This window comes from Thrips palmi, unplaced genomic scaffold, assembly GCF_012932325.1.
Source record: "Thrips palmi isolate BJ-2018 unplaced genomic scaffold, TpBJ-2018v1 HiC_scaffold_4, whole genome shotgun sequence".
Taxonomy (NCBI): Eukaryota; Metazoa; Arthropoda; class Insecta; order Thysanoptera; family Thripidae; genus Thrips; species Thrips palmi.
Window position 1 is genome coordinate 2,668,170 of NW_023144631.1, and position 68,710 is coordinate 2,736,879.

The 68,710-nt window shown below is 60.6% G+C and overlaps 3 protein-coding genes across 3 annotated transcripts; 1 reads left to right on the forward strand and 2 right to left on the reverse strand.

The window, feature by feature from the left end:
- Positions 1 to 16,512: 16,512 nt before the first annotated feature.
- On the reverse strand, positions 16,513 to 18,266 carry LOC117649148 (prefoldin subunit 5). The gene is made up of 5 exons (XM_034391619.1): positions 18,049 to 18,266; positions 17,634 to 17,768; positions 17,465 to 17,539; positions 17,275 to 17,380; positions 16,513 to 17,192 (listed from the first exon to the last, which is right to left on the reverse strand). The coding sequence occupies exons 1-5, from the start codon at positions 18,142 to 18,144 to the stop codon at positions 17,095 to 17,097; spliced, it is 510 nt and encodes a 169-aa protein (XP_034247510.1). The 5' UTR covers positions 18,145 to 18,266; the 3' UTR covers positions 16,513 to 17,094.
- A 31-nt stretch (positions 18,267 to 18,297) lies between these two features.
- Positions 18,298 to 21,518, forward strand: LOC117649147 (ubiquitin-conjugating enzyme E2 Z-like). Its single transcript, XM_034391617.1, has 5 exons — positions 18,298 to 18,558; positions 18,794 to 19,054; positions 19,149 to 19,260; positions 19,355 to 19,564; positions 19,634 to 21,518. The coding sequence occupies exons 1-5, from the start codon at positions 18,422 to 18,424 to the stop codon at positions 20,018 to 20,020; spliced, it is 1,107 nt and encodes a 368-aa protein (XP_034247508.1). The 5' UTR covers positions 18,298 to 18,421; the 3' UTR covers positions 20,021 to 21,518.
- An 845-nt stretch (positions 21,519 to 22,363) lies between these two features.
- Positions 22,364 to 37,149, reverse strand: LOC117649149 (tolloid-like protein 1; the record flags this gene model as incomplete). The annotated part of the gene is made up of 15 exons (XM_034391620.1): positions 22,364 to 24,054; positions 24,141 to 24,397; positions 24,477 to 24,690; positions 24,764 to 25,017; positions 25,216 to 25,402; positions 25,486 to 25,646; positions 25,723 to 26,310; positions 26,627 to 26,836; positions 27,023 to 27,256; positions 27,566 to 27,744; positions 27,824 to 28,144; positions 28,222 to 28,962; positions 29,023 to 29,075; positions 29,172 to 29,299; positions 36,855 to 37,149. Coding segments are annotated over 15 exons (3,978 nt in total), but the record flags the coding sequence as incomplete, so codon positions are not given.
- Between the last annotated feature and the right edge of the window lie 31,561 nt (positions 37,150 to 68,710).

Consider the following 68,710-nt stretch of genomic DNA (forward strand, 5'->3'; position numbering starts at 1 on the left):
GCGAGGCGAGCTTGCCGATAAGCAGACGGCCAGATGCCGTGCCGTGCCGCCGGGCTGCCTGCCTGCCTGCCTGCCTGCCTGCCTGCCTGCCTGCCTGCCTGGCGGCGGGCCCAGCCAGCGCGCTGCGGCTGCATCTGGCGCTATGCGGCCCAGGCAGGCAGGCAGGCAGCGCATCTGGCGCGTTGACTTAGCAACCCAAAAAAAAGTAGAAACAACACAAGGAAACGGGCGGCTGGGATGGTAACGGTGTTCACGGCCTGCTGCACGCTGCTGCACCGTGGCGACGCATGGCGGCCGATGGCGGCACATCGCTACGAGCTCTGCGCGGCTCGGTTTGCATTGCTTTGCATGTCGGCGGCAGGTTCCGCTGCTTCTTTTGGCCCGCGGTGCGCTGACCGTGATGACAGAACCGCCGCGCCGTCAAAGCCGCACCGCGCACCGCGGCAGCGCGACGCACTCGCCGCCAAACGAATCGCTCAGCGCTGTTTGTTTTGCCCAAATCCCACCCGTTTTTTTGTTTGCAGTGCAGCGCCGTGTCGCCCGCAAGGACTACTGCACTGCCATCTGGCCGTCGCTGCGTTAATGGCCCCCCTCCATGAATCCTTGAGTGGACAGCCAGTCATCAATTGGTCGGGGCCTAAGCCCGGGCATTGTGATGCGACAAGGGCTTAACCTCCCCACTCCCTCTCTCCCTCGCTCCCGCTGCGGGGTTGACCCCAGGGGCCAGGAGTGACAAGGATAGAGAGAGGGGGAAGAGGGAGGATAGAAAGGCGGCGACGCCGCCCGCATAGATAGAGCGATAGAGGTGCGCGCGGCTGCAGTAGAGCGCCGGAACAAACTCCAATCAATTTTCAGTAAACCTTTTCGCCCCGCCATGTCTCTCTCGGGATCTCTGGCCGGGTCCTTCGCATCCCGCTCTTCGAGCGCGGCGCGCGGTTCTCTCTCTCGCTCTCACACACTCTCTCCGTGGGGGAGAGAGAGAGAGAGAGAGAGAGAGAGAGAGAGAGAGAGAGAGAGAGAGAGAGAGAGAGAGAGAGAGAGAGAGACAGAGCGACGAGGCGGGGCCAGCCCTGCAGGCAGGCCAGGCAGGCAGCGGTGCCGAGAGCAGGGTCTTATGTTCGGACTGGTGTTCCGAAAGACGCTCGCGACTTTCGCCGCGGGTCGTGTTTCGGGACAGCGAGGCAGGCGATGCTTCCGCCGTGCAGATGGGGCGGCGGGGCGGCGGGGCCGGCAGCTGCTGCATTAGTTTGGAATGAGACACCCGCCCCGCCTCCCTTCCGCTGCATTGGAGGGCTCAACAAATTGGACACTTGTTGTGCAGGGCGGCACGGCACGGCGTCCGAGCGAGGGTCGCGAGGCGTGGCGGCGGCGGCGCGCTGTTGTAACGACGGCTCGGCGGCTCGGCGGCTCCGAGTCTCAAAGACGGTCGGACTGTTCCCCCTGCCCTGCGCCTTGCCTAATCATGCCCTAATGACTTATTCGCTTGCGCTCCTGCTCTCGGGATCGACTGGGGATTCCCCTCCCCGCCTGCCTGCAGTCTGCCCATCTCTCTCGCACGCCGAGGGGGCCGCTCTGTGAGTGCGAGAGAGACAGGCGCTCGCCCTGCTGCTCCGGCATCCTCCTCGTCGTCCCTTGAGAGCCGGCCCCGCGCCGCTTGACCGCGCACCGCGCCCCCGATGTAGGGTAGGCTAGGGTAGGCCGGTGAGAGCCGGGCGTAGTTAGCCCGGTGAGGGGCGGTCTCGGTTCCAGGAACTGGACTTCTTGACCCTCTCCAGCGCCGCGCCGAGCCAACCGTGCCCCGTCTCCGTCCCGCTCGGTCCGCCAGCGCTCGGCGTGTGTGTGCTCGCCTTGGCCGCCTTATCCGATTCGAGCGCCGCCTTGCCCTAGTCGCCCTCCTCCAGAGCAGCCCTGTTCGCCCTATTCTCGGCGTGGCAGTGACCCCTCCCTGCAGACCGATTCCGAACTGAGTCTCTCTCTCTCTCTCTCGCACTCCCACGTGGCTCCCCTGGCTGCCCCGCCTCCAACCCGATGGATGCGTGGCGTGCTGCCCTACGGACCGGCCCCATGACCCCCCCCCCCCCTCTCTCTCTCTCTCTCTTGTTCGCTCTCCAGCCACCCAGCAACCATTCCAGTAGTCCGCGCTGCAGCCGTGACCTCGGCGGCGTCGCCTTCGCCTCGAGATAAGATCATCGGCCAAGTGACGCCAATACCCCGCGCGCTGGAGTCGGTCCATGAGGCCGGCGTGGAGCGTCTCCGATGCGCGGGGTAGTGACGTGGCGACGTAGTGGTTCCCAACGGCATTACATAAAAGCAGCGTGAAGAGGGCCAGGAAGGGGGACCCAATTTAGTTGTGACTTTCTTCCACAGAAACCCTAGACCCTGCAGCCAAGTTTGGCCGGTGCAGCGGGGCTCGGCTTGCAGTGCGCGCGCAAAAGTCGGGGGGTGAACCGGGGGGAGGGGGGGAATGTACTTTGCATCACAAAAGGGTGTGTAAGACGTTGCCAAGTTTCAACCGGGCCAAGGATGACTCTGTTGCTTTTCGCGGCATGTGCGACTCCTTGGTGGCCGAAGAAGAGAGGGAGATGGAGGAGAAGGGGAGGGAGGATCCGTCGCGCCAGACAGGTAAGCTACGAACAACTGAACCAACAACGAACCTAACCTAACCTTTAGTCAAACTGCTACCGTCGGTACCTGCGGGACCTGCGTGAGACGAGCCTCCTCTCCTCAGCCAGCCTCCATTCAATGCTGGCTTACCGGGCGCATCGCTCGGGTACACTGTGCGGAAAACGGCCGAGAAAAAGAAGAGAAAAGAAAAAGGAAATCCCCGCGTGAGCGAGGAACAGCGAAGCAGGAGGACGCCTCGCTCCCCGACAAGGCCACGAGCAAAGCGCGCAAAGCGAGCGAAATGGTTCAAATTTTGTAAACACAATCTGCCATAATTGAATGCTAATACACTGCAACTTGGTCGTCGCGCAAGTCAGCCTGCATATTCATGAGTGGCGGAAGTGGAGCCGTCCGCAGACCCGCAGACCGGAGGAGAGGAGCGGCGGAGCAGCGCGCCTTCTCTCTCGCACTCGAGGGGCGCCCCGCAGGCCCGCCGCAGGCCCGCCGCAGGCCCGCCGCAGCCCGCACGGGTGCGAGGGAGACGGCAAAACGGTAGCCAAGCGAAGGTGTGGCATCGACACCGCGAGCGCCGGAGAGGCGGCCACCACACTGTTGGCGGTGTCTGCGTGGCCGGGTGCGCGTTGCCTACACTGCCACCTCGCGTACGTTTGCCTCCCGCCGATTAATGAAAGACGTGAGTGTGGCAAAAGAGAGCAGCGAAGAGCCTCGCCCCCCCCCCCCCCCCTCCCCCCCCCCCTCATGCTTGCCCCGCCTGTCCGCGGCAGAAAAAGCGCGAAAAAGAGGATAAAAGGATCCGGTGTGGTGACGCGGACGACAGTGATAGAAAGTGGAAAATGAAGCGAGGGGAGGGGAGGGGTGCCCCGAGGGACGCCGCGGGGTGTAGGATGCGATAGGTACGAGGGGGAGGGGAAGGGGGAAGCCGGCAGGCGGCACGGCCATTTGTATCCGCAGATCGGTATCCTGAGACCGGGGCGGCTGGGCCGGCTAGGCCCGGTCAAGCTTAGCGCGCTGGTCCGGGCTGGAGTCCAGGCTGGAGTCCAGGCTGGACGGGCCCGGTGGATGGGTCGGGCCATGGGGCCAAGGGGCCATGGGGCCGGGCCAGGAAATGGAGACCAGGGGCTTGTACAAGTTTGCCTCGGACAGTGCGCGCGCCACGCGGCAACTTCGCCCCCGTTTTAGCGGTCGCCACGGCGTGGAGGGGGCGGCTTCGCTGGCTCCCCTCGCCGAGCGTGGTGGGCTCGTTGGAGGGTCAGGTGGACGGGCAGGCGGACGGACGGACGGACAGGCAGGGAGCACGCCGGACGCGCCAATTTCAGATTCATGAATAATCATCACCGTTATCATCGGCATCATCACCATGGCCATCATCACCACGGCCACCATCACCACGGCCACCAGAATTTGGACGCCGCCGTGCTCCGGCGCGCTGCTGCATCTGTTGGGGGAGGGCGAGGGGAGGCGGCTCGTTCGGTGTTTGACGGCGTGGCCGCAGTGAACACCGCCCTACAAACGAGAGGCCCAGCCTCCGTGTCCCAGTCGGAGGACGACGACGACGTCCTTTGCGTTCAGCGCGATCGGACGGGCCGCGGACGGTGGCAACGCGGGGCGACGCTCAGGGCGCGGGAACCACTAAACTTGACGACGGCGGCGGGAGCGCGGGGGCCCGGGCGGGGCGTGTCGCGGCTAGCAGCGCGGAGCCATCGGCTTGATAAGGCACGGCCAGCCAGCTCAGGCGCGGCGCGGCGCGGCGCGGCGCAGAGGCTGCTCAGGTACGGAACGGAGAGCGGCCCGCAAAACACTCCCGCAAAATCCGGATAGCATTCCCGATAACCCTATCCCCATTACGGCACGGCCCAGCCGGCTCGCCCGGGCACGCCCAGGCACGGCCCTTTTGCCGCTCTTTTTCGGCGCCAATGAAGCGAGCAAACAGGGGCGGGGCGGGGCGGGGCGGGGCGGGTCCCCGCGGCTGTTTCTTGGCGCGTAAGGGCCTGGCCGCCCGGCCGCCAGCAGAACCGAACAGGCCGGCCAACGAGACGAAGAGACGAGACCAACGAGGCCGTAAAGGAGGAGGGCGGGCGCGGCAATAGGGGCTGCCGGCCGGCCGGCGAGGCGAGGCGAGGCGAGGCTTGTCGCGGTCGTAACGGCCCTAATCACCACGCACGTCCCCGCGCGTGTCTTCCGACGCGCTGCCCACGGCCTACCTGGCGGACCTGGCGGACACCAGCACGTGGCCGTCGTGGCGGTTGAAGGCCGGACGGAAGGGGGAGGGGGAGGTCGGCATCAGCATGCATCACCGGGGAACGCCCTACGTCTCGAGCCTCTGCTATTCTTGCGCCGCGCGCAGCTGCTGTTGCCGTCGCCGTGTTCTCGGGGGTCATGGCGAGGCGGGGCGGGACCCCTCAGGGCTGGAGACGTAGTTAGACGTGCCTGGAGCGCCAACAACGGCCGGGCTGTAAACCCCACGTCCCCATGGCGTCGCAGTGTGTCGCCAAGGTGCCGCCACCGCGCGGTAGTGCGGTAGTGCCAAGGCGTGTAGGGATGCCAAACATCGGCGTGGTGGATCGGGGTCTGTGGGCTGGGGGCTAGCAGGGCCAGGTCAGCCACCTGCAGGTTCATTCGCTGTCTCTCTCGTCAGCCCAGCGAACGCCGCAGGAGTGCGAGGGCGACAGAAGCACCTTCCCGGAACGAGCCTGCTGCTGCCGTCATCAAAGCCGTGATGGGTTTGCGCGACGCGAGTGCGGCGCCAGCCAGCGCCAGCCAGCCGCGCCTGCACTGCAGACTGCCACCGTTTTCAAATTCCATCCTCTGATTCCACTAAGAAGCGCCGCGCGGCGCCCTGCCGAGCGCCAAGCGCTCAAAATGGTCAATTTGCTTCTAGTTTCCAGCGCGCTGTGTGCTCCGCCGCCCCGCCGTGCCGGAATGGAGACACTGACGGGCGAGGGGCGGGGCAAGGGGCAAGGGGCAAGGGGCGGGGCGAGAGGCCGCGGCGGGCCGGCCGGGCTGCTCTCTGTACTCCTAATTGCTGACTGTTTGCGCCATTAATATTTACACAAAGTCCAAAGGGAAGGGCCGAAGGAAGCAGCGGCTCAGCCAGGGCGGCGCAAGCAGCGCAAGCCGGGCTATCGACTCGGATCATCTCCTGGGGACGCGGCCAAGCACCTCCTCGACCAGGCCCGGCCGGCCAGGCCGTCGCGGAGGCAGCCCCAGGCACCCTGTCGGCCACGCCGCCTCGGCGCCCAGCCCTGAGCATTGATAGCATTTATGCCCTTTGTGTATCAATAAGGATCGAGGCGGCCGGGCAGCCGTTTACCACCATCGCGGACCGGGTAATCACCTTGCAGCCTTTCAAGCCTTTCTGCACCGCGGCTTTCAACTCTGGAGCAGTCCAGTCAGCAAACCTCCCGAGCAGCACCGAGTACTTACTCTTTTAATTGGTTTCGTGTTTCCCTCTCGGCTTAGGCCTCTGCAATGCGAATTATTGCCAGAGGACTAACCTTATCCCTTTCCAGCAGGTTGTGTTTGGATGGAACACGAAAACATTTGATTTCGATTTTCCTCGGCCTCGGTATCTGCCTGACAAGTGAAGTGCGACAGTGGGGAATTATAAGTCAGCACAAAACTGACTCTTTTTTTTTCTTTTTTGACAGTGTGAGGTGGCACACGTGTCCCATGTGTGGGTCGACTTGACTCATTCATGTGCACCGCGTGATTACAAGGCTCATTAATAGTGAGTCGCAGCGCCCCTGCCGGCCCTGCCCTGCCGCCTGCACACCCTGCCAGAGTGCCAGGCGGTGATGAGCGTCATACACGCCCCTGTCCGTAGACTTCCCAGTGGTGACCTTGAGGACCGACTCACAGTGGGCCAGAAGACCGGTGGAGGCGGCCAAAACTCGAGACGCGTTTTGAGCTCCAGAGTCGCTAAACAGGACTCGAACCGAACGTTGTGACCCCACTAGTGGATTCCCCGTTCGGAGAGCAATTGGTGAAGTCACACGTCCGTTTCGAGTCTTGTTTAGTGACTGTGGAGCTCAAAACCCGTCCGGAATTTTGACCACCGCCACGCCCTCTGACTGTCCGCCAAGCGTCTGTGTTTGCGCACCTCAGTGATTTGCTGTTTTTCTGTCCCAATGAGAGCAAGAAGGTCCGGCCGTTCCGTTTGCGGACCGCACCGCCGCTACTTGTACCGCAATGCGTGCCCTGCTGTCCGAGCAGGCTGCTCCGACCCGACCGACCCGTTTTGCCATTAGCACCGCGGTAATCAGCGTAATGGAACGCCTCGGTGTCACGGTGGCACCCTCGGTGCACCCTCGGAACACCCCCAGTACGCTCTCGGTGTGCCCGTGGTACGCCTTTTGTACGTTTTTTACGCCTTTGGTACGCCTTTGGTACGCCTTTGGTACGCCTTTGGTTCGCCTTTGGTACGCCTTTGGTGCGCCTTTGGTACGCCTTTGGTACGCCTTTGGTACGCCTTTGGTACGCCTTTGGTACGCCTTTGGTTCGCCTTTGGTACGCCTTTGGTGCGCCTTTGGTACGCCTTTGGTACGCCTTTGGTACGCCTTTGGTACGCCTTTGGTACGCCTTTGGTACGCCTTTGGTTCGCCCTCGGTTAGCAGCATGGCGGCCAACAAAGCAGGCCGAGCTGCGCGCTGCCCCGGCGCTGCCTCAGGCAGGCAGCCTGCCTGCCCGGCGCCCAGCCGCTCGGGCCGTCTTCAGCGTGTTTAGCTCCAGGAAATGAATCATGACCAGCGTGGCAGCGCGGCGCTGCTGCAGGCTCTGCCTGCCCTGCCGGGCACGGTGGCGTCGCGCTCACATTTCACTCGGGGCTGTCACCGGACGGACGGACGGACGGACGGACAGCGGGAGGGACAGTGGGTCTGTCCTCTGTGTCGGGGCCGTCCGGGCCGTCCGGGCCGTCCGGGCCGTCCGGGCGGGCCACGGGGGATGCCGACCGGGTGACCCATCGGGCGGTACGTTTGTACCTGCTCCGAGAGGGGGGGACAGGAAGGGGTGGGCCAGGGGCGGCACAGTACGGGCCAGCAGACCGGTGGCGGCGGCCAAAATTCTAGACGCGTTTTGAGCTCCAGGGTCGGTAAATGGGACTCGTGTGACCCCACCAATGGATTGCTCTCGGAACGATCCGTTGGTGGAGTCGCATTTAGCAACTGTGGAGTTAAAAACGCGTCTAGAATTTTCGGCCACCTCCACCGGCCTTCTGGCCCACTGCGAGCGGTCCAGGAAGGCCGCGCCGACGGGGGCAAGAGGTACAGTAAACGTCGTCCGCTACTGGCTCGGCGCCGTTCGTGGGAGGGGAGGTGAGGGGCGGGCTTGGCGCGCGTGTCCGACCTGTCCTCGGGGTGGCCGTGGTGCCGGGGTGCCAGCATGGATGCTGGGTGTGGACGGTGTGGATGGAGCTGCGGGCAGGGGATGTGGCCGGGAGAGGGTTGGTTCAGTCTGCCGTGGCCGGCGGCCCACCTCCCCCGGCCACGCCCCGCCACGCCCCGCCACGCCCCGCCACGCCCCGCCACGCCCCGCCGCGCCACGCACCGCCACGCCACGCCTGCAACGCTCTAGCGCCCACGCTGATATCCACTCAACCCCGCTCAGGTCCAGTGCGGACGGGCTGGGCCGGCCCGGGGCTGGCCTGCCTGCCTGCCGGGGGATTTGAGGCAAAATATTCGACTGGCTGGCTGCGACGCTGCCCACCCGGCGTTGTTCTTTTCCGGCGAGACGCCGTGTCGCAGTCAATTGACGGTGTAGGGTGACGGAGGGGATGGCGGCGCGCTACCTGGCCCGGCCGGCCTGGCTGGCCGTCAGAATGATGGGCTGCTCCGCCTCGCCCAGGGCGGCGCTCCTCGGCCTAATCAGATCTTTGCCTGCACCCCGCGCTGGCCGTGCTGGCCGTGCTGGCCGTGCGCGCCACCGCGCTCCGCCTCTACCTCTGCGTTGCTAGGCCGGCTCGGCCCTGCTCGCCACGGCTGGCTGCCTGCCTCGGCTGCTAGACGGCTCGCCGGCCCGCCCCTCTGCAGAGCGAGCCGTGAGGAGGCGGCCACGGGCACTCGGGGCCACGGGGCGGCAGGGTGGAGCGGGGCATCCCGACGAGAGGAGATTTCAATCCCAGAACGTCGTCGGCGCGGCAGAACTGTCCAATCAAGGTACACGCCCCAGTTGAGACGCCCGCCTCATCATCGCGACTGAAACGGGTGAAAATGGGATTTCCCAGAAGCATATTTATAGTTAGAATTCTGGCAATTATTCATCAAACGGGCATTCGGTTGAGTCAACCGAGAGGTACGCCGACTGAAACACCCTTGGCACGGCTGTACGGGAACCGTTTCCCACCAGACGTATCAGAGACGTCACTTTGCCATTCAAATTGGCGGGCATCACTGCGCTGCCCGGCGCTGCCCCGCTCGCACATTGCCCATGCGACTCATGACGAGGCAGCCCGCCGCCCGACCCGTCCCGACCCGTCCCAACCCGACCCGACCCAACCCGACCCTCCAGGATATTTTCGTCCGCCCGGCCGAGTATGCGTCTCTGTTTGCCTCAAGTTTGGGAAAGAGCCGCGACCGGTGAGGCGCGGGTCGGCGGGTCGGCGGGCCGGGGTTGGGTAGGGAGCGGGTCGGGGGGCAGGCCGGGCCACAAACTTGCATATACAAGGCAGAAGGCCTGCTTTGTGCGCCAGAAGAGCCAAAGGAGCCAAAGGAGCCAGAGCGACATACCGGGTGTAAAATGTAACACGCAACGGGCGAGCGGGTTGCCTAGTTGACTCGGCGGGCGCGCCGGAAGGGAGCGGTGCTGTTAGGGGCGGGTCAGTGCGCCCCTGCGCCGCGGCGCGTCCGCGGCATAGCGCCTTCGGTCACCGTGGCGGTCACTCAGTGCCGAGGCCGCGAGCCGCGAAACCGCGAACCGCGGCGCCAGGACTTCGGCCGCGACCCGTCACCCGGACGCTCAGGACTCCGACTTCGCGTCCGGCCCATGATTCTTAAAGTCCTGGAGTCCGGCCGCGTGAGCGAAGTCGCGTTTGTCCTGAAGTCCTGGCGCCGGGGTTTCGCGGTTTCGCGGCCTCGCGGCCTCGCGCACCGTGAGTCAAGACCGCCACGGTGACGCGAAGGGCTAGCCGCGAAACGCGGTACGGGGGCGCGGGCGCACGACCGCCCTAACAGCACCACTCCATTCGGCGCGCCCGCCGAGTCGAGCAAGGCACCAGCTCGCCCGTGCGACATACAAAGCAGTCTCCGGGGCCATTAATAAGGCGGGACTTGCGGGAGTAGTCATTCGCGAGGAGCCCCCTCCCCTCCCCTCTCGGTCCCCGTGGCGGTGTGGCGGTCCAGGGGGCCTCCAGGTCGGCTCCAGGCCGCCTCGCGCCGCCAAGCGTCGAACGACCCCGAGCCGCGCGCATCAAAATTCCAGGTGGGCCCAACTTTCCACATTAGGTCGTCCATAAACAATGACCCGTTCAGAGCGTCCGGGAGGACGACAAGAAGGTCGTGTCGGAGGACGGCAGCCGACGGCAGCGCGCGCGTCCCTCCCCTACGGTGTGCCGCCAGCCGCCACTGGGGAGAAATAGGGAGCCGACACTAAAATCGGGCGACAGACGCGCTCCGCTCGCCTCCCTGCCCCCCGAGCGGCTGGCCAGGTCGCCAGGTGAAGGCATGGCCGGGGCCAGGCCGGGGCCAGGCCGGGGCCCTATGAGGGCCAAAGCGGGGCACTGTCGTCTGCGTCTAACGAGCTCACAAGCAGCGGCGGCAGCGGGAGCCGAGCTGCTCCGTTCCAATAAATATTACGCGCAGGGATACTACCTGGACGGGGGCGTGCTGGAGCTCGGCCTGGAGCACGGTCTGAGGGCGTTCTGGAGGGCGTTCTGGGCGACGAGGGTGGGAAGAGTGGCCGACGACGTCCCTGCCTGCCGCCTTGCCGATGCCGCTCGCAGCACCCTGACGGGGTGTTCCATAACGAAGCCCGCCCCGTCAACGCCGTCAACCGAACGAAATAATGTTTCGTTGGCGTCGTGTGATGACGGCTGTTCGCGGCTGTTGCTGCTAACTCGATCTGCAGATAGCCGTCATTTCCCGCCAACTTTCAGACGTCCAGGAATCCAGGAACCCTAAGTGACGTTTAAAACTGCGTACATACCGAGAGGTAGGGGGACGCGGTGGGTGTGCGGTGTGTCGACGAGTGTTTACACGGGTTCACAGTGTCTCGATGGGTTACCCTCACGCGCGAGCTCCTGTCACCGAGTTGGGAAGAAGAAATTTGCCTCGCCAATCGACTAGGACGACTCGACGGTGTGTGTGGGGACCGTAGGGAGGCACGCCGTGCTCTGTGACATGAATTCCAGCGACCGTGGCCCCGTGGCCCGCAACGCCGCCAATTGGGGGACGACTCTCGTGGTGCCGCGTAGCCGTGGCCGCGTGTCGGTCGTACGGCGGTCGTACGCCCCCCAAAGTTGGCTCGCATTTCGCGTGTTCCCGCGCGGACCCGCCCCGCCCCGCCCCGCCCCGCACACGGCACGTTCATCGGGCCAGACCGCGCGCCGGTCCGCCGCAAACCTTTCTATCCCGTCAATTTGAGGCATCGCCGGCCTTTTTAGTGCCAAAAGTTGGCCGCCGCACCCCGCCGCGCCGCGCCCCGCCCCGCCCCGCCCCGCCACTCGCTGGCCGAAGTTTGGACAGGCCCGGGATGGGTTCTCGACATGTTGCTATACGTGCCGCACGACGTGCACGACGTGCCGGTCGCCCTCATCGAGCCCGTCGCGGCCACCGCCACGGATGCCGCCATGGATGCCGCCACGGATGCCGCCACCCAGTCCCCCCGCGCCACCGCCAGGTCCGCGTGGTCCGCGCCAGGCCCGCCAGTCCGCCTGGCAGCGGCGGGCACCTGACACCGCACGCCGGCGGGGCGGCGGGGGGCGGGGGGCGGGCATTGGGTGGGCAGGGTGAGGGACTCGGGCGGGTAGGGTTCACGGCGGGAAGGCAAGCCATATCAGATCCGTGGTTAGTTAGGCTCCAAGGTTGGTTGCGCGCCAGGGTTGGTTAAGCTCCGGGTCAGTAGAGCATCCACGCTGCCCCTCCCCCGCCCGGGAAGGACCATACCGCTATCAGCGCGGCCCACCACACCGCCACAATGCTCTGCGCCAGCGCGTCACGACGTTTTAAACTTTTTTCGCTGTAAAAGAGCGTATCTTGCCGCTCCAGCTGATATTGAACTGGAATCGCTGAGGCGTGCGGAAGGGAGAAAAGGGGGAGTGTGTGGAACGCGGCATCCGCCGCCCCCACCCACCCTCAGCGGGAAAGCGCGAAAGCCCCGAGATAGCTCGTGGTGAAAAGCGAAAGCCAGCGCGAAAGCTTCGAAAGCCCCCGAAAGCCGCGCAGTGAAAGCACGGGCTGCTTGTTGCTACCAGTGGGACGGAATGCGGGAATGGCCGCCACTGCTGGCCAGTCTGCCGGACTGGGACTGCGCGCCACGCCACGCCACGCCACGCGCCCAGCAACACTCATGCAACACTGATGTGGTTGGCGATTGGCAAGCGCACTGCATCGGGGCTGGGCTGTGCTGGCCCGGCTGGCCGACGATCTCAGATCGAAGGCTCCACGCCATTCGCTTCCATTCGCAAGCCGTGTTCCATGTTCCGTGATCCGAGTTTCGTATTGATGGATGTGGGCCGCCCCTGGCCGAGGCCCTGGCTGAGGCCCTGGCCCGCAAGGTGGCGCCGCGGCCCAGAGGGCGCGAGCACGCGCCAAAACGGAGTGCCGGGGGTGAAATTCGAACCACCGCGCTTGGCGCTTTACGCCGCGTCGCGTTCAGACCGCAATCGCCGTATTCGTATTCCCCGAAGGCACCGACGGCTTTGCGCGGCTGTGGCCGGGGCTGCCTCGCCGCCTCGCCTCGCGTCGCCTCCACCGGAATACGATTCATTGAAGCCTGCCAAGGCGGATGCACACGCTCTCCGGGGAGTTTCCCCCCGCCCGGTCGCCCTCGTCGGCGTCGTCGGCCCGTCTGGGAAAACTACTCGCACGCCGCGGAGGCGCGCGGGCCGTGCCCGTCGAGGCCGTGCCCGTCGAGGCCGTGCCCGTCGAGGCCGTGCCCGTCGAGGCCGTGCCCGTCGAGGCCGTGCCCGTCGAGGCCGTTGTGCACTTGCAGCTATCCGCTGTCAGGGTGGAGAGCGGCGTGCCTGCTGCGAACAGCTTCGCAGTATTATCGGCATCCCCTCCCCTACCGTGCGCGCTGCACGCACGCAGCACGCAGCACGCGAGTGCGGCGAGGAGCTGGCCACAGAAATAGGCGGCGTGGCCGACCGCCGTGGAGCTAGGCAACGCGCACGCACCGCGGCCCTCGTGTTGCCTATCCTCGAGACGGCGGGCGCTCTCCGTCGCACACACTGCACACACACACTCCATCATTCCCGTCTGTCCAGCCAGAAGTTCCAGATGCAACGCAAGTCCGCGCCAAGTAGTTCTGCTTTCTATTTTTAATGCCGACGCCACTGTCATGCCCGGAAACTTTCAACTTCCAACGCGTGAGAGGCACAGGACCGCCAGGACACTGCGAGCGGCGGCCGTCGCGGGTGAGACACTCGCGACTCTCGTCCGGAGCACGACGTCCATGACGGTTATGGCCTCAACGACGTGGCCCGGCGCCTCCTGGACGTAACAATCCATGGACCGGATGCTGTTGGGGTGCTGGCCGAACACAGGGGCTGGACCTAGGACCACTACGGCTCCACCCCATCGTCGCCATCGGGTGTATCGGCGCACGGAACGTACACGGCATCCTCGTGGAGGCAAGGCGTTGGACTCACCTGGGCGTGGGGGCCGGCCCTCGCGGCGGCGGAGGCGGCGCAGGTGGTCGTCCGGGTGCTGTGGGTTGTGGCCGATGCTGTGGCCGATGCTGAGGCCGAGACTGTGGCGATGCTGTCCGGATGCCTTCCCGCTTGCCGCGGGGTGCACTGCTGCACTGCTGTGTGCTGGGACGCCTAGCCGCGCCTGGCCGTGGACGTCATCGCGGACCTCGCGTCCTCGCGTCCCTGGCGGCCGCGCCAGACGACGGCGGCCCGCCGGCGCCCACGTGTCTGACACGTGCCTACGACTCGCTGTCTCTTTCTCTCGCGCACGTGCTCGCGGGGTAGTGGGTCTCGAGTCCGCGACCGGGGTGGACCGGGGTCACTTGGAGCGGCGCGGCGGCCGGCGTGCGGCAGTTGTCATGCCGTGGTGGTGGTGTGGGCTGTGGCCGCGAGGCCGTGCGTGGCTGGCTGCAGTGTGGTGGAGTGCCCGGAGAGGGTTAGGCCCTGCTTGCCCTGCTTGCCCTGCTTGCCCTGCTTGTCGGCTCGCTGGTTGGTCGCGGACTGACGGCCTGACGGCGCGCGCCGCACGGCTTGGCTTGGGGCTCCCCTCGGCCCTCGGCTCCACTCGGGCCTCCCGCTGGCTGTGCTGTGAGCGCTGTGAGCGGCGCGCCGACTGGGCCCCCACCCCCAGCCCCCTCCGAACCTACCCTCCAGCGCGCCCGCGCCCCGCGGCCCCGCGGCTCCGCGTCCCCGCATGCACTCCACGCGCCTTGCAGCCCGGCAGCCTTGCAAGCGCGGTCCATCTCCCAGGATGACGCTGTGCTCGTCGTCCAGAAGGCTGGCCTGCAGGCTGCCGTGCTGCGGGCGACTGCACCCCGCCCGCCCCGCCCCGCCACAAACCGCCACACCCCGCCCCGCCTCGAGGCGCTCCAAATCACTACAGCGCTGCCACGCTGCCGCGGGCGTGGCGGGGCGGGGCGGGGCGGGGCGGGGCGGGGTGTGGTGGTGGTGTGATTGCGTGGTGCTGAAAGTCGCTGGCGGCCCCGTCCCACCCCGTCCGGCCTTTACAGCTCGCTTTACACAAAACTTGCCGCCCCTCCAGGCGCCTCCACTGCCAGGCCTCCGGGCATCCAGCGACACGGCGTTTCTATTACTCGCAGTCTGGTGTACAGTGTGCAGCCGGCTGACATGCTGCCGCATGCTGCCATGTTGCTGGTGCCGCAGTTGAATTCTTCCTTTTCTTCTGGAGCGCAAGACCGTACCCCACGCCTCGTCTCCACCCGCGGCTGCCGCCATACTGCCGCAGCTGCAGGCCGTTATGGGCCCTTGTGTCGAGTCGAGCCCCGAAGGGCGAAGGGAAGGGCTGTCCTGACAGCTTGCACGGCCAGACGGCCTGGCACACTGGGCACCACGACGACAGGGACGCCGACGACGAGACGGCCCAGAGAATAAGCGTGGAACGGCGCGGCGCTAAATATAGGCGAGCCTCTGCTCAAAAGGTTGGCGAGGGCACACCGGGGCAGCCGGGGCACACCGGGGCAGCCGCGGCACGCGGCGCGGTGAGGGTGGCCGGCCTCCCCGCGCGGGGGCGGGGCGGGGCGGGGCGGGGTGTGGTGGGGTCCCCGCCGACGGCAGCAGACTGCTTCGCCCTTCACCACCGAGCAGTGCTTTCGTCGCTCTGTCTCTCTCGCACTCGTGGGGCGCCCCGTGGGAGAGCGAGAGAGACAGAGCGGGGTGGAGGCCGTCGAGGCCGTCGAGTCCCAGGAGGACCGCGATTGTGAGCAGGGGCGGGAGGCGGCCATGATCCCATCCACGACGACCATCGCTCGGGATCACTGACCCGCTGTGATTTTCAGAATCTTTTCTCTCCCTGCTGCTTCCTCCCTCCTCCCACCGATGCTGAGGTTTAATTTTTGGCTCCTTGGGGAAAGGGGTTGCGGGAAATGGCGTATCGACTTCCGGAGTGGGGGTAAAGTACTGGAAGCAAGCGAAGCAAGCGGGTCTCCGTATCGGCCACCACGGCTTCTTTATTTTCTGTTTGATGGATGGGCCTGAGTAGAAGCCGTAAACTTGCAACCCTTCTAAAAGCACCCGATCGGAAAGTCAAACCCGAGGCCGAACCACTTTGACCCGATCGGCACACTTGCATCCCTGCATCCCGTGTCATGGCAGCGTTCGTTATTTTTATTTATCTTTTCTAAGTCGTTGAGAGCAGGGTGCGCGGCATCCCGGCGCTGACGTCATGCAGGTCCGAGATGGGCCGGCGGGGCCCACTTTGACACATAATGGTGAGGACTTGGATAAACAAAGTCGCCTCCTAAGGCCCGACCTGGAAAGCAGTGGAGCGACGACGAGGACGCGGCCACCGGAGGGAGAGCGCGGCAATGTTAGCATGACCCGCACCCTCCCTCTTTCCCCCTCACTTTTCCATCACTTTTTTAAGGTTTTTGTTTTGTTTTGTGCCCCATTTTGTGCATAAGCAGTCTCTCGGTCAGGCAGCCCCTCGGGCTGCCCGCGCGGCGAGCCGTGAGGGTTTCAGGGAAAGTAAGTGATAATGATCGAGCATGGCGCGTTATTCGGCCCACGTGCACACGCGCGGGAGTGTCTATCCAATGGCGACGCCCCGTCCTGGAGGGAAGTTCGAAGCTCGGCGTGCGATTGGCCGACGGCACCCCGCGGCAGCCAATGGCGGCCCTGGGATCGGCCTTATCAGTGTGCCCGCTGCCCGTCCGCCTCGTGAGCGTGGAGCACGGAGCAGCGAGCTCCTTTGGCGACGCGCGACGCGGCGACGCCCTTGATAAGGCGGCCAGAGGGACGCAAAAGAAAACTGCTCTTCTGCGCCTTCCTTTGGTTCCTTGTTCCTTTGGTGCCGCGGCCAGGAATGAAAGCATCTGGGCTTGATTGCCCCCTCCCCTCCCCTCCCACCCCTCCTTTTTCCAAATTGAGATCGACAAAGGCGCGGGCGGCACTGCCGTTCTTGGCGTGCGTTCCCCGGCGTCGGCCTCCATCATGCGTCCGAGACGAACTCCAAACTGTTCGCCTCTTCCGTTGGTCTCGTATTTCATTTTTTATGCGTTTTGAATAGGTAAAGTAAGTGGATTTGATTCGATTTTTTTGGGGGGTTTATTTAAGTCTTTATAAAAAGCAGGATGTTACAATCAATACTTCAGCTATTTTTAAAAATAACACAACTACACACATCAAATTTTGAAATGAAAGTGCAGCATAAGAGGTTCCAGAATGCAAGAAGGCATAATGGAAACAAAATTGACAGAGAAATACACAATGTTGATGAAGCTCAGAGCTCAGCATTTGTCACAATGCACATAGCTAAGAAAACTGAACGGCTTCAGAAAGAAAAGGAATGTACCCCAAGAATAGTTGTGCAACTCAGTAAACCTAGCTACATTTTGATCTTGCCCAGGAAAGAAATGTATGACAGAAAGCAACATTCAGAATTTAGTATTAATAAATAATATTTATACAAAGCAACAAAAACCATTAGTCGTGTACCAAGGAGCCAGAAATATTAATGTAAAAACAACAGTATAAATCATATAAGGTGCATTGAACAACCATCAACAAGCTGATACAAAAACTCATATACAATGTAAGCGTACTTGATCCGTTGATGATGATTAAAATGTGAAAAGAAATTTAAACATAAACCTTCCTAAATTCACCAATTATGATTTGCCGGCGGTGGCACCAGCTGCTCTTGCAAGTGCAGCCTTTTGAAGACCTATTTCTTGCTGGATTTTGCCCTCCATCACTTCCATGACAGCTGAAAGTAGAAAATTGACACAATGTAAAGTCAGTGCAGCACAGACAGTTAAAAGTATTATGGAAAAGATAAGAAGACTTACCATCTCTAATACAACCCTTTTCCTGGCCCATGGCCTGAATTTTCTCCATCTGCTCCGTGACAAATGCGACTCTTCTTTTCATATAATCCTTTGCCGAATCCAAATCCTGCAATGTCACCCCCAAATAATAATTATACCAAAGTTGGGCAAGAAACAAAAATAAATTTCAAATCTGATGCTCTAAACATACCTTTTGAACATAATAGCCAGTGCCAATATCTATAATGACTGAATCGGCATCTGCAACTTTGCCAGGCACATAGATCTGATACATAAAATCAGGATAATACAAAATGCAGCACAATAAACAATGCGGTAAGATTTTATTTCGGTCAGGACGATAGAAACTGAAAGGATACAGATCCAGTGAGAGGAACTAATATTTCCTTCCCCTTGCAATCTGGTGAAATCTTCTCGATGCTTTCCTTTGAGTTGAGATAACGTGTTTGAGCTACCTTCAAGGACTGAAGTGAACTCTGATACATCTGCAACTCCTGTAAAACAATCACTTAGTAAAATATAATATTGAATACGCTTTGCTGCTGTTATTTTGCAAATTTTGCAAACTGAAAAGTGAATGAAAAAGTAATGACGCTCCGATTCATGAGTAATGAAATAGAACTTTGACAGAGCAATGAGAAAGTAGTTATAGAGTGAGATTGAACTTAATATTTGAACAGATTTCAGTGACAAATTAAAGTAAAGGTTGAAAATATTCACGAAATGATAGTAAAAGTTACTGGACTGTAGTGCACACATTGAGTCATAGTTTACCTGCTCCAAACGCTGTTTTAATTGAGACAGTTGTTGCAGAGTTAGTTTGGTAATGTCAATTTCTTGCATGCCCTCATGGCTGTCTTTGGCTGACATGGTAATTTGTGTCTATTTCTTTAGGCAGACAGGATAATAAACACAGACGGTTTCGTTTGGAGCCGACAGCAAGGGAAACAGGGAGATGCAGATAGGTTAGGAACAGTTTTGCGGAGGCGGCGGTGGCGGAGGCAGGCAGAGGCAGAGAATGGACCGGAAAGCCGTAGCAGAAGGGAAGGGACGTGTGTGAAGCGAAAGGTGGTGCGTTTATATTTTTTGTGTTTTGTTTTGGACAATGGTGTCACATTGATCTACTGCCAAAGCCTTGTTAGACCCTATGACAAACTTTCCTGGTGCCTTTGAAAACGTTTCCATGACAAACATGTCCATCACATACGAAGACTGGGATCCCATCCTTCAAAAAGACTTCAAAGAGGAGACTCCAACTCAGCAATGTTCCTATCGGATCAAGAGGTTAGAGAAGTAGCTGTCAGGACATGTATTTTACGGTATTCCCCTCGTTTCGGTTTGCCTTGGCCGTGGTGCTTCGCAGTTTCTGCAATCACGCCAATATCGTAGGAATCTCTGTTACACTTGTCTAGTTATGATAACACTGCCTTAATTTGCTATGCTCCATCTTGATGGAGCCTCTGTTATTGTTTGTGTTGTACTTTTTGTGTTCTAATTTTAAATTAATTTCTGTTTGTAGGGATTTAATGTCTTTGTGCAACGATCCACCGTATGGCCTGTTTGTGGTGCCCGACGAATCCGACATAACCATTGTGCATGCTCTCATCACTGGTGCTTTTGACACTCCTTACGAGGGAGGATTCTTCTATTTTATTCTACGGTGCCCTCCTGATTACCCATTGCGTCCACCCAAAGTGAAGCTCATGACAACTGGTGGCGGAGATGTGCGCTTCAACCCAAACCTGTACAAGAGCGGAAAAGTCTGTTTGAGTATCTTGGGGTAAGTGCAGCTGGAAAGGACTGGAACCAGAAAATTGAAGAAGTGTTACCCGCTCCTCTCTGGATGTTTCTAATTCATTTATTTCATTCTACAGAACATGGTCTGGACCCTGCTGGAGCCCTGCTCAAAGTATTTGCAGTGTCCTGATCTCAATCCAAAGTATCCTCAATGAAAAGCCGTATCATAATGAACCTGGATTTGAACAGGTATGGTCTTCTGCCCTGTGCTTGCCTGTTGATCTTCATTTTTGGCCCTCATGTAGTCTTGTTTTACATTGTCCATTTTCTCTTTCACTTACAGGAGAAGCTACCTGGTGATGTAGAAAAATATAATGATATAATTCAACATGAAACAATCAGAGTTGCTGTATGTGGTATGATTGAAAATGACAGCAGCCTTACCATTCCACCAATGCTAGTCACAATCATGCAGAAGACTTTTCTTGAGTATTATGATTTATATGAAAGTGTTGCTCAGAAAAACCTTGGGCTAACAGGGCATCCAATGCAGGTAAGTGTAATATTCATCCAAAATATTTGCAGTTTTAAAAAAAATTACTAATCAGTATATTTTTTCTAGGATCCCTTCTCTGAGAAAAGGGGCAGATTCCAGTATGAAAGTATTTTGGCACGACTTCAGGCCATTCGTGCAAAACTGCTGGCTTCTCTTAACGCCCCACCCAGTACTGAAACAAGTGATGCTCCAACTAGTGAAATTTCAAGCCCATCAGATACAGATTTGGATGAGGACTCCAGCCATTCAGGCCTCAATACTAATGAATCTACAATTGAACCTGCTGTTTCTGACGCTCATGGAACAAGCAAGCAGATGGTCGATGCTGCTGTTGACAAATCCTCTGAAGAATGTGGAGGTACTTCTGCTACCTTGAACCATAGTAGAGACAACTTCGAAAAGCCAAGTAACATTGAAACTGAAACTGAAAAAACAGATGAAGCTGATGGTTAAATTTTTGAAAATAATCCAGAGGGAGGATTTGTTTTTGTGATAGAACCTTGCATTGTTATTTGCAAGCAGGACATTTGTCTCAGTTACCTGTTAGGAGAAACAATTTTAAGTTAACTTCTGTTCTGTAGTTTTAACTGGCTTCTACTATTCTGTTGACTAATTTTTCTCTTGTGTTCTCCCTAAGGTTTGTCCTTTTTTTTTCTTTGGGGAGAGTAATTGAATTCTTTAGCAAATAATATACCATTACAATGATGGTGCAAAATTGAGTGTACCTGATTGTTGGTAAAATACGTTGTTGGTTTTGAATGTTACTCTGGCTTGTTAAAGGAGAATAGTCTTAACCTACCAGTAGATTAATATTCTAATAAATGTAAATATGGTCTGTGATAGAAAGAGAGGGCCTTCCAAGGATAGGGTATGATTGATAATCATTCTGATAATTTATGTTATAAGAAGCATTCCTTTAAAGTATTTTACAGTTACCACCTATTGACCTGTTCCTACAATCCGAAACATCATTTACCCTTTCATATCTCATTCCATCCTGTCTGCTTTCATTGGACAAAATTGTTCAAAAACCATCATTAAATCCTCAAAATTGTTAAATTATCCATTTTGGCTATGATACTTTAGTGTTAATTGATGGTGCTGGTGGTACCCATAGTTCCTAAAGCAGTCACTCATTTTGAGGAACATACATAAGTCAACCAAACACTATGTTGAAGCTTTCTTATTTGTACCTTGTAATTATTACAAGTTTTTCTCCACTCTATGTGACCTTGAGCCAAAACATTCCTTTGCCTCAATTTGCAAGGTATTGCCCTTTTCATCCAAAATTTTGAGGTGGGATTGTGTTGTTTAACATAATAATTATTAGTATTTCTTCAAAGTTCAACATTCAGCATGTTCCCCATTGTTCACAATTTGTTGCCTTCTATGTGCCTTTGTGTTTTTATTGGCTTGTTAATGTTGTTAATATTACTTATGCCTCTCATAACTATTGTACTCTCTTTCCTTGAGAGATTTTTCTGATATTGTATTATTATTATTATTTTTTATAGTTTGTGTACCAAATGTAATATTTTGTGTTATGAATTCATGACTCATACAACGAGCCCAATATCTAATTGCTACTGACCTCCTGCACCTTTACATTTGGTTCTAAAGTGTGTTTAGCTAGGTTCTTACCAGTTCTTACTGAGTCCCTTGTCTTGTGTACACTGTCATTCTTTAACTCCAATAAGTCTGAAGCTCTTATCATTATCAGGTATGGTTTTGCACCAAGCTTTGCATTGTTCTTTCCAGGTTTGCCACCACTCATTCTGCTATTCTCAGGGTGGACTCCTGGATAGTCTGACTAAAATTAAATGCTTAAATGAAAGCAATTTCAACAAACACCCTATTTTCTCCTTTGATCTCAGAGCACTTGTGCCAATAATCTTGTTTGGAAGACTGGCCATATCATTCAATTAAAATGTGATGCGTTCCCTCAGCTCAACTTTGTTTTCTCATTCATTTTGATTTCCGTTTCAATTGGTTTGAGATTTGAGTTTGATGGAAGTTGGTGGTTTCTGCAAGTGCAATATTTGAGAGGACAAACTAATTCACATGCAACTAAAACTCTTGCATTGTTAATTGTTTCATATCACAGCGGTCTTGGTTTATTTGACCTAGTTTTAATATCTTGCAATGTTGTAGGTAAGCGTAATTTGATTGCAATGTCAATTCACTTTTGGTAAAGATTGTCTTTAAAATTAGTTAAGTAGAGTGAATAATTTTTTGTTGACTGATTCTGTCATTGAACCTAGTGCACAACTTGCACAAATTGTGATTACTGTGTAAGAGTTCCTGAATACATTTTGGGTGTGTGATGGCATACATTTAGTTTCATTTGGGTGTGTGATGGCATACATTTAGTTTCATTTTTGCAAGCCATGTAGAAAAGAATGAGATGTTGGAGCAAGGGATTTTGTTCTTAGTTGCTGCTACATAAAAATCAGTCCTGTCTCCACATTTAAAACCTCCCTCCCCCTGCTTGGTTTTCTTAGATGCAGTTTTAATTATAATCTAGTGATTATTTTTGTAGTGGAAAACTTTGAATGGGTTTAGTGCTACTGTACCATATTTCTTGATCATTGTTTTCGTTTAATGTTATATTTGCAGTATTTGTTGGATGTAGATTTTATTGTTTTGACTTTGGAACAGGCCATAGCTCCTTTTCCGTCTGAAATCTTTAAGTTTTCTTAGAATAAATAAATAAATAAAAGTTCCATAGAAAAAATTTGCAGCAGCTGGATTTGCCTTGCAGTTGGAAGTTGTGATGTCTATCATTAACATCCCAAAGAGTTTTAAATGAAAACTATTTTATTTATGACATAAAGGAAGCTCTTGAATTGGGAGGTATACAAAAGTTACAATAAAGGTCTTAATCATATTAATACTTTATTTTTACTTGATTACACACCTATCTAAATAATGGGTATGAAGTTCTCTTTAAAATTCATATCCGTCTTCTTTCAAAACTATCTTGCTAAGCCAGTGTTATTTCATCTTACTGATGACTATGATCTGTCTTTTAAAATCAAGAATGGCAGTGGCAGTCTTTCTCCTTTTTTTTTTTTTAATCTGTTTATTATTTTGAAAGTTGGTAGGAACCAGATAAAATAGTATTGGTACCTTGCAGTCCTTCATACCAACACAAACTGACTACAATTTAGGAATTTATGTTTTCACATTATTGTCATTGATCAGAATGCTATAAAACTTAATAATACTTACAATTTCAACTTAAAGCTGCATGTTATGACATGAGAAAATACAGATAACGAGATCTTCTAGACTATGATGAGATTAAAGAACAAGCATTAATATGTGTTGGACACAACAATTCCGATATTAGTACAATTTTTTGGACAGATCCTAAAGGAGAGGGTCTAGAAATGTACAATACAAAAACCATATTTGATGTCTTACATGTTTGTGCCAGTGTTTTGAAGTTAAAACTGATCAAACATATTCCCAAAACAAACTTCTTTTTCACGACAAATTGAGTTTATTTTTGTTTCTGGAAAGATGAGGAGTAAGTAGGAAAATTTGTGGCCCAAACTCGTCACATAATATTTTACAGGTTCCCTTAAAAGCCATAATCAAATGGACTACATAAGAAATCACTATAACAGCAATAAGTCGAATTTTTAAGTCATACACCATAACTTAGCAACTTTCTAAACTACTAAAGTGTAACATTTTAAATCCTGAAACTTACTGGTAAACTGCTCTTTGCCTGACATCTGATATTATGATAATGAGATACATACAATAGTCTTCAAGTTTCCAACGGCATTCTATACACTATAAATAGGACTTATCATAAACATATTTTTATACAGATGTTGTTTATCAGTTATGTACACTTATGAGATTGATGAATTAATGGGTGCATGTAGTACCTTCCTAACATATTTTCACTTCTTTTAAGAAGAGTCTACTATAACTAGATTTCTAGTCTTGTTCTTGTCTAGTTCTCGCAGCACACCTGCTGGTCATTCAACACATTTGTGACTGGAACAAATATTGGCTCACTAGGACTTCTCATTTCCCTTGTAAGGCACAGGTGTAGGTCTTGAAGGTTTTCTCCCGGCTCTTAACTTCTTGTGACGCTGCCGACGCTCTCGGCGCTCTTGTCGAATAAGATGTTCCAATCGTTCCTTTCGAGCATTTTTAATTTCTTTTGCTGAGAGCTGTCTTGTCTCCTTTTCGTCATAGAAGCAAAGGTACTGGCCTCGCTCATCATAGTAACATTTCTTAGTATGCATAGCAATGCCCCGTGATTCACCTCCTCGGCTGAGAAACTCTGTAAGAGGAGGTGAAGGCCTTCCTCATTTAGCCTCGTCCTCATCTGTTAGTCTTGAATCTTCGTCTAAGTCGGAAAAATCAACAGCTATGTATGCTGCAGAGAATCCTTTCGACACAATACTGTCATCAGAACGGAAACGTACAAGAAGTTCTTCTTCGCCTCTCAGCTCACTGGGATTCTAAAAACAATAACAAATTGGGGGTATTATAATTTAAATAATTCACTAAATTTTATTAAATCTTGAAAATTTAAAATTTTACTCACACTGTAGCTACAGAATTTTCCTAAAGAAGACCCTATGGCATCAACGCTGTTGAAAACCTCAACGTAGTCATAAGAGCAATCATTTTCAGGTTCAACTTCAAAAGTTAAGAAGGTCAGTTGTATGTACAGTGGAGCACCAGGTGCTGACCCAATAGTCCACTCGCAGTCAGCATTGTTATCATAATTGTGATCACCAAATCGTGCATGGGAGTACAAGTGTTGGACACGCTGTGTTGCCATGAGGTGGCCACCACAAACTGGGGCAAAAATAGGAAGTTAATCAAATTTATTCTAAAAATTCAAAATTCAAAATTTCTAAAAATGAATTGGACATACCTGTGGAATGAGTAGCAAAGAAACCTTTTCGTTGAACAGATGCATCTGACTTAAAGACCATGTACATTTGATTGCTTGTTGCGATGATGTGATGAGGGACCTTGGACCCACAGAAACGTCCAAGAGTGTGAGCATCGGTTGAGTCTCCATCATAAATAACAATGTGGTCATAAGCACACTCTTGGTGTGGTTCCATTTCAAACTCAGAAAATACCTAAAATGTTTTTTCAGAATTAAAAAAAAATAATTGAAACAAAAAATGATTTCTATTGGCATTTGTGTCCTACCAATTTGATACGATGCCCTGGGGTAGTTGTAAAATGCCAAATGCAATCTTTGCGTGATGGATAGTAGTCCGGGTAGTTGGGAGACGACACAGTGCCATGTGGAGCAGAGATCTCATATTTGCAGCCCCCTTCTTTGCAGTCATGACCATTCTCATGAAGGGCAAACCCATTATGGCAAGAGCACACATAAGATCCAAGTGTGTTCCTGCATTCATGCTGGCACCCTCCATTATTTTTCGCACACTCATCCAAATCTTAAAGAAGGAACAAGAGAAATTATTCACAAGACGAAAAGATACAGATTTCTTACATAAAATTCCAAGCTGCAAGCCTTCGTAAAGGAGTGCTCTGGCGCTCTGAAGTGCCTGTTGGGTATCCTAAAAGAAAAAGCTTGCACCCCTTCCATACCAGTGCTTACAATTGGTTCTTCAAACTGAGAAGAGAGCTCTTACCTGTGAGAAAAACAGCAGCAAAGCCTGATTTTTGAACGGAAAGGTCTGAGTAGAACTCAATTCTAAGTGCATTTCCCTCTGAGGTGATCAATGGTGGCGGGTGAGGACCACAATAAGAACCTTGCTTCTTTAGTTGACCCCCCGATCGTTTGTGGTACACTACAACTCTGTCATATTCACATTCCAGCTGCAAAAAAAGAAAAATTACAGAGTTGAAATGGCTTAATTTGCAACTGTTAGATCAATGCCTGAGCTATATGCGCCTCTTACATTATTTCCTTCCAAATCAAAATGGGTGAAGTTGAGGGTGATGCGATGGTGGGCCTCAGCGATTATTTCCCACGTGCACCTCTTGTTCGCTGGGTAAAACTCGGGGAATGACGGCGAGGTGATGGTGCCGTTGCTCGTGTCTAGCATCCCACCGCATGCGTCTGGAACATTATTTTTGTTTCACACATATCGACACTTAACGAAAGTGATTAAAAAAAACAGCTCCTCCTCACTCACCTTCGCACTTTTTGTTGTCCGAGTGCAACTCGTAGCCTATGTCACACTTGCACTCGTAGCCTCCCAGCGTGTTGACGCACTTGTGTTCGCAGCCGTGGTCCGAGCGCGTGCACTCGTCGAACTCCTTGAGGTACGTGGCCGAGAAGCCGCCCTTCTGCACCGACCCGTCCGACACGAACTTGACGAGCAGCTGGTTGCCCGTGGAGTGCACCTCGGGCGGGATGTTCATGCCGCAGAACAGGCCGATGAGCGGGGCGTCCGTGCTGTTGCCGTCGTACACCGCCACGTAGTCGTAGAAGCAGCTGTCGTGGTTCTCCACCTCGAAGGTCTGGAACACGAGGGCCACCTGGAAGTCTGGGGGCGCGGTGAGCCGCCAGACGCACTCCTTGTTGGGCAGGTAGTCGTCGGGGAAGTTGGGCGCCTCCAGGTTGCCCGTGGCGTCGATGAACACGTCGCCGCCGCACACCGCCTCGTACATGGCGGTGAAGCCCAGGTGGCCCACCTGCTTGGACGACGTGATGTACGTGATGAGGAGTCTGCTCCCCGTCGACGTGATCACGTCCGGCGTCTTCTTGCCGCAGAAGCGACCTGGGGAATGACCAGGGCGTCAGCAGCAGGCCCTGTCTCTCTCGCACACCTGCGGAACCATGCGGAACGCCCCACGAGTGCGAGAGAGACAGAGCGACGAAAGCACTGTTCGGAACCAGTCTGCAAGGCGGCAGCATAAGGGACTGCCCGCCCACTGCGCTGGCTACGCCATGGCCACGCGGTGGCTGCAGCGGCAGCTCGGCCGCGCGCCTTACAGAGGCAGGGTAGGCAGCCGCGGTGCAGGCCTGCGGGCGGGACAGCCTACCTTCGCCCGAGAGAACTTTGACAGCGTGAGAGCGGCGAGGCGAGGACTCACCGAGCAGCGGCGCGCGGTACCAGTAGCCGTCGCGGATCTCCAGGTAGTCGTACTTGCAGTGCTCCGACTCGTGCACGTCCAGCTGCGTGATGTTGAGCACGATGCGCTCGCCGTGCGTGGCCGTGACGCGCCACTCGCAGCGCTCGCTGCTCGTCGACCCCCGCGGCGACTGGATCAGGCCCGAGTTCTCCTGGTGGGTGCGTCCGCAGCCTGCCAAGACAGCGCGCGTTTAGACGGGGCCGCGGGAATCACAACGACACTGGTAAAACTAAAGCGTAGCATGGCGCTTTTCTCCGGGCGTCTTTCCTTTACATGCACGGGAGGGGACTCGGAAAGCACGCTCGCGGAAGCGGCCAAGCTTTAGTTTTCCCAGTGGTGCTGGACGGCCACACTCACGCATGCACTTGTACAGTAGGTTGGTCTGCGCGATGTCGCCCTCGCTGAGGCGGATGCGCTGCCCGATCTCGTGCTTGCGCTTGCCGCGGATCGAGTCGATGGGGTGGATGGTGTCCAGGTAGGTGCCCTTGGAGAAGGTGTTGCGCGCGTAGTGCATGATGGAGTCGTAGTCGTAGGGCAGCCCCAGCGAGTTCACCTCCTCGCTCGTCAGCTTGTTGAAGTTGTACTCCTGGCCTGCGAGGAGAACAAGACAGCAAATTGGGGCTGAGAGCGTGGCATGGCGCTAAGTCCACAGTGGGCCAGAAGACAGGAGGAGGCGGTCAAAACTTTCGGACGGGTTTTGAGCTCCAGGGTCGCTAAATGGGACTCGAACCGAACGTGTGACCCACCAATGGATTGCACTCCGAGCGAGGAATTGATGGGGTCAATTTCGGTTCGAGTCCTGTTTAGCGACTCTGGAGCTCAAAACGCGTCCAGAGTTTTGGCCGCTTCCACCGGTCTTCTGGCCCACTGTGGAGTGGAGCGTAGTGGCCACCAGCGTACCGGCCAGGATGTTGTCGCGCACGATCTGCACGTGGCGGTCGCGGTCGGGGCGCGTGTGCTCGTGCCAGAAGCCCACCACGTGGCCAAGCTCGTGCACCACGATGCCGAACTTGTCGCAGTTCTTGCCGATGGAGATGGCCTGAGGGCCGTTGCCTCGCTTGCCGACGAAGGAGCAGCAGCTAACCAAAACACAGAGAAACATTACGAACGCACCAGGCACCACAGCGACAGCGGAAACCGCAGAGACTTGGTGCTCACCCGCAGGGCCGCTCCGTGAACAGGATGTAGTTGGGATGCTCTTCGGGGACGCGCTCCACGAACTTGACGCACGTCGAGTTCTCCCAGTGCCGCATGGCCTGCTTGAAGAGCGCCTTGAGGGAGCCGCCGAACATGTGGTCGATCTCGTAGGGGATGACGCCGTGGTCCCAGATGCGCTCCTTCCGGGCGGTGGCAGCGCGCGGCGCACGGCTGCGTGGCTGTTCCGCGCGGTTCGCGACCTCCAGGGCGGTGCTGGTGCTGCCGTCGGCGGCCTGGCCCTCGGCCTGGCCGCTGGGCGAGCCATCGGGGCGGTGGCGCAGTCTGGAAAGAACAAGACAGTAGTGAGTATGTGCGCTGAGGCGCTGGCCTGCCCGAACCGCTTTCCGTTTTCCACTCACCGCTTGCGGCCGCGCTGCTTCCTCGGCCGAGGCGTCACTTTGGCCTCCAGCTGCTCGGCGAGGTCCTCGATGGCGCTGGTGCCAACGTCGTCGTCGTCGTCGTCGTGGACGCGGCGCGGTGGCGGCTCCTTCTTGCGGCCCTTGCCCTGCTTGCCCTTGCCTCTGGAGCGCGGGGGGCGTGTAGAGGTGGCCGCCGAGGCCGCCGGGGTGGTGCTCACGGCCTCGGTGGAGGTCCCGGTGGCCACGGTCGTGGTGCGACTCTTCTTGTGGTGCTTCCTGCCGGTCGTTTTGTTCCTGTTGGTCTCCACCGAGGTCGGCGTGGTGGTGGTCACCGCCTTCTGCTTCTTCTTCGCCTTGGCCGAGACTGGCTTGGCGGTGGCATCGGGCACTGCCGGCGCGGGGCTGTCAGACGGGAAGCTGGCCACGACTGCCTCCTCGATCATGATGTCGTCGGCGTCACGGTCCTCGTTGTCCTCGTCGTCGTCACCCTGGCCCTTCTTGCGGTAGAAGTGCGCGCGCTGCTGCAGCAGCGTCGTCTTGCGGTGGCGCTCCAGCTCGCTGCCGTCGTCCGTGGCGTACACCATGGAGGAGCCGCGGGGCACCACCTCGCCGTTGTGGACGTGGTGGCCGAGCAGGACGGCCAGCTCGCCCGGCTGCACCACGCGCCCGTTGTGCACCAGGGGGCCGTGGACGCTGAGGGGCACGAGCGGCCCGGAGCCGCCCGACGACGCGGTGCCGTGGCTCGAGGACGCCGACGACGCCGAGGCCGCGCCGCCGGACGACGACGGCGCGGAGGACGACCCCGACGACGACTCTTGCTTCTTGCGGAACTCGGGCAGGCCCTCCTCCTCCACCTGCGGGGCAGCATGGCGCCAGCATGGCGTCAGCATGGCGTCAGCATGCACGTCCTCGTCAGACTCCATGGAGCGGCCACACTGGCAGACACTCACCTGCAGCCCCTCCAGCAGCGCCAGCTTGCGCACCTCCTCGGCGTCCTGCTCCGAGCGGTTCTGCTTCTGCAGGTGGTACTCCAGCTCGTACTGTACGTTGGGCAGCGCGATGTCGCCCTGGAACCCCACTGCAAACACACACATTTTACAAAATCAATTACATAAAAAAGGGAGTCGAATCGCGCGGGGGAGGGAGGGGGTTAGCGCGGCATGCGGGGATTGCAAGAGCATGTGCTGAGCAGGCCGGAGCCGGGCAGAGCGGCACAGCGGCAGAGCCACGCTGCGGCCAAAAGTCACAAATGTCAGAGCTATCTCCTGCGTCACGACCAGCACGATGTGGGGCCCGTCGTACGACCGGCCGGCCTCCCGCGGGCCGCGTGGGGCCGCCCTGAGCCGCCCTGGGCCGCCGAGCACGGCGACGACGCCCAGCCACCCCCGCGCCAGCCCGGCCAGCCGACGGCCAGCGGTGCAGGCACCCGGCGCAGGCGCGTCGTTGCGCAACCAGCGCCAACCAGCGGACTGCAGAGGAGGCGCCAAAAAGCAAAGAGCGCGCCGAAATTGAAACGAGAGTGTGGGAATGCGCGCGCTTGATAAATCCAAAGGTCTCGTCCGCCAGCCAGCCAGCCCTTGCGGTGGGGTCAGCCGCGACCCTCACACCGATATCCCGTTTTCAATTATGTCGCTGTCATGGAGACTACTTATCTGGTGTGCGTCGACCGCCCCGCCCCGCCCCGCCCCCGCCCCGCCCCGCCCCGCCCCGCCCCGCCCCCGCGGTCGTCGGGAGAGCAGCGAGCGTCTCCTTGCCCGGCGCGGCAGGCCTGGCAGGCCTGGCAGGCGCGGCGCGCGGCGCGACAGCGGAAATCGTACCCCCGCCCCTCTCGGCCCCCCTCCGCTCCCGCCCTGCACGGCTAATTGGTGCCGCGATGTCTGGCTGCTTAGCGAGCGGGAAAAAAATTAATTATCGATCCGAAAAATGAAACGAGCGCGGCAATCTATTAAAACACTCATGGCGGCACGGGCAGAGTAGGCGGCGCACAAGGCGAGCTGATGTAACAGTAAAACAATCAGAGGGAGGGAGTGCTGACCCATGCTGACAATGCTGGCAAGCCGGCGGTATCTAAGTGCGCCAGGCCGGCCCAGCCCAGGCAGCCCAGGCCGGCCCCGAGCGCAGGCCGATTTGCCGATTCGGGGGCTAAAAATCTAAAAATAAAAATAAAGGGCGGGACACTTCCAATTAGAGCGCGCTATCTGCGGACTGGAGGCGTCGAAAGGGGCGAACGGGGGCACGTCGGCCAGGGTGGGGCAAACGACCTCCCCACAACGCCCCTACCCCGTTACCACATCTTGAGACACAATCAGTCATTAGCAGCGAAAAGACGGTCCCCGCGCTCCCTTCGGCTGACCACGCCGCCGACAACGCCACGACCCTCGGCTCGGCGAACATATGGCCGGCCCGGGCCGCGGCCGAGAGCGCCGTCGTCGCCGTCCGGACCGTCTCCGTCGCACCCGCGGCGCGGCGCGGCGGTCCCCGAGCAGGACAACAAGGCCCTGGCCTCTCGGTGCGTTTTGGGGACTACAACGTTTAATGGCGCAGAAGGGAGATAAGGCAAGACGTCGCACTGACCTCGCACCTGCCCCTCCCCTCCCCTGTCCCCTCCTCCCGGGCGTCGTCGGGGTAACGCCGCGGAAAAGAGCCCTCCCGACTTTAACAAGTTTTTAGTGCATGTTGACTGGCCGCGCCGCGTCGCGGGACGAAACGGCTGCCGGTTTACTGCGCTAGCTCGCCATGACTCGCCGACCCCCGATCCGGGGTTCGGTGGAGCGGGTCCGGGTTCGACTCCCACCAACCCCCTCCCATTTTTTTTTCTCTCGCTTGCACGTAAACAATGCACATGATGTAAAAGGTGTCGTCTAAAAACGGCACGTGGCGAGGCTCGGCGGGGTGGCGGGGCGGTGGCGGCCTTGGTCTGTCGATATGACCGGAGCAGGGTGCTGCTGCCGCTCGTGGTGGTCGCCATGGTGGTGACCATGGTGTGTGTCCACCGAGCCGCTCATGATGCTCATGGAGCCGCGACCCGCGACCGTTCAACCGACGCGCCATCAGTCGAGCTGCTCATGGGACAGGCGCAAATTCGGTCGAAACGGTGCCAAATGTGTAGAAATCGTAACTTGGGCTGGCTTTTGGAGGACACTGCGTGGCACTGCGCGGCACTGCGTCCAACGTATACTCTTGTAATACGGGCCGAGTCGGGCTGGCTGGCCACGGCGATTGCGACCACGGATCGGAAGACCCGCTATTGGCACCCCCGCCTTCTCTCCTTCACGTCGACGTCCCGAGCGAATGGGGTTGCCGGGGAAGCCCCTACACTGTAGCCCCTACAGCTACATCGTGTCCCTTTTTTCCCCTCTTTGGCCACAGAACCAGCTTGTCGTTTCTCGATCCCTCCACGGAACGGTGCGTCGTCCAACCGCCCTTCCACCCCCGCATCACATCCGTCACACAAAAAAATAAGGTGTCGTGTTTTGCAGACTGGGTTCCCTGTAAAGTAGTCGGGGGTGGCAGGACGCCATGCCATGACTCGCGCGTCGTCCGCTGCGTCCAGACGGCCAGACAGACGCTTATCGCGATAGGGATGGGGACGAGCTTAGGGTGGGGTAGCAATTCGCAGTGATTACTCGTACACGACACACACACCAACACACACGCTCCCTCCGCCCCACCGGGGGCTCAATCAGTGTAAGCCCCATGTCCCGGCCGGCGGCCTAGCGCGGCCTCGCGGCTCCACAACCTAGCCGCAACCTCGCCGTCCGTCTTGGGGACGGACTTGCCCTTCAAAACAGGCAGGCCAGGCAGGCCAGGCAGGCCACCGGCAAAATGACGTCGTGGGGCTGTGAGGCTCGGTAAGGCTGTAAGAGAGAGGGCCTCTCGATCAAGCGGCCCCGCAACTTGACAAAGTTGCGTACCGTAACGGCAGCGCAGGCGTTCCAAAGCGAAGAAAAAGCCGCCAAACTTAACTATCGACATTCTGTTGCCTTGCGCTGGTAACGAAACGCTTTCCTAAAAACAAAACAAAAAACAGCACTTCTTTTAAATGACTTTTTTTTTTGCAGTGAGCTCTTGCAAAAAGAATTCCACCGTCTCATTACGATCGGGTTGCTTCCCCCATCCATCCGCCCGGCCCTGCAATGGAGGCCGCTGACTCATGTCTGCAGGACAACAACTGACTCAGAACGGAGCCTCGGCGAGAGAGGCAAGCGAGGCCCCGCCGTGTCCCCGCGGATTAAAGGACCCCTCCCCGTCGCGGCAGTCCCGCAGTCCCGGCCCCGTCGGGCCCCGTCCGCACAGGGCACCTTTCACTCGGTGGATTACCCGCGGCGCTATTGTGGACAGGGCGGGGCGGGGCGGGGCGGGGCGGCGTGGGGATTTGGGCGTCCGCACCGTACCAGCATTGCCCGTCTGATCTAGGCGGAGCGAGGCCTCGACGACGTGGAGGACGCCGAGGACGCCGAGGACTGCAAGGCGGAGGCGGAGGGACCGCGGCGCCGCTGGTCCATATTCAAGAAGGGTTCGAAAAGGGATACGGCCCTGGGATTGTGCGCACGGATTTCCCCGAAGAGGTTCTGCTTGTGGGAAGGCCCATTGTTGACGCGAAGGGTTGACGCCGAGGGTTGACGCCGAGGGTTGACACCGAGGGTTGACGCGGAGGGTTGACGCGGAGGGTTGACGCCGAGGGTTGACACCGAGGGTTGACGCGGAGGGTTGACGCGGAGGGTTGACGCAGAGGGCTGACGCGGAGGGTTGACGCCGAGGGTTGACGCGGAGGGTTGACGCCGAGGCCAAGGGTTGACTCTGGGGGTTCAGGCCAAAGGGTTTCATGGTACCACTACAGGGACGCGCAGGGTTGAGCCCAATGAGATTGGCGTCATGAGGTCAGGCCTCGAGGCCGATAGGTTTCCCACTGAGTGGTCCATTTGCATCCTGACGGCTCCCTCCGGAGATTGCCCCAGTCCCTGCCCCTCGTGCCCGAGGCCCCGAGGCCGCGGCTGCCTTCGCTGCCTTCGCTGTGCGCCCAATGCTGGCGGGCGCATTCCCAGGACTAGGGCGGGGCGGGGCGGGGCGGGGCGGGGTGCGCGATGACGGCCCGGAAAACAATAGGGCAAGCCCTGCCCGCCCGGCCCGGCCCGGCCTGGCTTCGCGCTCCGGCTCCGCCTCGCTTCCACTTCGGTGCGATGCTTTGCGATGCGGGACTCCGGACGGCCCGACGGCGCAGCCAGCAGCCAGCCTGCGTGGCGCGGCGCGGCAGCACGACCTTTGTCAGGAATTTCAGATCTGGATTCAGATTCCCAGCAGTGGAGGGCGGGCCGACGAGGACGAGCCGGCAGCGCATCATTCAGATTCCGATTCGGAGCTGGGTAAATGAGGACCACGATGGCCCTATCTCCCCCTCTCTCCCCCGCCAGCGCCACACCACGTCCGCGCAGTGTGCCTGCGCCCCCGATGTCGCCTCTACTTTGCCCCGCCGGGGCCCGGCGCGCTGCCCGGGGCCTAGGCTGGGCTGCTGGCGGTAGCCGCGGTAGCGCAGCGAAGCGGGCTTTCCAAGGATTGATGCACTTGCCCTGGTTTTGGGGGGCCGACAAGAAATGGAAAGTTTGTTCCAGTCCGCGGCCACCCGGTGGCGAGGCTGGCGGCGGGGTGCTGGTGCGGGCGGCGGGGCCTGCACGAAAAAGCAGCGTCGCCATCGTGGTGCCTGAGCCTGAGTGCCTGGGCCACTGGGGCGGCGGGGGCGGCGGGGGCGGCGGAGCGGGGCGCACGGCGGTGGCATAGTCGCGGCTAGTTTGGCGGGGCGGGGTGGACGATGGTGCGGTCGCGCGGGCTGGCGCGCATAGTTGTACGTAGCACGACCATGGCCGTAATCCGGAGTGCTGGCCGAACACAAATTAATTAGCGTTTAGGTCGCAGACGATATATCGCAGCGACGTCCCGCTGCGTCCCGCGCTGCGGTGGCGGCTGGGCGGCTGGGCCAGGCTGGACCAGGCTGGCCGCCACGGGGCGGTGGGGCCACTTATCGCTGCCGGCCGGGCTGGCCGAGCAGGCCGAGCAGGCCGAGCTGGCGCTGTTGCTGGACAAGCCACCGCCCGCCGACTTGTGTGCCCCTGGAGATCCATTACACCGGCCGGGCCCAGTGAAGGGCTCTGTGTGCACTCCCTGCCCCTCCCCTCGCCCCCCTCGCCACCGCACGAGCCTCGGAGCCTCAGTCCGGCCCCGCCTGAGGCCAAGCCTGAGGCGCGCGTCCGCCCCCGTCCGCCCCCGTCCGCCCCCGTCCGCCCCCGTCCGCCCCCGTCCGCCACCAGACGGTATCGGGACGGCAGGGCTGGACGTGCGAATGTATGGCTCGCTAGGGCTTACGGCCACACCACCGATAAGGGGAGGCGGGGGCGCTCGGCTTGGGGCGCGGCTCCTCAGATAGACCGCCGCTGCACGCCCCAAAAGACCGAGAAGAGCGAATGCAAGCGAGAGGCACGCGAGGCGAGGGCCCTCTCGTCGGCGAGGTGCAGCGCGACCACACTGCTTACTGTTGGGCGCGGGGCGCGGGGCCGCGGACTTGTTCATCTTGATACTGGAACGGAAACGGCGGTGACGTCTGGGGAGTCGTCGCGCTGGTCAGGCGAGTCTGGCGGCGGGTTGTCGACCTGGGGGGAGTGAACTCCGAGTCCCCGGGCCGCGCCTCCGCGACGTCCGCGGCGTCCGCGACCGCCAAGGACGGACCGGCGGACGGGCTCGGGGCGGCGTGCGCGCAGAGACAGACGAGACGGACATCGCGTCGCCGAAGAGACGATGCAGACTGGTGCAGCTGTCGACCGCCAACTCCACGACGACGCACTGCGCTCTCACGTTTGGTGGGCGTGCCTACTGATTCCAACCACTTCCTTCGTCGCTCCGTCCTTGTCGCACTCACGAGGCCGCTCCGAAGGGGTGTGAGAAAGACAGGACGACGAGGCCACGGAGTCTGCAGTGTGCGCCCCGGCTCCGCTGGCCCAGAAGGGCGCGCTACACGGCCGGCCAGGGCTAAATGGGAGCACGGCGCCCGTTTTAAATCATTTTCCCGCCCTTTTCTCTTGGCGCGCTGCGGGCTGCGGGCTGCTGGCCGCTGCGGCGTGGCGGCGTGGCGGTAGGGTGAAGGTCTGGGCGGCGAATGGACCATCAATATCTTCTGGCTGCCCAGCCCTGCCGGTGGCGATAACGTTTATCGCACTACGCAAGAATCGTCGTACGGCATGGCTGCGCTTGGCCGGCTTGGCCTGCGCTGCGGCGTTGGCGCGCGGACGTGTATCGCCCCCAGCAGACTGACTCCGAGAGTCGTCTTCGTCGCTCTGTCTCCCTCGCACCTGTAGGGGACGCCCCATGAGTGCGAGAGAGACAGAGCGACGAAATAGACTCTCGGAATCAGTCTGCTGGACGCCGTTCTTTAGGTTCCCGCCGTGGCCAGGGCCTGGGCCCCACGGCCAGAGGCAGTAGGAAAAAAACGACAACAAAAAACATACAAGCGATTAGATTTGTTGGAGCAACAACAAAAACAAAAACGCGCTAGAATAATAAAGCTAAATGAGGGTGAGGTGAGTCCGTGCAGCAGCAGGGCCGCGCGGCCCCAGGCAGGTCCTGCCGAGGATTACTTCCTGCATGCCGCCCACAAACAAAAGTCCTCGCGCCCTCCCCCTTCCCGCGGCCACGCCTCGCTGCACGACAAACCGCGGCGAGGCCGTGCAGGGCGCGAGGCAGGCCAGAGGCAGCCAGAGGCAGCCAGAGGCAGCCAGAGGCAGCCAGAGGCAGCCAGAGGCAGCCAGAGGCAGCCAGAGGCAGCCAGAGGCAGGCCCGCTGGGGACACGTCTATGCGCCATCAACTCACATCACTCGCAGATGTCGGTCGAAACCGCCCCCGCCTGCCCCAGCCTGCCCCCGCCCGCCGTCATCAAGGCCCTGCCTCTGGCCGCCGCTGCCGCCGCCGCCACCCCCGCGCCACCGCCTCTCCACACCCAATGTTTCCGCACAAAGAGGTCCATAAAAAGGGCGTCCTTGTTCTAGGTGCGGCGGGCCCAAGCCAGGCCTTGGCGACACGCGCGCCGACCGTAGTAAAGCTGGGCGTGCTTGGCGTGCTCCGCGTGCCCCGCGAGGCCGCGGCCGGCGAGGACGTGTATCCAGCCCGCGCCGCTCGACTCCCAGTGGCGGAATGTACACAGGCCGCGGCGCCGCGCCTGTCCCTCCTGGGGTCCCTGCAGTCCCTGCGCTATCAACCCCCGGGCACCCCCGAGCACCCCCGGGCGTCGCGCTGCCCGTCTTTTGGCTGTTTGTCCTCGACTTCCCTCGACGCGACGCGACGCGACGCCATGGCCCGCAATGCCCGGCCAGCCCCTGCATTTGTTTGGACAGGACGGCGGGCTGGTCCCGCACCACTGCTAATCGCCTCCTGAAATTCACTTTCATGTCCGGGCGATCCCGGCTCGGCGCGGCTCGGCGCGGCTCGGCCCGGCCCTCCCTAAACACACAAAGTGGCGCGTAATCACTGCGGCGCCCTTCTCAGTCTCGCATTTGCAGCGGCAGTGTCGCTTCGCCGTCGTCATGGTCGTCATATCGGCGGTCGTGACGGCGCCGGGGAAAACGGGGAAAAGCCATGCTGAGCTACTCACCGCCTTTGCAGGGGTCAATGTCGATGTCGCTGGACACCTTGCGGTCGAAGCGCGCGTGCAGCAGCTCCTCCACGGTGTACTTGAACTTGGCGGGGTGCCTTCGCAGCTCCGGGTCCGCCACCACCACTTCGTCGGGGAGGTGCTCCGGCAGCGGCGGCAGCGGCGGCAGCGCCCCGGGGCCGGCGTCCTCGGTGCTGGCGGTGACGAGGCTGGACGCCACGGCCGTCAAGTAGTGCATGGCGTCGGTGACGTAGCCCAGCACGCCGTGCGGAGAGGCCAGCCCAGCCAGCCCGGGCGCGGCGTTGTCGGCGGCGAGGGCGGTCGCGAGGGCAGTCGCGAGCACGGCGGCGACGCACAGCGCCAGCAGCACCTTGGCTGCCGCCATTTTTTGCACCACAACAAGACAGTCACGCAGACGGGGATCGGCCGGGCGTGAGAACGTGCGAGAGAGACGCCCCTTATCGGTTATATTTAGGCCCGGCGATAGGGAAAGCGGTCACATGACCATGGTCCACGAGGGGTGATAAGTGGAGCGCCTCGCCGAGGGCCTCGCCGAGGGCCTCGCCGAGGGTCTGTCCTGGCCGGGCTGCCGCGGGCTGCAGGCTGCCGGCGGCGTCCATAGGGGCCTCCGGGGCCGTCTAGCCTCGCGGGGAGGCCTCGTCGTCGTCCTCGTCGCCGAGCCTCGTGGAGGGCCTCGGTGCCAACGGCCAACTTGGCCAACGGCATCAATGGCCAACGCGACACGCCGCGGGCCGCGGGGTGGCCGGGCCGCACTGTACCACAGTGACAGCGGCGACAGCGGCCTCTTCAGTCTTCTGGTCGCAGCTCCCTGATCTTTGCTCGCCGAGTCAACTCGTCAACACAGATTACAAATCACACCATCTATTTCAACATTATCACGAGCACACGGCACGCCACTGGGCGGCACGGCACGGCGCGGCACGGCGGCGTCGCGGCGATGTCCCTCGCGGAGCTTCTCAGAGGCCGAGCACGCCGACGGCGTCCTCGACGACCGCGTCGTGGCGGGGCGCTCTGGCCGGGGCGGCGTGGTCCCGGACAAGTTCTTGGCCGTCTTCCTGGACCGGCGGCGCACGCTGGCACGGCACGGCGTCGAGCACGGCGACGGCGGCAACTGTGTGTATGCGCGGCCGCGCACGCTTCGCACGCTGGCTGCGAAGAGTTCCCTGTGCCACAGGGGCGGTACTCCCGACTCGACCACGACGGACAGACTGGCCAGACTGGCTTGCGGCGAGGCGCGCAGCGAGGCGCGCGGCCCAGCCGCCCAGGCCCCACGGCCCCACAGCGCGCAGCGCCAAGCCTGCGCCAAGCGCCGCCGCTTGCCGCAGCACGGCGAGCAGCGAGAGGCGAGAAGAGGCACAGCCAGCACAGCCAGCCTAGAGCCTGCCCTTCCACTGGCTGGCGGGCGCGGCGCGGCGTGGCGGCTTGGGGCAGCCCCACGAGTCCAGCGGGCCGGGGCCCAGCCCAGCCCGGGCACCAGGCCCCACGCCGTCTCGCCGTCTCGCCCGGCCCGCGCTCCGCTCCCGGTCCTGGACATGTACTTGCGAGTATCTTCCCGAAGGACATCAGCCTTCGGCCCGGGCGCAAGCTTAATGACAGGGACAGGGTGATCGCATCGACATTAAACCTGTAGGCAACACTGAGAATATATTGGCCCTTACACACGAACCTCGCTTCTTAGTACTTGTTGCGAAGGCTCCCGGAAATTCCGTTCCTCGTCCGCAGAGTGATGTCTGGGCTTTGCCTCGTACGCAGGCTGACGTTGGCAACCCTTTCGACACTGGTGCATCGTGGGCACTGATAGACCCCTGGAAGTGGTCCGTTCGTGGATGTGTAGCACGGCACGAGGCCCTGGTGCCAGGCTAGGATACTGGCTGGGGGTGTGCAGTCGTAAGTCCCTGTGTCCCCGCAGTCACGGCGGGGCGGCTGGCCTCCATTGTCACTCCAGCCCGTCCCAGCAGCAGCGGCTCACTTATCGCGCTCAGACAGGAGAGCAAGCAAGCCGCGGGGGCGGAGGGGCCGCCAGCGAGGCTGCCAGTCACGCCAGCCGGGCCGCGAAGATGGTGCACTGCGTTGCCCACTTGGACGACACGCGCTCGTGTGTGTGCTTGTGTGTGTGTGTGTGTGTGTTACAAAGCCCTGGCCACAATGGGGTGCACGGCGCCGGGCCTGCAGAGGTGCATTACTCCTCCAGGAACACGACGACAATCGCTAAGTGCCTGCCCGGCTGTTGGGAAGGCCGAAGCACTGCTCGCAATCCAAAATATTTTCTTCCTTTAAAAATAGATTATTGGAAAAAAAATTGTTTTGGTTTTAGTCGATCCGCAATTTAATTTGAAGATTTTTTGCTGAGGGTGCTTCGTCGTGCACTGAGACTATTGTTGTTAGAATAGACGCCGCGCGGCGACGGGCATACCCCCTGCGCGCTCTGCGCGGGGCGTCGCCATGGCGTCGCTACTCCCTGCCGGGGGCGGCAGTGCAGTCCCGCCGTGCGTGGGGTATCTACCGCCTTGGTGATAAACCCGCCGCTCCCGCCAACGGCGGCAGCGCGGAGTCGCGTCGCCTGACCGACCGACTGTCTGCTAGTAACAGTGACTCGAAAGTGGGAGGGGGGGAGGCAGGGCCAGATTAAAACCAATCAAGAAGTTGCAAGTTAAATCCATTTATACTCAATTCATCGTTTCCGAGATTCAAGGCGCCTTTTGGTCTTTTCATGAAAACAAATATTTACTCCGCGACCTTCTCCGGCCGAGTCAGCAAAGTGTAAAGTGAAGCAATGAGTTCTGATCCAGTGACGCCGGATTCCTGAATCAGTATTCAGTCATCTCGCCTCCCCTTCACGTTTCACGTGCCAAGAAGACTGATGAATTTTTCATCTCGCAATATTCTTCCGACGGGGGTTCTTCCTCTTTTTTATACGATTTTCTTTCCTTTGCACTGGAAGGATCCGGCTGGAGTTCTCCGAGGCGTCTCTGGCCACGCCGGCCACGCCGGCGCACCCGATGGCCGAGGGCGCCGTGTGACCCCGGTCTGGTCACATGTGGTCACTCTGGGGCACTTGGGCAGCATCCACGGCAACGCAAGCCACCACGGCGACCCACTCAGGGGCAGCGTGGCCACACTGCGCCCGCAGACGAGAGGGTGTGCAACGCAGACTGCGCCCAAAGCACGGCCACTCTGCAAGGCCCCTTCAAGTCATCGAGTTCGGTCGAAAAGGTGGCAGGCACTTCCATGGATAAAATTGCGTGTGTATCAGTGGGCCTAATAATTCTCAGCTCACCTACCCGTACTCCCAACAGCCTACTATTTATATTCTTCTATAAAAACGGAAAATCTTTCTTTGCCATGCACGCCCCAGCACGCCCCGCCCACGATGTTCAAACGAACGTCAAGTCAAATGCGTGGGACAGTGATAAAGTTTTGTCCCTCCCACCCCAGCACCGCCGTCACCAGTGACAATCCGCTTCCTCTCCATGCTGGTCGCGGCTATCCTGGCCTGGCCGTGCCGACATGCCAGCCAACATGCCGGAGGGATGCTCGGCGCCTCGGCCGGCCCGCTGGTGCCCGCCAGCTGCGCCGCAGCGCCCTCCCTGCGCTGAGTCGGCGAGTCGACTAACTAACCCGCATTGAACCGTCCTTTATTGGCACGGACGGCGAGCCACGGCGAGCCACGCCGGTCGGACGCGCCCGAAATTCGCGGCAGCGCCCCGGGGCGCGTTCCTTTGCGTTCCGTCTGCGTCAATGGCGTTCGCAGCGTTCGCTTTCGAACGTGCCCGCCGCCGGCTCGGGGCGCGTGGTCTCCCTCGGCGAGTCCCTCGGACTGGGGGATGGCTTTCCCAACAACATTCCGACAGCGATCACGGCCAGTCGAACAAACCTGCGATGCCCTTGCGTCCGTTGGTGTGCGTTAGTGTACGTTAATGTACGTTAGTGCAGCCGGGCGGCGTTTGGACGTCGATCAGCCGCAGCCAGGGCGGCCAGGGTGGCCAGGGCAGCCAACACGGCGATCACACGGACGAAGAAAATCAACAAACACGTGTACGGCGCCACCGGACGGGTGTGGTTCGCCGAGTTGGCAGCAGTCTGTGGGTCGGCTAGCTCTACCACCACGCCGCCGAGGCCGTGCTTCACCACCCTCTGAGACTCGATGACAATCTCGCCTGCCAGGGCTGCCAGGGCATCGCTGCCACCGGAATGCAAGGAGGTCTCCGGGTCTCACGGCCACAGCATTCCTTGGCCAGTGGCGTGGCAGCACTGCGGGCGCCTCACCTGGAGACCCTCGCCGATGTCGCGCCCGAAGGCAGTCGGACACTCCCAACTGCGGTACAGTGCTACAAACCGAAATTTCTATCCGGCCTGCGTCGGCGTGCTCACCGCCCTCGCCTCCAAGGTCGCTGGGTTCATCAATACGTCGTTGAGGTTGTACTGTACTGTATACACGTGTAGTGCACCAGCACCGCACGCCGACGAACCGGCAGCCCAGTGAACTTGAAGCGCGCGTCCGCGCTCAACTGTTTGCCATGCCGCACATGCCTGTGGTGGGAGAGAGAAAGAGAGGGGGAGGAAGGGGTTCCACGCACGAGGAGCAACGCGGAGTTAGTCGGAGGTGCGCGGTTTGGCGGTTGGGGTGGGGGAATGGGGTGGCTACGACTGATGATCTATTTTCAGTCCATTTGCTGGGCAAGCCTATACGGCACCGGCCTTGCCGAGGGCCACAAGGGGTGCGAGCGTGCGCACATGTCTCGTTCAAAACCATTCGCACGGCGTACGCTGAATCGGAAATTAACTTTTCATTTCGGGCCTTCCCTACATCCTAATGCAGTGGTTCTCAACCTTAGGACCCCAAGTGGGGTCGCGAAAATTTTTGAAGGGGTCGTGGCGAGGTAGCTGGGGTCGTGTTTTGGGCCGATTTTAAGCAGCCACTGCGTCTGATCCGAGGCGGGCATTTTGCTCCCTCAACGGGCAATTGGTCTTTGGACCTTCCTTTAGCATGCCCTTGTTACGGAGTGCAATTATCAGTCTTAGTTTTGGAGCAGTATTGTCTCAAAGTTGGCCAAAACGCTCAGAAATGTTTTCGAAAAATCGTGTTTTGTGCCGATTTTAAGCAGCCACTGCGTCTGATCCGAGGCGGGCATTTTGCTCCCTCAACGGGCAATTGGTCTTTGGACCTTCCTTTAGCATGCCCTTGTTACGGAGTGCGATTATCAGTCTTAGTTTGGGAGCAGTATTGTCTCAAAGTCGATCAAAACGGTCGCAAATGTCTCTGAAAAATCGTTGTGACTGTTTTGGTTAACTTTGAGACAATACTGCTCCCAAACTAAGACTGATAATCGCACTCCGTAACAAAGGCATGCTAAAGGAAGGTCCAAAGACCAATTGCCCGCTGAGGGAGGACGAAATACCGCCTCGGATCAGACGCAGTGGCTGCTTAAAGTCGGCCCAAAACACGATTTTTCAAAGACATTTGTGACCGTTTTGATCAACTTTGCGGCAATACTGCTCCCAAACTAAGGCAGATAATCGCATTCCGTAAGAAAGGCATGCTAAAGGAAGGTCCAAAGACCAAATGCCCGCTGAGGGAGGACGAAATACCGCGTCGGATCAGACTCAGTAGTTGCTTAAAGTCGGCCCAAAACACGATTTTTCAAAGACATTTGTGACCGTTTTGATCAATTTTGCGGCAATACTGCTCCCAAACTAAGGCAGATAATCGTACTCCGTAACAAAGGCATGGAGGGGTCACGTGGGGTCGCGAAACTTTTCTTGGGGGTCGCGGAAATTTTTGGCTAGAAATTTGGGGTCGCGAACCGAAAAAGGTTGGGAACCGCTGAGTTTACGAGGCCAAAGTCAGCATGAACTCCACATATCGATTCGTTACTCTGTACTCTAGCAGCTGTGCGCCCCATGAGTGCGCGATAGAGAGTGATATCAGCCATACCGATATGTGGAATCAGCTAGCAGATCTGGCCATGTAAGCAATGCTAGAGCTCGTCGTATTGAGTTAAAGATTTGAGGTTAGGAGCGGCTTTGCAGAGCGGCGCGCAGCTTCGCCAACAAAGGCGCACGCACCGCGTGTGCGGTCGCTGCGGACTCGTTCCGAGGTGTTCTCCCTCTCGCACTCTCGGGGCACCGCGCGGCTTCGCGTGGATGAGAGAGAGACAGACCGCGCACGGCGCATCTCGTTCCCCCGACCACTTACCAGTTGCATGTAAACTGTTTACACGACGCGGCCGCAGTGCGCCGCGCCGCCGCCCCGCCGCCCCGCCGCACCGGCCGAGAATGCGAGCATTTCTCCCCTCCCCGGCGCGGCGCACATGGCAGCCTTTTCCGCTTTTCCGGCGCGCCCCGCCCCGCCCCGCCCCGCCTTTGTCTCGGCCTGACGGACAGGGTTCAACTGCTGCAAGCGGGACAGTCAAAAATGAGAAAATATGTCATGACGGAACAATTAAAGTTTGTTTCTGCTTCCCTCCGACTGCTCTAAACCCAACTCGGGCCGTGCGGTGGCGGAGCGTGGCCCGGCGGGGCGTGGCGGGGCGTGGCGGGGCGCGGCGGGGCTTGGCGGGGCGTGGCGGGGCGTGGCGGGGCGTGGCGGCCGGCCTACGGGGAGCGTGCAGGATGAACACCACAGACAGTTGCCCGGCCAGCGGGCAGGAGCGCTGATGTGTAGCGCGGTGCGTTGTCGTTGCGTCCTTTTCGAGTCGAAGTTTCTTGCGTTTGTGAGTGTGCGCGTCGTGCGTGCGTGTTCGCGAGTGAAAAGTTGTGATTTACAGTGGTGCGCAGTGATTTGTGTTCGCGAGTTGTGTCCCCGCGGTGCCGCAACTTCTCATGCGGGAAGGCGAGTGAAAGGTGAAGCCGGAGGCAGGGGAGGAGTGGACGCAGAGCGGACGCCGACCAAGACCAAGATGGCTGCCGCGCCCTAGCGCGCCGAGACTGTCAAGGAGTGAGTACCGTGAGAACCAAGTGACTAGACTGTCAGGGGACCTAACCTATCTGTCCGGAAGTCTCCAGCATGTCACTCACAGACTAAGAATGCGCCGCCTGCCTTCGGGTCTACGCAGCGAACTGATTGTTTCCCGATGACGGCGTTCGTCGTTTTTGAAACGATCCCACGTTTAATCTGCCTCTGCCCGCCTCCCCCATTCATGCAATTTTGATGTGCGACTAAGCCTGGACAGCGACATCATAAAGCCTCGTCGACCGCTTCCGGAGTTTGATTGCTGTCGCGCTCGCGGTCACTGGCTAACCCCAAGTTGGGGCTGCGCTGCGCCGGGGTGGGGTGGGGTGGGGTGGCGGTGGCGGTCGAGAGAGGATTCATATACCGCCGCCGCCGCACGTCTGGCACCGGATAAAACGGATAAAATGCTGCCGGCCGGCCGGCGGGCCGGATAAACAGACGGCTAAACAGACATACGGTGGCGCAGCCGGCGGCTGAGTGGGAGGCTTTCGGCGCGCTGCCTGCCTTGCTGCCTGCCTTGCTGCCTGCCGGGTGCGGCCCGGTGGGGCCTTGCGGCGGATGGCGGGACGCCGGATGAGGACTGGCCCGCTAATTCCTCCTGATGGTGGCGGGACGGGACCCACTGCCCCACCGGGCCTCCTCGCCGCCTTGGGCCTCGCCTCGCCTTCCGCCTCCGCCTCAACAGGTCGCATTGGGGCGGTCGGGGCGGGTGCTTTGTCCTCCGCTGCACTGATTTGGCGCGCTGCCGCTGGCTGCCTGGCTGGCTGGCTGGCTCGGACCGCGCTGTGCGGCGCGCGGTGCTGCGCCTAAGCTGCGCCCCAGGGCCGCAAGCCCGCCGTCGTTGAACCAGCCCGGGGGCCTCGGCGCCTCGCTCCGCCACCCCCACCCCCACTCCTCGCCACGGGCCGCCACGGGCACAGCGCAGCGCTGGCTGAGCGCGGAGGCGGCCGGGCGGCCAGGCCCCAGCAGTCGGCGAGAGGCGGCAGGCCCGGCAGGCCGCAGACCAGGACGACCGCCAGCGCGCGCCCCCCGCCCCTCGGTCTTGCCCCTCGGTCTTGCCCGCGGCCCTCCGGAGGCACTTGGTGATGGCGGGCCGAGAGACTTTGCACCGGCCGCCGTGCCGCGGCGTCCTGCGCGTTCCGCGACCGTCGTGAACCTCGACCGCGTCGACGAGTGCCCGAGCCTGGCGGCAGCCACGAGGATTACCCCAGTGCCACGCCAGACAAGAGGAAGATTAAGTGCACCGGTTCGTGTCAGTGTGTGTGTGTGTGCGTCGCCAAGTCCCCGGGGTGCGGCGGGTGCGGTGTCCGGGGGCTCGTGTCTGGCTGACGGGGTTGTTGGCGGCGGGGGCGTGTTTGGACGATTTAGCACGCGTCGTCGGCGTGCTCTTTGTTTGTTGAGGCCCCCTCCCTCGCGGACGTGCGCTCGCGTCTCCTCTCCTCCGTGAGCGCCGAGCAGCCCGAGGAGCGCCCCTCGCGGCCCTGGCGGCACCGCTGCGGTACGGCGCCCATGTCGTCGCCGTCCTGCAACAGGTTGGCTGCCTTGCCGCGGCTCGCCCTGCCTGGCCCTGCCCTACACTGTAGGTGCCCTGCCGCCCCGGGCCCCGTCGCCGTGGCGCCGCCGACTAGCTCAAGCGAAATGATTGCGATGTGTGTCGCGTCGACGGCTGCCCACTTGACTCCAAGAGTCGTGGGTTCGACTCCCCTCCCCGCTTTGCCCGCTCTGTGAGCGACGCGCTTTTTCTGCGCCTTTCTGGTTTCTCCACGAAAATTGGAACGAGGTACAATAGTCTGGCTTGTTAGCGCGGAGGTCTCGGTGCCGCCGAGAGGGGGCTGGCGCATCAAGGCGGTGCAGGCAGGCAGGCAGGCAGGCAGACAGTGGCGCAATCCCCTCCAAAGGGTAGTTTCTCCCTCGCACCGCTTCGGGACGCCCCATGAGAGCGACAGCGCGACGAAGCGACGCTCCGGAACGGGGCGGCCGGCCGGGCACGGCGATAGGGACGGCGGCAGTGCGGCCGTCGCCGCAGGAACACAAAGGGACGACGATGACCGCCACGCTCCACGGCGGTCCCCAGTGCTGCCTCCATGAGGCCCTCCATGGCGCCTGCGGGGACGATGATTGCAGACGGGCCGACGGGCAGGGCAGGGCAGGGCAGGGCAGCACGCGGCGCAGCAGTGCGCAGCAGGTGGCTTGTCAGGCGACCGGCAGGTCTTTGATGCTGTCCACTGCACCCCGGCTGTGTCTGGGGAGATAGCTCGGGGCTGCTGCTGGGATTCCTGATGAAACACTGCTATGCAGTGCTGGCCAGGGTGCTGGTCCGACCCGACGTCGCTGATCTCGTTTCGGGCGCATTTGACGCAGTTGAAACCGTCGGGGAGAGCCTTGGGTAGTATTCTGTAACGCAGTCCTGTGGCCAGGCCTAGTCGAAAGGGAGCTTTCCATAACAACCCCCGCCGCAACACGTCACACTCGCTCGCCATTTCGTGGGTAACCAAACGCATCCTCGCAGACGCTGCATCTCGGACATCGCCCCGCCGACTGGACCGCCCTCGCCCTCGGAGCGCGCCGCGCCCCGCCCGGACCCCGATGGCGGCCCCCGCGACGGCGGCCTCCATGGCGGCGGCCTGACTTAGCGCCGCGGAGGCGTGGCGGGGCGTGGCGGCGCTCCGTGGGCTGGCGGAGGGCCGAGCCCGTCCGGGGCCAGCCCGTCCGGGGCCAGCCCGTCCGGGGCCAGCCCGCCAGGGGCCAGCCCGTCCGGGGCCAGCCCGCCAGGGGCCAGCCCACCAGGGCCCGACCCAGGGCTCGTCCGAGGGTTCGTCCGAGGGCTTGCCGCCGTGGAGTCCGCTGGGGACGTCCCGGCCAGGGAAGTCCCGGCCAGGGACCAGGGCGGGCTGCTCCAGCCCCAGCCGAGCCCCTCCAGCCCCTCGCCCACCCCCTCTGCGCCCTCGTCCGCGGCCCCGTCGCCGCCAGCTGCGCCGCCAACGCCGCCGCCGCCGTCACCGCCCTCGAAGAAGGGCAAGCGCAAGGACCACTCCAGGGACCAACCGAAGGCCAGGTAAGAGGAAGCCGCCCCCGCCGGGACTCGAACCCGGGAACCCGAGGGTCAAAGAATCACAGCTCGTTTCTACAACCCTCCAAAAACGTAAAAAACAAAACAAAGCACCGCGAACCCCCATCGATCATTGTCGATGGAATCACCCCCTGACCAGGACCGCGGGTACCGGGTACCCCGACACCGCCCTCATTATTCAGTGCCACTCGGAGCGGGAGAAAAGCCGGAGCAAAAAACGGCGTGGCGACACGCCAACGGGAAACTTCCGGCTGCATTTCTGCTAACGGTATCAAACTGGAAACACAAACAGTGTCGCGGCACGGCTGCTGCTGCTGGGCGTCGTCGGGGAGACCCTGGTGGCATGTACGAGGTTGCGACTCGGCCGCCTGCACGCGGACGGAGGACGGACGCCCGATGCATCCCGGCAGCGCGGCAGCACCTCTAACGACCTATAAAGGGGATAAACAAAGGCCTGGCGACGCGGCGTCGTAATGCCACGTCTGCCGTGTGTCGCTCGGACAACAACACACAACAACCCACAACAACAACCCACAACAGACACCTCAACAACAGACGCTTTATCGCCGAACAACACCACACAACTTATTTCCCCAATCACAACTTTCAATCTAACAACAATTCCCAACAATCCAACTAACCTAATCTACAATCTTCTCTAACACACAATCTTACCCTACTCTCCAATTTTTCCACAAGCAGCGCAACGCTTTATGACGCCTTTCCGCCGCCCGTCGTTTTTCCTCTCTTCGTCTTTCGTTCGTTTCCAACCTTTTCTTTTCTTGTCAAATCCACCCTTATTGACGCGGCGTTGACGGCTCGCCGCGTTTGTCCTCTTGCGGACAGACCTTAGGACCCTCGCCTGCGGACAGCATAGACATCGGTCAGGACAAGCAAACGGGGAGGGCTCGGGTCGACTGTGTCCGTGTCACCCACCGCGTGGCACTTCGTCAAGGCCTGCTTTGTGACGCTGGCGCCCCCGTCACGTGGCCGTCACGTGGCCGTCAAGTGGCCGTCACGTGGCCGTCACGTGGCCGTCACGTGGCCGTCACGTGGCCGTCACGTGGCCGTCGCGTGGCCGTCAAGTGGCCGTCACGTGGCCGTCACGTGGCCGTCACGTGGCCGTCGCGTGGCCGTCACGTGGCCGTCACGTGGCCGTCACGTGGCCGTCACGTGGCCGTCACGTGGCCGTCACGTGGCCGTCGGCCGTGTGCCGTCAGTGGCCGTCACGTGGCCGTCACGGGCCGTGCTGCCGTCACGTGGCCGTCACGTGGCCGTCACGAGGCCGTCACGTGGCCGTCCAATCGTCGCGTGCCGTCACGTCCGACTCCGTCACGTGGCCGTCACGTGGCCGTCGGCCTGTGGCCGTCAGCCGTCGTGCCGTCACTGCGTCGTGCGTCGTGGTACGTGCACTTGACGCTCTAAGCCCCGAGTTAAGTGCGCCGCCACCAGCCAGCGCCACCACACCAACAAAACAAATTCCGTGCGCCGGGCTTCGCCGGCCTCCACCCGCCTCCGCCCGCCTCGCCCCACATCCGCGAGCATCAAGGAGAAATGCCTTTTTAAGCGCGGCCGTGTGCGTGACTCGTAATGAGACGGCAGCCACACCTACCGCCTGCACTGCAATGGCGCCGAATGGCGCGGCAGAAAAGGAAACGGCAAACGAGAAGAAGAAAAAGGAAAACTTCTTTTTGTGCCCGTCGTGCCGTACGAGAGGTGGCTGGTACTGCAGTGCAGTGCCGTGGCGGTGCCGTGGCGGTGCCGTGGCGGTGCCGTGGCGCGGTGCCTCGGAGGTGGCCGTCGTCGTGAATGGGTTCCTCGGTGGCCTAGGCTTGGCCTAGGCTTGGCCTAGGCTTGGCCCCACTCCCTTGATGGCCTCGCGAGGGCGGCCCGGCTGCCCCTCGGGCTGCCCCTCGGGCTGCCCCCACGACGGTATCCCGACGAACAAGGAAGCGGCACTTGACCGCTTTCTCGCGGCCGTGTTTTTGCGGCCCTACTCGTGTTTTTCTTCGCGCCCCACTCGTGTTTCTCCACCCTTTCCTTCGGATTCCTTCGGATGATGCGGCGGCCGCAGCGGCGCTGTCGGGTGCGCGGCGAGGCGAGGCGAGGCGGCTTCGCGGGAAAACACTCGTCGTTGTTTGGAGGAGACAAAGACTCGTATCCACGCATCGTGGATTCGTCATTGGCCACTCATTCTGGGCAGGAGCCCTTCCACTGTAGGACCTGTTGCTTACAAGGTGGAGGGGCACGCGTCGCGGCGTGCCGTCGGCAGCCTCCATCTCCTTCAACTACACACAACTACGCTCGACGCGTAGAGGAGCTTGCATTTAGATGTGCGAGAGACAAGTCAAACGCAAATGGATCACTACGCTTGAAGAAAGACGTAAAAGTCCGCTTCGGTTCAACCAGTGCAGGTCTTCATGATGGAAAAACCTCGACCGCGGACCGCGGGGCGGGGGCGGGGCAGCGCCACTGGGGCTGCAGATTATTATTTCCCGTGTAAACACGCTCCGCTCCACTTCGGGCCGCTCCGGCCCGCTTCCTTCCTGCAGGCCTGCAGGGCCGGCCCGTCACGGCTTTAGTCCTCAATCCGGCCGCCGCGGCGTGCGCGGCGCGCGCAGCGTGCGAAGCATCACGCGAGCGAAAAGGGAAAAGGCCCCGCTTGGCTCGGCTTGGCTTGGCTTGGCGTCGCCGAGTCGCGACTCGCGTGCGCCCGGGTATTATTTTCCGCGGCTTCCGGGGGCGAGTTTGTTGAGCGTGGTGGTCGCGCCTCGCCCCGGCGCCTCGCCTCGGCGCCTCGGCGTCGTCGTGGGCGGGCGCGCGGCGGGCTGATGCCGCGTCGCCACGCGAACCGACGCACTCCTTCGGCGTGACGCAGTGCCTCACCAGTCCACAGTGGGCCAGAAGACCGGGGGAGGTGGCCAAAATTCGAGACGCGTTTTGAGCTCCAGAGTCGCTAATGGGACTCGAACCGAACGTGTGACCCAACCAATGGATTGCTCTCCGAACGAGGAATCCCATTGGTGGGGTCTCACGTTCGGTTTAAGTCCTTTTTAGCGACTGTGGGGCTAAAAACGCGTCTCGAATTTTGCCCGCCTCCACCGGTCTTCTGGCCCACTGTGCAGTCGGCGAAAAACACTCCGCGTGTCAGAAGGATTGCCAACTGCCTGCCTGAGAGAAAGAGCGATGACAACGACTCGCGGAATGAGTCTGCAGGTCTGCTGATGACCGCCAAACACTGACCTGGCACTGATTGGTTGTTACTCCAACGTAAAATGGTGTGGTCACTCCCGTGCGCTCCGCTCCCCCCGCGAGTCTGCAGCCCTGTGGCTCTGCGCCGCCGTGCCGCGCCGTGCCGTGCCGTGCCGTGCCGTGCCGCACCGCGCTGCGCAGCCACAGCGACAGGTGCCTCTGCGGTCTGGCGGGCTGACCTGACGACCGCGCCGCCGACCGCGCCGACACTGCCCCGTCCGACTAGACCGCATCGTGCGCGCGGCGTGCGCGTTGTGACGGACTGACCGGACCAACAGTGCGATACGAATTGCTCAATGAAAAGAAATACAAGGTGTGAATCGAAAAAAAGTGGTACTTGAAAGATTTGCCATGTGGTACCTACCTATAAGATTTTCAAGTGGTAACTGAGAAATTTGCCAAGTGGCACCTGAAAAATGGAAAAAAAAAAACGTGTGTGAATGGAATAGAAATAGCAGGTGCGAATTGAAAAGGAAGACGCAGCGCTGTGCTCCCGCTGCATCAAAGCGTCTTGCGACGAGGGCACGGCTGGCTGGCCACGCTAACGCAAGGCAACGCAAGGCAGCAGCGAGCCGACCCGTCAACCCGCCAGCCCGCCGATGAGCGCTCTAGCATCACAGTGGGGGTGCTCTGCAAGCAAAGAACGTCTGGAAAAAGAGGGGGAGGGGGCATTCTCGGAAGCTGTTCGCGTCAGTCGCTCTGATAATAATTAAACCTGCCGCTGGAACCGCCAGTCTTGGGCCAAGAATGAATTCAAAATTGGAGCGAATCAGTTGGAAACAACTCCCTTGCGGTGGGGAGGTCGTAGTGACCCACAGCCAAGCAGGCAGGCAGGCCGGGGCGCCGGGCCCAGCCAGGCGTGCCCCAGGGCGTGGTAGTTGGAAGGAGTTGACCGGGGCGGGGCGGGGCGGGCGGGGCGGGCGGGACGGGGCGGGGCGTCGTGGCCGACTGATTGGCCGCGCGGCCGCGTGATGGAGTGCCTCATCATAAGAGTTGGAGGGTGAGAGAGTTTCGAGAAAAGGGGGCGGGGGCGTTCCGGTCATGCCAACAGAATACTGCACTACAGGGCGGCCCAGGGCGGCCCGGGAGGGCGCTCTGCTCGGCTCCACCCGGCCCTGGGGAAACGCCTCGTCAATCGGAGCGGAGGTAAAACGGACGTTCTTTTCGCCTTTTTCTCTTTTTTTCGGGATGCTTCCTCGGCGGTTTGATGCCGTTCCCCTGTGGTTCGCTCCTCCGTTCGCGGTGCCGCGGTTCGCCCCGCTTGCTTCCGGTTTGCTCGCGGTCTGCGGGAGCGCTGTAGGCCGCCTCTCCGTCCCCCTCGCGCCGCTGGGGGACCCCACCCCGCGTTCGCGTGGGGGAGAGACAGAGACTGTCTTCGGCGGGCCCGCTGCGAGCGCCTGCGAGGTAGGCTCCGCGAACACACGCGCGTCGAGCGGCGCGCGCTCCTTGCCTACCTCGCAGGCGCCTGGCGCGGCGCCGAGCGACGAGGTGGCGCAGCGGACTCACTCCGAGAGTCGTTTTCGTCGCTCTGTCTCTCTCGCACCCATACGGGACGCCCCATGAGTGCGAGAGAGACAGAGCGACGAAAACGACTCTCGGAATGAGTAGTCTGCAGCGGCGTGGCCCGATGGCGCCCAAGTTTGCGGCAGCCAGTTCTCTGTTCTCTGCGCGACCTTGCCGCCCTATCAAACTAGTTTAATTGAATTGAGTGGAATGCAGTCAGTTGATTTACTATGTTTTACCGACGTAGAAAGTACCGCCCCAGTCAACATATGTAAATCCAACAACGTTTTGAGTTTGTGCAGTGTGGCGTTGTGGCCGGCAGTCCTGGCTCGCAGTCCGCGGCGCGTGAAGCCATTTCCATCGACACTTCGACAGTGGCGGTGCTGGCGATGCAGACAGCGCACTCCCCCCCCCCCCCCCCCGCGCTGTCCAGACACCTGTCTGGGGGGCTTTTACCGCGCGCAATAATCCCGACTTGCTTTCATTCGGCTTGATGACGGGGCTTCGTCGGGTGGGGCTCGGAGCTCTGGACAGTCGCGGGCCTCTCGACGGACAGGGCGTGTGTTGCCCTCTCGCTCACCCACGCGCGCACTAAAACATACACGCACGTACACCGACACACGTGGGCACTAAAAACATTCACTCACACTCACGCGCGCGCGCGCTTGGCCTAACTCATCCGCACGCACACGGTCGCACGCACACGGCCGGGTTATCGAGCGTTAACGCTAACGGGGTTGTAAATGCAGCAGCGTCTTCTTTACGGCGGACCCATTAGTCATAAACCTGGCCGGCTCGGTTCACGACGGCCACAAGGAAGGGGGAGGGGGGGGAGTCGATGCTTGTCCGCCCACTCCACCCGCCAACCGCACGCCGGCGTCCCTTGAACTTTGCGAATAAGCGTGCGGGAGTTACTGCCGCGCACCCACGCAGCGGCAGGCAGCGGCACGGACACCCACCTGCAGGCAGTCTGGCGCCCAATAATGCCCCCGAGGACGAGGGTGTGCCACTCGCCATTTTGGCACTCACGTCATCCCGGGTCACCGAGATGCACGGGATTTCCATTATTTCGACCACCATTGAATCCTTGAATATTTATACTAACTTATTGCGATTGGACGCAGTGGTCGCCCAGTTAGCGTGCAGAAAAGAGCAAAGAAATGGTGGGACTCGAACAACCAACCTCGTTGTTACATGTCAATGCCTCTACGCTCTCGCCTGCCAACGACTTATGAGTGCGGCTGGTCAAGCAGGGTACTTGAAGACAGCTGTTCACAACTTACCGCTTTGGGGTTGGTCGTAACGTGCCCTCTGTGATTAGTAGGAAGGAGGTCGGACGAATGTCGACAGGTCGGATAGAAAGAGGTCGTACAAATAATGTACTCTGTCCGGCTCCTTGTCTTTCGTAATCTCCTGGTGGACATAGACATTCCTCGGCCGCCCCGCCCGCCCTGCTTGCACAAGGTGCCCGTGTTGACGTTGGCAGTCGCTCTAGGGCGCTGGGCCGGTGCTGGGGGCCGGGGAACGGCCGGGCACGGCACCAGTTTACACAACAGTGACCCATGACAGACCTCTGCAGCCTCTCTGGCTGCGCGCCGGTTCCGGGACCTCCGTGTGCGTGCGTGTGTGTGTGTGTGTGTGTTGGGGTGGTGTGTGTGTATGTGTGTTGTGTGTATGTGTGTGTGTGTGTGTGTGTGTGTGTGTTTGAATGTGTGTATGTGTGTCTGGGGATGGGGAGGGGGGCTCATACGATCCGCGAGGTGCTTTCAGGGGTCGTTGAATGGGGAAAAGGAGCAGCAAAGAGTCCAATTTGCAGGTATGGGACGCTGGGCGGGGCAGGGCGGGGCGTGGCGCCGAGTAACAGGTGCTCCACGGTCGAGGCAGAGGCCGTTTGGTTCGTTGTTGGCGTTGCTGGCGTTGCTGTGCTGGCACGGCCGAGTGTCGTCGCGGGACAGAAAGCTGTAGGGCGTCTTCGTGGACCTTTGCACTCGGTCTGTCTGTCTGTCTGTCTGTCTGTCTGTCTGTCTGTCTGTCTGTCTGCGCAGTCCACCCCTAATGGAACATCTTGTTTTCCTTATTTAGCACGGAGATTCGGGATCGGAAATTTATGAGCAAGTTTATTTGCCTTTCGCGCGCCGACCATAAATTTGCGTTGCGAATGGGTACACAAGATTATCCGCGGAGGTGCGAGAAAATATTTATCTGGGGATTAGTGCGGCCTGTACCGCAAGGGCACGGCCCTGGTGGGCAGGGCGGCCGTGGTGGCCAGGCCCTGGTGGGCACGGCGCCGATGGAGGGGGGAGGTGGCGGGCGATGGTGATGTGGGGCAGGAGAGAGGGGTGGGGGTCTGTTATTCGCCGTCCCCCGAATCCCCCAGTGTGGCGCCGGCGCCAGAATGTGCCGAAAGCTCAGGTTGGTGCTGCTTGTGCACTGGGGTGATTCCGCAGAGCGCCGCCGACTGGGAACATTTCACCAGCCAAAACGGTTTTCACCAAATGAAAGAGCGTGCCAAAAAAAATTGACGGTCGTGATTTGTGTGGAGTGGGCCCGGGGGCCCGCCCACACGTTTTAGGCAAATGATTTTGTTTTTCTCGGCATCCACGCGAAATAAAAAAAGAAATGGGAATAAACAAGGAAAACAAGTCGAATCAGATTGGTAGTTGTAAACAAGATGATGGAGCAAATCCTTGCTCATCCGCCCTTGTACGCCCCCAATCTCAGTCCGGACTGGGGAGAAGGGGGGGGGCGTGGAAGTGGGTTAGGGCGGCCGAGGCTGGCCTGCCGGGGCCTCGCTGGCGCCAGACATGAGCCCCATTCGGCAGACGACGGCGCAGGCAGGGATGACGGCGGGGCGGGGCGGGGCGGGGCAGGGCAGGGCTGGCATCAAGCGATTGGGACCAGGAACAAAAGCAGAGCCGCTATCACGGCCAAAAAAGGGGAGGGGTGGAAAACTGACTGGTCAACCGCCGGGCCGAGCGCGGCTTCACCGCGGAGCGGGGTGGCGCGAGCGAACGCGAGGTAGAGTGAGAGAAAGAGAGAGAGAGAGAGAGAGAGGGCGGGAAATGCGCCGTAAATGTCTGGGCTGGAGAAAGCTTGTCCGCCCCCAGCAACCAGCGGGTCTCTCTGTGAGGAGTTAATATCCGAAACTGACAAGACGGCGAGGGGAAAATAAGGTGGAAGGCGGGGCGGCCGGCGGGGCGGCGTGGCGGGGAGGCCGCGGTATCGCCCCGCCCTCCCCTCCGTGCCGCCGTGCCGCGCCCTGCCTCGGCCTTTATCAAAGCTTTATATTCCCTTTTATGCCGCCACCTGGTGGGCATATTGGTCATCACCTTGATTGGGGGCGCCGTAGTGCTGCCGAAAACGCGGAATGAACAACAAGGCCGCCCTGGAGGAGCAAACGCGCCTTGATCATCGCGGAAGGCGAGGCCGGCGGGGCCCTCCGCAAGCGAACAAGCCGCCGCCGCGTTAGATTGCGCTTCGCTCGGCCCGGCTCGTCACGGCCCGCCTCGTCACGGTTTTGTAGCGCAACGCGAACGACGCGGTGGTGCCGGCACCTTTTACTGCTTCCACCCGACTTGGCAGCGCTATTAATTTTTGCCCCCCACTTTACCCCCCCCCCCCCCTCCCTCCACTCGTGCTTCGGGGTGGACGTGCTCTTTCCGCGCGGCGGTGCGTCATGTCGCGGTGAACGGGACGCCCCCGCCCTGGGCGCCCTGCCATGGCGTCACCGGGCCGGCGTCACCAGGGCGGGGGTGGTCCAGCTCCGAGTCCGGCGCGGCCCCCTACCCTTCCCTCCCCACTCCCTCTCTCCACGGTCTCCTCGGGGAACAGAAAACACTCCGACGGCGACCCGAGCCGGCCGACGAAGTTACTCACTCTTCCAATCGGGATCGAGTGTGGGTAATGCGACCCGACCTGGCCCCGGCGAGGGCCCCGCCCCGGTCCGAGTATCGAACCTCGACCTCCACGGGGAGAGCTATCTACCTGCGATAAGGCGTGTGGAGCCACCCGCGGCGAGCTTTCGACCACGACTCGACCTTCGGGTTTTTTGTTTTCCTGACGGGCAGGTCCGTCCCCGTGCGTCGCCGTGCCGCCGGCCGTGCTTGTCTGAGGCCGACCCACCCTGGGCGGGGGTTTTCCTCCTCTTCTCCCGCAAGGAGCAGAAGTTGTAGCCGCGTTTGCAAAAAGGGGCCGGAGCCGGGCGAGGGGTGCAGGCTGGAGGGGGAGGGGGGACTTGAAGGGGGCTTAGCCATATATATCAGCAGGGAGGGAAGAAGTTTGCTCACTTGGGCTGGCAGCTACGATGCGAGAGATGCTCCGTCCCTTTGAGTACACGCTCCACGCTCGCGCCTAGCGGAGCAGCGGAGCCCCGCCGCGCCGCCCCTCCCCGCCCGCCCCCGCCCGCCCCCGCCAGGCCCGGCCTATCGCGACGCTATCTGGCCGCGGAGTTTAGCCCTCGCAGTGCGGCGGTATCGTGTGTGATCTGCCAGGCGCCCCGTCTCTCTCGCACGCATACGGGACGACCCACGAGAGCGACAGAGACCCTCCGGCAGCCCTCCGGAATGCGCCGTCTGGAGGGGTCGCCGGCAGCCCGTCGGCAGCTCGTCGGCAACCCGCCCTCCCTCCTGGCGGCGCGGCGGCGCGGCGGTTTTAAGGCCGTGTGGGCGCACTAGATTTAGTGCTTTGTTGACTTCTTTTCGGCCTCGGCCGCCTCGGCGCTTCAGCCGTCGAGGCTTCGCAGCCACCACGCTCCCTTCCCTCCACGCTCGCTGAGTATTGAGAGTGGTCCATTTAACGACGGCGGTCTTCTTTTTTCTGCCAGCGGTCAAGGGAGAGAGTGAGAGAGAGGGACGCTTTGGCGTTTGAAGGGGACGTGGTCGGTTAGGCCGGGCCTGGCTGCCGGCCTGGCTGCCGGCCTGGACGCACCCCGTGCCTCGGGGGAGGACTTGCCATCTCGCCGGGCCCCGTGTCTTTTATTGCTGCCAGCCCCGCCTGCCCCGCCAGCCCTCCCACTGGACCAAGGCCCGCCCGCCGTCTCGTCTGCCCGGCCCGGTCGGTCGGCCCCGTCTGCCCGTCCGACGGCCCGTCACTGCAGGCTCATTCCGGGTAGCCTCTCTCTGTCTCTCTCGCACCCCCACGGACCCCCACGGAACGCCGCGTGGGTGCGAGAGAGACAGAGTGACTGTTCGGAATCAGCCTGCTCAAGGAAGGCACGCACGCACGACGACAGGCAGCGCGCGCACTTCGGGACGGACATCCTCGAAAATCCTCCCCTCTCTCTCTCCCTCTCTCTCTCTCTCTCTCTCTCTCTCTCTCTCTCTCTCTCTCTCTCTCTCTCTCTCTCTCTCTCTCTCTCTCTCTCTCTCTCTCGGTCTGCAAAGGGCGTTGGTGGGGCAAGGCCAGCACGACAACATTAGCGGTGACGAAAGCAGACAAAGGGCCGAAGACAGAGACTGTGCGGCTGTGCAGCGCGCGATTCGATTTTAGAGTCGGAAATAAGGACACAGCGCGCAGCCAGGCAAGCACCGCGTGGCACCGCGACGTACGCCAAGTCACGCAGCGCGTCTTTGGCCTCCTCTCTCTCCCCCCCCCCCTCCGCATTCTCTCGTCCTTTTGTTCGGGTGGCGTAGTTGGGCCGCAGCGACTCGGTAAGGACATGAAGTAGTGAGGGATGCTACGGATGGCACGGCATGGCGCGGGGATCGCGCGTTCCTTTCACTTATTTATACCGTCCTGCCGTTGTTGTTCCCTCTGTCTCTCTCTTCGTGGCTGTTTCTATCTCGCACGCACGCATGCGTGGCCCACACCGCAAGCAGCATCCCACCTGTCCACGACGCCGAGGATCGTCGAGGCTGCGAGCGAGCCGATGTACGCCCCCCTCATTTTCAATCAGCGCGGGCGGGAGCCTCTGACTAAGCCCCGGGCTCTCTCCCCCGCGGGCCCCCGCCCTGCTCGCCGAACAGCGCGCAGCCCCGCATTGGTCTCTGACTGGTGAAAAGCCGCTCCAGTGCGTGCGTTCCCACCAGAGGCTCCAGAGGCCAGGCAGGACTCGATGGCGGCGGCGCGGCGCGCGGCACGTCGGCCACGTGGGGGCTTCCCCCTCCCCTCCCACTCGTGCGGTGAATGGCTCAAGAAATTGGCAGTCCGAACACACCGCGCTGGAGAGGCTCTCGGAGGGCGCGGCCACGCCAACGCCACCGCGAGGCACCAGGGCCGCGACGGTCTTGAAGGCATGTCGCGGGGTCAGGCCCACGGTCAGGCCCTCGGTCAGGCCCTCGGTCAGGCCCTCGGTCAGGCCCTCGGTCAGGCCCTCGGTCAGGCCCTCGGTCAGGGTGAACAAGTTTGCCGGGGTGGAATTCCAGCCTCTGCACGCGCGGGGGTCGCGGCTCGCAGTGGCGTGGCGTGTGGCGGCGCGCTGCGGTCGGCGACTCTCGGAGACTCGCGCTGCCCGAGGCTCGAAGCGACAAGCGCGACAAGCGATACAGCGCCGCGTTTTGCACGAACCGCCACGATTCGCGGAAATCCTGTTGGGAATAACGAGGCAGGTACGGCGGCCTCTCCATTGACTGCAGGGTCTCCTGCCAGGGCCTCGCCTTCGGCCTCGCCTCTTGGCCTCGCCGCGAATGGGGCGGCCTCCACCGGCCTCGGCCTGGCCTCGGCCCTCGACGCGGGCGCGGACGACGGACGGCCCCGGACCACGGATCCACCTCCCTCCCGTGTGTAGAGAGAAAGGCAGCGTAGGTCTGCAGGTTGGTTCCGAACGCGGTGCTACGTCGTGCGCTCTCTCTCTCTTTCGCATGCCGCGCTGCGGAACGGCCCAGGAGAGCGAGAGAGACAGAGCGACGAGAGCGCCGTCCGGAATGAGCCTGCTGCCCCAAGGAGGGCCCCGGGCCAACCGCACGGCCCCGCGCCGCCCCGCGCCGCTCCGCCCTTACACCTGTCCGGCATGGCGTGCTTGGCGTGCTCGGCTAGCTCCAGAGCCGCGCGCCAGGCGAGTGAGGTCCGTGTGGCTGGCTAGGCCCGTCCCGGCCGTCCCGGCCCCCAGGCCCGTCCAGTCCGGCCCCCGGGCGCTGCCGACTCGGCGCTGCCTCGCCTCGCCAGCAAACACATGGCCTGGTCTGCTACACCGCCCAGGGCCGGAGTGGCTTTGGCTTCAGCCTTCAGCGAGCCCAACAGCTCCCTCACCTAGGGCCCCGCTCTCACCGCCAGGTCCGTCTGTGTGTCACGCCAAGGTAGTCTGATCTGCATCCCTTTTACCTTTGGCTCGACTTCCCTCGACGAATTGCCAACATTGGTGCTGGCAGTGTGCGCGCGTTTTCTTTCGACACGTCCTCCTTCGCCTCTGGTTACAGCAAATTACAGGCAAATTGGCTGGCCTCGCGTTGCACTGCCTGTCTGTCTGCCTGCCTGTCTGTCTGTCTGTCTGTTTGTCTGCCTTCCTGCCTTCCTGTCTGCCTGCCCGCCTAGCCTCGCGGCGCCCTTCCCGTTTTCTAATCCCGCCTCCAGCCATGCGAATTCGCCGCCTTCCGGTTCAATAAACTTTCCGCCGCGCCGCTACTTTGGCGCGCTAAACAGGAGGCGATTGTCACCCGGGCCAGACCCTACTGCGTGCCGACTCTCGAACGGCGCCGTCTCTCTCGCACTCGCGGCGCCTCCCGTAGGGGTGCGAGAGAGACGAGGCGAGGAAAACACTGCTCGCTCTGCTGCTGTTGGCGTTGGCCCGCCCCCTGCCGGCCAGGCCCGGCCAGGCCCGGCCTACACTGTAGGGCCGCGCCAGCAGAACGATTCCGATTACGCGTTACTTCGCCGCTGTCTCTCTCGCACTGAGGGGGCGGCCCGTGGGGGTGCGAGAGAGACAGAGCGACCTGTTCGGAATCGGCCTGCTGCGGGCCGCCCCGCGGGGCTCTCCATTCCGTCTCGATCCGCTGCCCCCTGGAGGGCCCCCGCTGCCCCCCGCTGGCCCCCCGGCCCCCTGGAGGGCGCACCCTTTCCCCGGCTGCCAGGTGGCAATTAATCGCCCAAAATAATTCAGATGGCGGGAGAGCAATCCTCGGCAGGCACGTCAGCTCCTTCGTCGTTGGCAGGCCGTCTTAATTTCTAGTTTCGCTGCGACCCGCTCCACATCGTTTTCTTCTCCGGGGGTAGGCTCGGCTGCGGCCGGGGCCGGGGCTGGGCAGGGCGGTCGATGTGGGGGGCGAGGGAAACGTCGACAGTTTCGCAACTACCTTGCGGTGTCATGAAGCTGGAACGATTCGTGCGGTGAAACGTGTGTGTGTGTGTGTGAGTGTGTGTGTGTGTGTGTGTGAGTCAGTCCGTCTGTCTGTATGTGTGATGAAAAGACTAGGTGGGTGTTCCCAGGCCGTGCCAAAGTTTCCCCCCTCGTTTGTGGTTGTGAATTAGGGGAGCAGGCCCCACGGCGTGGCTTCCAGAAGCGCGGGGGAGCGTCTGTGTGAGTGTGTGTGTGAGTGCGCGCCTGTGTGAGTGTCGGCAGGAATAAAAATGAAAATCAGTGCTGGCGCGCTGGCTGGATTTGCGTGTGTGTGTGTGTGTGTGTGTGTGTGTGTGTGTGTGTGTGTGTGTGTGTGTGTGTGTGTGTGTACGTGCGCGCGCCTATGCGCATGCGAGAGAGACGTGCCTGTTTGTGCGCTCTGTTTGCAGGGACGGGCGAGAGAGAATAAAGTGCTTCTGCTGGCGGCTACCTGGCCGCCGGACCGTGGACCGTGGCCGGCGCCGTCAGTGTGCCGTCAGCCTCGCAAGACTGCCTCCACATCCACTGGGCGGGGCGGGGCGGTACAATCATCACTCTGAGTCTCCGCGGCACGCTGCCGAGAGGCTGGCTGTGGCGGTAACAGATTATGCCCCCACTGTGGTGCACTGCTTGGAGGCGTGGCGTGGCGGGGCGGGGCGTGGCGTCGTGGCGGGGCGGCCGCTTGGCGCACACTTGATTAGAGCACGCAGCGGGGCGGGGCGGGGCGGGGTGGGTCGCGGCCTCACGTGTGGGAGTGTGTCCCAATCTGCTCACACCTCCGTGCACTTCGGCACCCCGCCCCGCCCCATCCCACCCCTTATCAAGGCAGCACGCTCAGGCAAGACACGGCGTGCCCAGTGCCCCAACCCCAGCCCCGCCCCGCCCGATACGTACGCGCCCGGCAGCTCGAAACCCGAAACCCGACGGTCGGGTGACACCACGGTGACGCACGCTGCAGCCCGATGTTTTAATTTCAAGGCCAAATGAAGAAAAAGAGAAAGAGGCTCACCCGGGCGATCCGGTCCGCTTCGGCCGCCTCGGCCGCTTTGCTCGCTGTCGCCAGCCTCGTCCGTCCGGCCAAGCCAGTCCGACTGCCTTTCTAGAACTCGCTAGAACTTAGCCTAATTAGAGGCACTTTTGGCGCGGCCCGCAAGGCCCGCGAGGCCCGCAAGGCGAGCTGCAGGCCGCCCTCGCTTTGCGCCGTTTTGCGGAGCGGCAGTGAAAAAGGCGGGAAAGAAGCTGAAAACTAGAAAAAAAGGGAAGGCCGTGTCGCCGAGCGTCAGCGAGTGATGACAAAAGTAGGGTGGGAGTGGCAGCTGCAGCTGCAGCGTGATATTAATTAGCAGCCGCTTTGCCTGAGGGAATGAGAGAGAGAGAGAGAGAGAGAGAGAGAGAGAGAGAGAGAGAGAGAGAGAGAGAGAGAGAGAGAGAGAGAGAGAGAGAAAGCGTTTCAGTTTGGGCTTGGCGGTGCCGGCCGACCGGAATGGCTGATCGGGGACCCGTATCGAGTCCGCATGGGCGCCTCGCGCCGCGCACTAGCGCTGCAGTCGTCCTGTCTCTCTCGCACTCATTTAAGGAGCGGCCCGGCCGGACGGACGGAGAAAGAAGTATCGCTGCCTTCATCGGCGTTCGGCCGGCCAGCCAGCGCGCCAGCGCCCCGAAAAGGTACCCTTGCTTTTACACGTGGCGTTACCTCCTCTTGGGGGCACGAGGCGACCCCTGCTCCTCGCGCCGTGCGGGCCGGGGCCTCGCGCTGAAGCGGCGCCCCGTGGCACAGCCAGCCAGCCCAGCCAGCCCGCCCGGGCCAGCCGCATTGAAGGGTTTCATGAATAAGGTAGAAAGAGAGCTCTTTCATGCGAACCGGGTCAATGATAAGTTGAAGGGAGGAACCATGGTGGAACAGGGGCGCGCTCATTGGCCCTCCCAGACGACCCCCTCTCTCCCTCGCGCCCCCACGGGACGCCCCATGAGTGCGAGAGAGAGAGGCCGACTGTGTGTCGACTCGGTGCCCCCTGGGGCTCGTCTTGCTGGTCGGACAAGACTCGTGGTAATCGCACGCCGACACAGTCTTGTTGACGGCGGGGCGGCCGGGCCGCGAGGCCGCGAGGCACGACACAAAGACGCGCAGATTCGTCTCAATTGGAGCGGTGTCGTCTGCTCCGGGCGTGGCGGGGCGGGGCGGGGCGGGGCGGAACGGCAGACGTGCCCCGTGTATTGATTGAGCAGGCCGCCTCGCCGTCTTGTCGGGTTTCCTTTGTGCCGCGCGGGCCGACCAGACGATCGCAGAGAGTGTCTCGAATCTGGACCGGAACCGCGAGGACGCGCAACGCACCAACTATCCACGAGTGCGAGAGAGACAGAGCGACAGAAGCGCTGCCCGGCATCGCCCTGCTCGGGCGGCGCGTCGACCCCCAGCCTTGGTTCACCCGACCCTTACCTCGCAGAGAGAGAGGGAGAGGCCGTCGGCCGTCGGGGTGTCGCGTGGCAGGAACGCGGCCATTTGTCCAAGTTTGGCACGCGGAGTGCCTGGGCTGGGATAGGGATTCCGACCTTCTTATTTCTTGTTGTCGGAAACTTGCCGCCGCATGCGCCCCGCAGGCCAGCGCCTCGCCGCGCCGCGCTCAGCCTGCTGAAGATGCAAAGTGCGTGTCACCGGAGAGAAAGGCTCGCGTCTAAGGGTCACACTCTTAGGACAAGTTGCAGGCCGCCGAGCTCGGGCGCGTCGCATCAAATTTAAACTTGCCCGAAAAGTCGGGCGCGAAATGAGCGGAGAGGCGGCGGGATTTGGCTCGGCTGGGGGCCGCTGCCGCCGCTGCCGCCGCTGCCGTCGTGACGGTCGTGACGACGGGGACGTCCCCGACGGGGAGGTGCTCAGTACAGTGCCTCAGCCAGCCGTGCGCCGCGCGCCGACTCAGCAGCACTCCACGCCGTGCCGCTGAGCTGCAGCAGCGAGCTTAACTTCTTAGTTTAGATACAGGTTGCAATTACTTGAAATTACTTGAGCTTCCCAAATATTTCCTTGCCTTCTAGTCTCCACAAGAATCCTTCGTTTGGGTCGCGGCAGGTAGGCAACCTTTTGGCACATGCTGTGTGGCTCTGCCCGGCCCGACCTGTCTGTACTGTACTTGACTTGTTGCGCGGGGGCGTGGCAGGAGCGTGGCGCGTGGGGGCGCGGCCACCTGTGTTGTTGTTGAACCGTTGTGCAACGCCTGGCAACGCCACGTCGTCATGGCAACGCGTCACACGTGACCGACCGCAAGAACGCCCTGGAACGCCTTTGGGAACGCCCGGAACGCCTCGGAACGCCCAGCCCATGTTTGGGACTTGAGTACGCGAAAGGTGAAAAAAGGAACAAGTTAGTTTCTTAGCGAACATGATGGCCGGCGTATAGTCGGCTGCGAGGACCAACCTGAGATCGTCTGTGATGTTCGTAAATTCTTCCTCGAGGGGATTTCGAAGTTCAGAAGAGGGTGAGCCAGAGGCGACTTGGGCCCTTTGCTTCCCGCTCTGAGAAAACTTGACTCTCGGTCCTAGCACATTTGCTTAGTTAATACTTCAATACACCTGCTGCCCTGGGGTTCGCTCGGAGCGCGGCCTGAAGGCAGCGAAGAGCGGGGACAAAAGGAAGATTGGTTTCCAAATTCGAGCCGGCGGAATATGCACGAGTTGTCAAAGTGTCATCCATAATGCAGGCGGCGGTCTCGTTCTTGAAGCGGGTCGGCTGTGGCTGTGGCGGCTGGAGCCACGCCGGAGCATTGTTCCGGGCGTGTGCACGTGGCTGTGGAAAACGGGTATCATCGTTGCCGGAGTTTATTTCCCTTTGAAGGATGATTCGATAAGCTGCCAGAGACCGAGAGAGCAGTCTGGCCTTCGCGTTAGAAGTGTAGAGATTGGATGCAGAAGAGGAGAGTCGTGGCAAGCTGCAGAGACCGGGCTTGAACTCCCCACCTGCATTGATATTCCAATGAATGACGCAAGTTGGTTGGAATGCAAATAGATATCGCGGGCCCTTCGTTTGAAGACGTACTGAGTCCGTTTGTTTGAACTTGGCTCCACGTTAAACGTCTGTGATGAAGTTTTTAAACAGCGTGACACGACTCGCGTTCCAAGCAACGCGCTAGGCCCCCGCCCTGTCTTGAAGTTCCTCGCGTTCCGTCCGTGCGCGTCCGCTGGGAACACAAGTCAAGGAGCAGGCCTTTCGGGGCACAGTGGGCCAACCGGTGGAGGTGATCAAAACCCCGGACGGGTTATGAGCACCACAGTCGCTCAATGGGACTCGAACCGAACCTATGGCCGTACCAATGGATTCCTCCCTGAACGAGGAATCTTTCGGTGGGGTCACACGTTCGATACGAGTCCTCTTTAGCGAGTCTGGAGCTCAAACCGCGTCTAGAGTTTCGGCCGCCTGCGCCGGTCTTCTGGCCCACTGTGCGCGAGCTCACAGACAGGCTAGCCGGCCGCGCACTGGCTGTGGTACTCCACGGCCTGGTGTGGGCATTCCGAGGCATTCGGACATGTGGCGCACGCACACGGCGTAGCGCCGCACTGCGCGGCACGGCATTTAAGTTGTTACCCGTTCCTCAATTTGAATTTGTAATTGGCGTGCCCCGGCCAGGGCCGGCAGGGGTGGCACGGCAGGGCTGCCCGGGCGAGGGGAAGGGTTAGATGGATCGGTGAGAAACACTGCGCACTGCCTGGGGCGAGCCGGCGAGTCCGGGCAGTCGTTTCATCGCTCTGTCACTCTCGCACCCTTCGGGACGCCCGATGAGTGCGACAGAGACAGAGCGAGACTTCGGGATCACAGTGCCTCGCGTTGCGACGCCCCCCTCCTTCCCCGTCGGCAACACGGGCGTGGCGGGCGTGCCGCGTGCCGCGACCATAAGCGGATTCTCGGGGATCCTTCCGGATCCTTCCCCGCCTGTGTCCTCGCCGGTCTCTTTTCACCTCAATAATTGTCGTTTTCTAGGCCATCGGGGGATGGCGCTCCAACCCCTTTCGCCGCGATTCGGTTCAATCCCCTTGCCGGCGCCACACTGCCAGGCCCGGCCAGGCAGGCCAAGCCACGCAGCAGCGCTCGCTCCCCGCCCCGAGCCCCCCCCCCCCTCCATCCCCACAGCGCGGATCTCACTGGAGGGCACGTTTTGGAGCGGAGCCTACCAACTCTCAAGTTTAAAGTCCAAGCGAGGTCGAGTGAGTTTCCATTAGTGTTTGATAGGGTAGGAATATCCCCTGGGAACAAATGGATGGGTCTACATCGTTTGTACGACCTCTTTTTGTCCGACCTGCCGAAATTCGTCCGACCTCCTCAACACTCGACAAAGCAACACATGGTACCCACCACGGAGTCATATACACCACTCTCTTTAAAATTTGGTTTCCCAAAATAACATCAAAAATTGAACCCTACGACCCTCTCCCCCCGCAATGGGGTTCGAGCCGCCTGCTTAACTTCGGTGTTCGGATGGGAGGGCCGGTGGAGGTCCAACCCGACCCCATCACTTTGCGGGAGGGATATGTGTTGTACGACGCGTTGTACGTCGTGTTTGCATTGGTGTGCGTGCGTGTTGTGTGGATCACGCCGCCGTCGCCTTGCCAACGCCCGCTCCGCCCCCGGGCACTTCTTTCAGCCGCGGCCTGCCGTGCCGGACGCCATCCCTCTCGCACTCACAAGGCGTCCCGTAGGGGGGAGAGAGAGAGAGAGAGAGAGAGAGAGAGAGAGAGAGAGAGAGAGAGAGAGAGAGAGAGAGAGAGGGGGGGAGAGAGAGAGGGAGAGAGACCGAAGCGCGGCTCGGAGGCAGCCTGCTGAATCGGGCGGCGAGACGCGCGGGGCGGGGCGGGGCGGGGCGGGGCGGGGCGGGCGGGGCGGGGCGGGGCGGGGCGGGGCGGGGCGGGGCCCCCAACCCCGGACGGGGCGGGACAAGGCCGGGCGATCGCCCCGACAATGCCCGTCCCGTCTGGGCTGCCTGGCCATGCCTGGCGTTGGCCGCGCGCCGCGCCACGCCACCACCGCAGCCGTTCTCGAGCACGCCCACGCCGCCGAGGAACGCCCCGGAAACGCCCTCGCACGTAGCGACCCTTCCACACGGCCAGCACGCCCAGCACGCGCAACCGTCAATAAGGCTTTTTTCATGCGATTGATTTTCGTCACCCCGAGCTGTCTCGGTGGCGGACATCGTTGATCCAAAAAGATAGCGGTCTGGCGACCAGCCGACTGAGTTTCCCGTCCGAGCCCTCTGGAACGAGGCGCGGCGAAGTTGGGCTGCCACCTGCTGGCCGTGCGACTCGGTGTCGAACAGAGTTTGCTCTCCGCTGGCCGCGCAGGCCGCACTGCGCCGCGCGGGTCACGGCCGGACTCTAACTGGATTTCCGAATTCACTTTGCCCGGTCTGTTACCCCGTGCACTTCGCAATGCCTCGCCACGCTGCGCCCTGCTGCGCAGGCAGCGGCCCCGGCCAGCCTTTTTCGAGATAACGCGATCCCGGCGAAATCTGGGATTGCGTTAAGTTGGCCGCGACACGGCAGCGCTTCCCCGGCAGGCAGCAACAGTTGGCGGCCGGGCTCTGGCCGTGGAGGGGGCGCGGCGGGGCCGGCGGGGTGCGACGGTGCGACGCACTGGGGTGCAGGGATGTTTTGCTTTGGGCCCTTCGGTCGCGCGGCGCGGCCGGGGCACGACGGTCCCAATTCAAATGGAAGAAAAGCAGCGGCGCTTAAACACGGGGATAGCAAACACGCGATGAATTTCAAAGCGAGCCGGGCCGGGTCCAGGGCACAGCCACGGTCCCGCTAAGCAAACAGGACCGGAACGCGACGTGGATCCGAGCCAGCCTCTCCTCGAGGAGGCGGAGCACGGAGCGCGGAGCGAGTGCAGCACCGTAGGAATTCCCTCTCTGGGCTGTCAATGGCGGCAAGGCGGCCCGACTAAAAGCAGCCGACATCGGGACCTCTCCTCTCGCCTCGACACGGCCCGATCAAGGCCGCGGGGCACCGCAGGGCACCGCAGGGCCTTCCAGGCTTTCTCGAGGCTGTCACGTTTCCCTGGAGGCGTCGCGGCTTGGCGGGGCGGGGCGGGGCGGGGCGGGGCGGGGCGGGGCGGGGCGAGGTCGGCGGGGCGTGCAGATGTAATGCGGCACGTGACGCTAGGCGTGCCGCTGTCATCGCCCCCCGCCCCTTCCGTCTTTTAGTTTAAACAATGCGAATCCAATCTCGTGAAAGTCACTGCGCGGGCTGCGCCTGTGCGCCCAGTGTGGTGACGAGGGCTGCTGGCTTGACTTGCTCCTCCCTCGGCCTGACCGTCCGCCCACGCACTCCTGCAGCCCCGGCTGGCTGGCCGTGCCCACCGCGCCTCTCCGATTGGAATCATTCGTCGAAAAACATTTTCCCGGCACCGTTTTTATTTCATTTCCTTCATTTCATTTCCTCAGGTATTGTCTCTTACGGGAGGAGAGGGAGGGAGAGGAGAGAGAGGAAGAGAGAGAGAGAGAGAGAGAGAGAGGGAGAGGGAGAGAGAGAGGGAGAGAGATAGAGGGAGAGAGAGAGAGAGACGAACCAGAACCAAAGCCGGCATCGCACCAATCGATGGTATGGCGGCGCCGCTGTTGACTCGATGCTTTCATATCTTCGTCCTCATCTCTCTCTCTCCCTCTCTCTCTCTCTCTCTCTCTCTCTCTCTCTCCCTCTCTCTCTCTCTCCCTTCCTCTCCCTTCCTCTACCCAACCGGCCGTGACGGTGTAGAGGGCCCCGTGCAGCACCCAATTACCAAGATGAATCGAGTCAATACGCGGCGTGTCATCGCTCTCTCTCTCCCTCTCCCTCTCTCTCTCTCTCTCTCCGCCTATTCTGGCGACACGCGTGAAAAAACAAGACAAACACTTCTCTCGAAAGACACAGTGGTAAGGGGGTGCAAACACTTCGGCTCTATGTAAGTGGGCGAATCAGGCTTTGCATTCCCCCCGGCAGGCCTAAGACGGGGAGGGCACGGCGGATCGCCGAGGCTGGCTGTGCTGTGCCGGGGCTGTCCGCAGTGGACGCGCTGGACACGCTCCCCCTTTCTCTAGGCTAATGGACGGAGCGGAACCAGGAGGGAGTGGGGAAGGGGGGGGGGGGATCGTAATCCAATTCGCATACACGGCGCGAGGTCGCCGGCCGCCTGACGTGCATCTGTGTGAGTGACTCTGTGTGTGTGTGTGACACTGTGTGCGTGCGGCTTGATCCGGCCTACGACGTTATCTTCTCCAATTGCAGTGCGCTATCTTGGCCGTATGCAGGAACAGACGCGTGACTGAAACGGTGTTCGGCGTTTGGGAGTTCAGCCGCCGGATTCCGACGGACCGTTTCGTCGCTCTGTCTCTGTCACACTCCTGGGGCATCCCATAGGAGTGTGAGACAGGCAGAGCGACGAAGCGGCAGGCTGTGCAAAAAGATGCGCACACGGCTCATCTCCTGCGTGTTCCAGGCAGGGATAATATTTGGACTGAACCGCGCGCCTCGTGCCGCAAAAAAAAAGTGTTTTTCAGTCCGCTGCACTGCGGTGCGCGGGATGCGCGGGCTGCAGAGTGCTTCCATAAAGGGGCGACGTGCGTTTCAAGTCGCGGCCGAGAGGGACGGGACGAGGCGAGCGGGGCTGAGCCGTAAGCCGTGCGGCCTACGTCACAGGCGGGACAGCCAGCAGGCAGCCAGCCCGGCAGGCCACTCCGCTGAAAATATTGTTTGGCGTTTATTCGGCCAGCGACGCTCTAACTCGATTCTCTCCCCCCCCCCTTTATTGGTTACTTCCTGGCGCGACGGGGCCGAGCCAGACCGAGCCAGGCCAG

What these genes read in the sequence shown, in the direction of transcription:
- LOC117649148 (XM_034391619.1), bottom strand. Translation starts at nt 18,144, where the DNA reads ATGTCAGCCAAAGACAGCCATGAGGGCATGCAAGAAATTGACATTACC. An exon ending in TAGTTCCTCTCACTGGATCT is followed by an intron (nt 17,540 to 17,633) that starts GTATCCTTTCAG and finishes TTTATGTATCAG; the next exon opens with ATCTATGTGCCTGGCAAAGT. An exon ending in CTGGCTATTATGTTCAAAAG is followed by an intron (nt 17,381 to 17,464) that starts GTATGTTTAGAG and finishes GTGACATTGCAG; the next exon opens with GATTTGGATTCGGCAAAGGA.
- LOC117649147 (XM_034391617.1), top strand. Translation starts at nt 18,422, where the DNA reads ATGACAAACTTTCCTGGTGCCTTTGAAAACGTTTCCATGACAAACATG. An exon ending in TGTTCCTATCGGATCAAGAG is followed by an intron (nt 18,559 to 18,793) that starts GTTAGAGAAGTA and finishes TTCTGTTTGTAG; the next exon opens with GGATTTAATGTCTTTGTGCA. An exon ending in GTCTGTTTGAGTATCTTGGG is followed by an intron (nt 19,055 to 19,148) that starts GTAAGTGCAGCT and finishes TTCATTCTACAG; the next exon opens with AACATGGTCTGGACCCTGCT.